The sequence below is a fragment of the Chrysoperla carnea genome, chromosome 1 (assembly GCF_905475395.1).
Source record: "Chrysoperla carnea chromosome 1, inChrCarn1.1, whole genome shotgun sequence".
Taxonomy (NCBI): Eukaryota; Metazoa; Arthropoda; class Insecta; order Neuroptera; family Chrysopidae; genus Chrysoperla; species Chrysoperla carnea.
In genome coordinates, this window is record NC_058337.1 from 74,664,138 (window position 1) to 74,725,085 (window position 60,948).

At 29.5% G+C, this 60,948-nt stretch overlaps 5 protein-coding genes across 11 annotated transcripts; 2 read left to right on the forward strand and 3 right to left on the reverse strand.

The window, feature by feature from the left end:
* Positions 1-85: 85 nt before the first annotated feature.
* LOC123291008 lies at positions 86-1,244 on the reverse strand. Its single transcript, XM_044871429.1, has 2 exons — positions 1,197-1,244; positions 86-745 (listed from the first exon to the last, which is right to left on the reverse strand). Exons 1-2 carry the CDS (start codon positions 1,206-1,208, stop codon positions 86-88), a joined length of 672 nt encoding a protein of 223 aa, XP_044727364.1. The 5' UTR covers positions 1,209-1,244.
* Positions 1,245-25,197: 23,953 nt separating this feature from the next.
* Positions 25,198-28,149, forward strand: LOC123305930. 7 transcript variants are annotated; one of them, XM_044887767.1, is made up of 6 exons: positions 25,198-25,240; positions 25,301-25,373; positions 26,938-26,985; positions 27,657-27,707; positions 27,790-27,873; positions 27,925-28,149. In XM_044887767.1, the coding sequence occupies exons 1-6, from the start codon at positions 25,214-25,216 to the stop codon at positions 28,044-28,046; spliced, it is 405 nt and encodes a 134-aa protein (XP_044743702.1). In that variant the 5' UTR covers positions 25,198-25,213; the 3' UTR covers positions 28,047-28,149. The 7 variants fall into 7 exon arrangements, with proteins under 7 accessions (XP_044743702.1, XP_044743704.1, XP_044743705.1 ...); XM_044887769.1 differs by having other exon boundaries at positions 27,940-28,149; XM_044887770.1 differs by having other exon boundaries at positions 27,817-27,873.
* Positions 28,150-29,005: 856 nt separating this feature from the next.
* LOC123291016 (cell wall protein DAN4-like) lies at positions 29,006-31,496 on the reverse strand. Its single transcript, XM_044871441.1, has 2 exons — positions 31,461-31,496; positions 29,006-30,400 (listed from the first exon to the last, which is right to left on the reverse strand). Exons 1-2 carry the CDS (start codon positions 31,494-31,496, stop codon positions 29,006-29,008), a joined length of 1,431 nt encoding a protein of 476 aa, XP_044727376.1.
* Positions 31,497-33,871: 2,375 nt separating this feature from the next.
* LOC123291026 (tektin-4-like) lies at positions 33,872-47,566 on the reverse strand. The gene is made up of 8 exons (XM_044871453.1): positions 47,498-47,566; positions 46,830-47,050; positions 46,278-46,504; positions 45,054-45,348; positions 44,775-44,997; positions 44,230-44,384; positions 43,982-44,174; positions 33,872-34,234 (listed from the first exon to the last, which is right to left on the reverse strand). Exons 1-8 carry the CDS (start codon positions 47,564-47,566, stop codon positions 33,872-33,874), a joined length of 1,746 nt encoding a protein of 581 aa, XP_044727388.1.
* Positions 47,567-49,109: 1,543 nt separating this feature from the next.
* Positions 49,110-53,470, forward strand: LOC123291033 (tektin-1-like). Its single transcript, XM_044871467.1, has 8 exons — positions 49,110-49,238; positions 49,301-49,732; positions 50,413-50,696; positions 51,215-51,441; positions 52,114-52,408; positions 52,478-52,700; positions 52,795-52,949; positions 53,254-53,470. The coding sequence occupies exons 1-8, from the start codon at positions 49,215-49,217 to the stop codon at positions 53,468-53,470; spliced, it is 1,857 nt and encodes a 618-aa protein (XP_044727402.1). The 5' UTR covers positions 49,110-49,214.
* Positions 53,471-60,948: the final 7,478 nt, after the last annotated feature.

The following is a 60,948-nucleotide window of genomic DNA, read 5'->3' on the forward strand; positions in this document are numbered from 1 at the left end:
ATTTTGAATGTGAATTTAGGAATAATTTAGCAACTTTTTTTAATCAAAACATAATATCATTTTATTTACTTATAATAAGTTCTTATCATTTATGTAATTCCCATGTATTATGAGCAAGATTGTTTAATGCTTCTACAGCGCGCACTTCTTGTGTATTGTAAACTTGGTATGGTAAAGGTACATATGTTCCACTTAGCCGTGCCAAAGCATCACGATGTGCTTGTTCATGACGGGCCCGTGCTGTTAACACATCAGATGTTTCCATTGGTAACCCGGAATAGTATGGACTTTGAACTAAATTACGTTGTACTGCTTCGCCGTATGCTTCAATGAATTTTGCTTTAGCTTCATTTATTTCTTGTGTATCTTGTGGGTATGGGAAGGTAAATCCTCCTTCTGGAATAGCTGGTAAACCGGCTAGCACTCGTAAATGAGCTTGTTCATGTTCCCAACGTGCTCTACGTACATTTTCATCTTCTAAAACAACTGAACGACGTTTACGCATGTGTTCTGGCTCACTAATAGCTTTCTTTTCTTCCGGAGCAGATCTGGCAATAATATAATGTTCGTAGCTTGGATATGAAAGATAACTATCCACTAATGAAATTGGAGTTACATCATAGTTCCAAGTATATGAGCCATCCACAGAACGTACTATTGGTTCGTATCCATTATAACAGTTTGGATAGTCGACAGAGTAAATTTCCCAACCAGATACCGCTGCCAATACTCCAACAAATACTAACTGAAAAATAAATTTTTCTTTTGATTTAACAAATAAATTTTTCAATTTAGCCGGACAACCCCACTAGCAGGACAACCCCATAATTGAAATTTTCATTTTTAGGACTTAAAACAAAATCAGCAGTTTTTCTATAACTAAAGAAGTACTTGATAGAAATAAGGCCGAAAATCAAAAAAGTCGGTTCTATTAATACAAAGCAAAAATGGATTATGAATTTTAAACACCTTTCTTAAGAATGGTTATCTGCCCTTAAGAATGGCATGTTTGTACCTTTGGCTGGCGTTAGCTTGTAACTTGGTTTTTTTGGAATATATTCATATTTCGAATAATTTTGCTTCAATAGAAAAAGATTTTCTTTTTCATCTAAGAATATATTAGCAAAAATGCTTTATTAAACAGAGCTCCCGCAACAAAGAGATAGAATGTCCCCTTAAAATGTAGAATAGCTTACCAAAAGTTTCATTGTTTTAAACTTCACTAAACTTTTAATATTCACAGAATATTTGATAACTTAAACAATTTTATATCGATATTTATACAAAAACTAATAATAACTTATATTCATTAATGATTTTAAATTACTTTATTGATCAATTAATTAGTAATTGATATCATCGACTGAGTAGATAGGCAGTCTTATCTAAGTGAAATAAATAGATAATTATGCAATTTTGTCTACATACCGACAACATTTAGTGTCATAAAGGTTGATTTGAGTAGCCTACGGCGGATATTTGTGAACAATTAAAAACTATGAAAATTATATCAAAATACAATGATATTAACACCTACTTAAGGCATTTTTTATTCTTGCCTATTGCTTGTTATGAGTGTCCTTTTCCAGAAATTTTGGAAAAAAAAATTTGTAGGTTAAGCCATACTTTCGGTTTGGACCTAAAAACTCAAATACTTGGTTTGACATGCTAGTTAAATTTGTAATCATTTAAGTAAGTTTATATATCGTTAATTTTTGTGAAAATTGAATAATCTTGATCTTTTTATTGGTAAGCAAGGTATCTTAAAATATAAAAGTTTGTAAGATCTTGTTCTTACATATGAAAGCTGCTTTTAATAATGGGAGAGCCTTTCCAAAAAATATTCTTTGAATTTACTAAAGCTAATCAATTGAGAATTGGTTATAGTAGTTATGTACCCACACATACTGTGGTCACTCAAGCGAACGATAGAACAGGGGTCAGATATATGCTATCGAAACGGTTATGATTTCCGTGGTATTTAAATGAATTTACTAAAGCTGAAAATTATTATACAGATTGTATATTCCATATAAATAATGGTTATGAATGTCAGTCAGTTAAATGTTATAACAGGGATGGTCAGTCAGCCCTAGTGTATGTACAATAAATAAACAAGATTCGGTTATGATTGCCGTGGTATTTAAATCATTTTACTAAAGCTGAAAATTGTTATACTGGTTGTATATTGCATATAAATAAATATACTTATTCCATAAGAATTTATTCTGCAATTCTGGAATACAAACTAGCTAATATTTGTTTACAAACCAAAGTCGTATCTATCGAATATACCGATACATACATTATATACATACATTTATACATTTTATAAACAGAGTTCAAAATATGGACACCGTACATACTTAATTTTAATAATTTAAACTGATGAACTCGTTTTTAAGTGTACACCTTATAAACTAGGAAATATTGATTCAAAAATAGTCTAAAAGATTTATTTATGAACCATAAAAACCAAAATTTTCAATTCAGATTCAGATATCAGAATGAACGGATATATATATATATATACTATAAAAGTAATACATATACAAGAAAGTAATATATACCTAACGAGGGTCCTAAATGGAAAATTTCAGCATGCTATAGCTAATAGTTTTTGAGGTCAGTATTTTGATGTGACTTTGCCTTTTATTAATTATTTGGGGAGTAAATGAAAATAGTCTAGAAACACATTTGACTCTCCTCTTTTTTTTCAGTATTTTTTAAATATTTGATCCCGTGAGAACGGCTGAGTGGATAAACATTTTTGGGTATAAATTCCAAGGTCAATTTCAAGTCAATCCATCAAATACTTTTCGAGTTTTTCATAACCATACGAAAATTATATTTTTACACGTAAGATATACAACTTATATTAAAAAAAAAAAAACTATTATAAATAATAAAGAGGTAACGACACACAATGTTCTTAAGCAGCCTCCTATCCAAATAATGACCAATGTTCAACCTCAGTGATCGGTCATGAACCGGTATTAACATCGTTAAATGTTTGTGACCATGTTTTAAACCATGGTGACCCCCAAACTATAATTTTTACCCCTTGCTAAATATAATAGCTATAAAGCTAAGGTGCATAACTAGACTTACAACAGTCCTAAATTCAAATTTCAGCATTCAATCTTCATACGTAGGCACTAACATCCCATAGAAACAAGTCAAATTGAATTGTAGGATGCCCAACATTAATATTACAGTTCAAAACACAATACCAAATTTTTTCACAATGACATTACATAACCTCGTACAAGAAAGTAACAAGAATTTTTCATACGCTCTATTGGTCATTAGCGTAGTTGACCCAAAAAAAATTCAATTATCACTAATACATTGCATTCTATGACATTTTGCATCTTGCTCATCGGTTTTTCAGCATTTTTCTCATCGAAATTTCAATACGCATAAAAATATAAAAAAGTTCTTATTATAAACAAAAATAATAATTTTATTTTTATTACATGCTAAAAATAAAAAATATATGAACAAATAATGAATTTATATGCTAATTAGTAATTAAATTAAACTTGTTCCATGAGAATTATTTATTTATGTATGAAAAAAATAAAAAGAAGACACTACACGAGACATAAACAAGAAATAATTTGAATTCATGAATATAAATCATTATGATGATCATCATTTTAACTATATTACTTTTATTATTGAATTCAAGTAGGTAAGTAGTAGTAGGTTTGTGTATAATTAATTATTCGTGTTTAAATTAAATGATTAATAACAATTATACGAAATAATTGAGATGTTTTTAAATTCATTATTCATTATTTTATAAACAGAAGCTATTTCAAATAATTATAGGGTAAGATATAGTACCTAGATTTATGTGTACCTTGAATCCTCTCTGATAAAATCTGGATAGATTTTCCCATTTACTTGAGAGCATTTGTTTCAAAATTAGAATATTTTATGAGAATTTCGGTATGCTAAAAATTGACTGTCAATGAGACTTTGTTTTCAAATAAACTAAAATTAAATTTATTTGCGAAAAAGTAAAAGAGTTATATTTTTTTGATTTGTCTATTTACAAGGTGACAACTCAATTTTAAATCGCACTAAAAATATGTATACACAAAATATAACAATGGTTTACATGTGTTATATTGGTTTTCATATAGTATGTGTATTCGAAGTATCAATGACAAATGAAGTCTTGTTCACTTCGAATCATTAAAAGTACCAGTTGAAGCTATTGTTGTGCGCTTTTACCAATAGATACTTGTAACAAACAATTAGGGTTCTTAATTTTTTAATCATATACATTTTATTGCTTCTCTATAAAAAGAACTAGAACGATTACATATTAGAGCGCCTTCAGGTATTCAGATGTGGTGATTCTAGCTAAGTAAATTGTGGTGTGAGCCATATATATGTTGTTATACATATGATTTTGTACCAGGGCTCACACATCATGTTTTATCTGTGATTCACACGTTTTTTTCGATAGTTGTTTAATATTTGGTATCGTCCAATGTACAATAAATTATGTACAATTAATGTCCCCCTGTTTAAGAGGAACATCATGGTCTTACATCAGATTGGACCTAGTTCTCCGGGTTGCTTTAATAATCAATTAACATTTTAAAAGGTAAGTGATTACGAATAACACTTTAAATTAGAAAGTTGATCCTCATTAAAAATTTATTTTTTTTTTTTGCTTAAAACATTTTTTTTCTTAAATACTTAGCTTTCAGGAGAAATACGACAAAAAAAAGTCTCATTATTGCATTTAATGGAAAGAAAACATTAGCTACAGAAAAATGCTTTAGACAAAAGTTCTCAAGGTCAATAGAGAATTTTTGCTTGTGTCCATGAATTTGACTTGAAATTCTAGCTTCTAGGACACGACCTTGATCTTCAAATGATCTTGAATATTAACCTAGGATTAAAAGTTATTAACACAGACGAATGACCTTTATTGTCCTTGATAACTTTTGTCAAAAAAAATTTCTAAAGCTAACGTATTTTCTAAATAAAAAATGCTAATTTTTTATGGGGATCAACCTCCTAATTTAAAGTGTTATTTATTCTATCCTTTACATTCTAGAATCTTAATTGACTAATAAAGCAACAGAGAACTGGGTCCAATCTAATGTCAGAAGATGATGCCCCCACCAAACTCTGCAACTTTTGTTTAAGTTATTTTTTTTTTTGTTAACAGAAAATTGAGCTTTTAGCCATAATAGATTAAAATGGTCCGTCCTGTATGTTATATAATGTTGTCCATTTTTTAAACATTTTAAAAAGACTTTTTTTTCTCTAACACTTTTTGAGAATGTATTTTAAAAAAAGGAAAGTCCTGTTATTGTGATTGGCCAAGAATAATTTAAACCACGATCTTTCAATTTCTAGATCGAATAGTTATTTCCATGAAACCATCTTAAATGATTGATTAATAATATGAAGTAAATTTAAAATAAACTGGAGAAAGGTATGATTATGATTTATAAAATATATAATATATACATTTGCATTTGAATCATTCATTGTCAGTGTTATTCAACTCATAATAAATCGACAAGGTCTATTTATTCACGTCAATCCCATATTTGGAGATATTATTAACTACACAATGCAGGTATTTACACTTACTAGGTGATTTAATACATCCAAGTCAATTCACTCTACTGTTTTTATGATACGCAAAGAGGCTGTTTTTAATAGAAAAAATTCAAAAAAATTTGCTTTTTTGGCATGATTTCAAAATAAATTCTGGCATAGTTAAATGGATATCTCAATTATTGTAAATTTAAATTGCCATGTGCAAAGAAGTAGAAAAAAGAAAATTAACATGGCACTTACAACCTTATAACAATCCTGAAATCAACATTCTAATATTCTACGGGTAATTTTAAGTACACACGGTTGGGCAGTAGAGCAGTTTAGATGTACCTAAAGCTGAAACTATACAGAAATCGAGCACAAAATTATATAAAACTGGATATTTTCGATGAAACTCAATGCGTAATTTCGTGATTTAAGAAGTAACAAGCTCTAATAAGTTTATCTGATACATGATAAAGAATAAAACACTGTTAAGCCAATGAATGTGTAAATCAGATTCCAAACACATCTTTTTAAAATTTATTTCAGAGTCAAGGTAAAATGCCTAACCCGCACGGCATTTATAAGTACTTTCAGTTTTTAATATAATTAGACATTTGAGAAAAAAATGAAACCATTGTATTCTTAGTAAATGTAAATGAAAACAAGTGAAACCAAAAAATTGACTGAGTTAATTGTTGAAATACCATGTATAGACAGTGTTGATTAATCTATCACATTACACATACATACATGTCACACATACGTAACATGTATGTATGTGTAATCACACATACGTAATATATAGTATGCAATTTACGCCTAATTTGCGCCCTCACGGGTAAACAGTGATGTTTACGAAAAAGTTTCAAATAAAAGTTGTTTATTTTTTGATTAGGAAGATTTTTTACATTTAAACTTTTGTTCTATCTCTAACGGTTTACAAGATGGCTCCTACAGACCCATAGGTCAAGACTCAATTGACCTATGTTGCTCATTTACGAACTTCACCTCACTTTTTACGTCCTGAGTATGCTGTAATTTCAGCTTAATATCTTTTTTCCTTTTTGAGTTATCGTGTTGGCAGACAGATGGACAGACGGACAGACAACCGAAAATGGACTAATTAGGTGATTTTATGAACACCTATACCAAAATTTTGTTCCTAGCATCAATATTTTTAAGCGTTACAAACTTGGGACTAAACTTAGTATACCTTGCATATTATATATATGCATGGTATAAAAATGCCAAAAGTAAGCGGCGATAGTAACAGATTCTCATACCATTTTTTAGGCTAATAATTAACGATCTACAACTATTATAAAGAATAAAAATTATAAATAGTTTCTAATCATACGGCTTTCAAATTTTACCTTAATATCACAAAACATGATATAAAGCTGCTTCTTTGGTATGTTTTTTGGACCCCTGAGGGAAGTGCGAAGCTACGTTTTGCAAGCAAAAAAAGTTGTGTTCGAAATTTTCAAACTTTTTCAGTTTTTTACCTACTACGCAGGTAGCACAAATTTTCGTAGTTTCACACTCCCCTAAGGGTTCTAAATAACATACCAAAAAAGTTGATAGTTTTTCATTTGAACTACAAAAACTTTTTTTAAAAAACCGAAAAGCATGTAGTTTTTCACGAATGACGCAAGTAGCACAGGTTTATTTTGCTTGCTAATCGTAGTTTCATACCCCTAAGAGGTCCAAATTGCATATCAAAAAAGTAGCTTTACATCGCGTTTTACGATTTAAGTTTCTTGTTATATTTTACTGGTGTGTCATTCACATCATCTCCCAAATAATTCAAAAAATTTAATAAAGACATAAAATTTAATGGGTATAACTCGCCAAGATTTGATAGAATGATCTGAATCATAATACGATTAACATATTAATCAATCGTAAAAATTGCAAACAAATGAAAAAGTTATAAAATAATTCTATTTATGAATGGTGTGAACTGTGAACGCGTTCCGCTTAGATCATTTTACATATTATAATGGGTGGAATACCTTTTAAGCATACCGATTATGTTTATAAAACATAAACTATACTTAGAATTGCATAACTGATTTAAATATAGAATATGAAAAATCGTTAAGTGCGAGTCTAGCAGTTTATTAAAGGCACCGTATTATTAGACTATCTAAAATCCATTTTTAATATTGGTTGCTGTTATTGTTCCCGATCTCTCGTTTTTCTTGTACACCTCGTTTATCAATTTTGTCATTGACATTTGACACTGTCAAATTGATCCAGTCAGCTTGCTTTTAGTCTACTACGGGAACCGAATTAGGTTTGTCATAGTAAGCTTTTGAAAAATGCTTGATATTTTATACGAATTAAAATAACCGTACTCCATTGATTTCTTTTTTAAAAACCCTTATAACTGTAGTGGCCTGACCTCCCCCCTTTAGATTCCTTATTTAAATTTCCTTGATTTCATTTTGGTTGTGTGAGGATTATATATGTGTGAGGTGAAAATAAATTGATATATAAATTACAGCAGAAAAAGAAAAAATACTAGTATTTTGCTATTCTTTTCAAAAAAGTTGAAATTTAGTTGTAAGGAAATTGCTTAACAAATATTTAGTAAAATTGCAGCTTGTTGAAATGTAACAATAAATTACGTTTGCATATAAAATTGTAATATTTTTTCAAAAGTGCCTTTAGACGAATTGATAATAAAAAGTTTTTTTAAACAAATAATTAATTAAGTCATTAATGAAATTCTGATGAAAAATTTGATGAAATACACTTTTTTCAATATTGAAACGAGACAAAAATGAGAAAATTAATAATTTTTTACAATCGAAACATTTTTTTTTATCAATCAAATAGAAATAGAAAATTCGGTCAAATCGGTCAAATAGAAAATTTAGGATATGTCAATGGACCTAGTCACTTTCAATACAGAGCCCTTAAATCTAAAAACTTTATTAAATACTTTTGATTTATAAGAAATTTAATGAAGCATTACATAAAATTAGTTCTTATCTACTTATAAGTCTATATTCTCTAGAATAAAATGACACCGCCTACATTCATAATCATATCTGAGACGACCTGTGCAATTACAAATAGAAACAAAAAAATCTGATACTGGAATTTTATGTTCAAAGATTGTAAATTTTTAATAATAAATTTTATTACCACACCCTTTTCTAGTATCAACAGCTAATTAATTACACGAACCAGTCTCTGTTGGTGATCCAAATATGTTAGCCAAAAATTTATAATTAATTATTATTATACAATAGTTTTTGAATGTCATCTTTAAAGTTTAAATATTTATATAAAAAATCAAAACTGGTTTGATTGTATAATATAGAAATATGTAAACATGTTTTACTCAAGATATTTACAAGATAAAAATGTTAGTGTCCACAAATATAAAGTGCGAATTTTTAAACTTCATAAGAAGTGCCAAAAAATAACAAATTCCAATTTTTCTGGAAAAATTCCTATAAATATTTCTTTATTTGCAACCTTAAGATTTCAAGTACGCCTTCCATTTATTTTATTAGATATTTAGGTACATTTTGTCATGAGTCATATTTTTAGCGAATTTGTTGAAAATAATTATTTCATATCCACCACAAACCAATCAATTTTATGATTATGTAGATTTAAGCTGCCAACAAAAAAGGCATATGATTTCATGAAGTCTGATGCCAATTGCGAACTGTCGACTGCAGTCCAACACGTAACTTTGCCGAATATGTCAACGACCAATAGTTAATGTATGATAATGAATTCAGGCCATTTGATAGAAGCCTTATTCTATGGTTCTCCATTCTGGCAAAAACATATTTCAGACCTTTCACCACTTTTCCAACTTTTTTCCTTCCACCAGAATTATATTTTAATGATTACAACCAACACTGCTTATATAATAAACATTCTGCTAGACTTTTTGCTTGTTTAATAATTGCCATTATGAAAAGAAGGTACATTTCGAGCGGGATTGATCCAACTAAACTACCAAACTTATACGATAGCTATGTATATTATACAAGTCATACATTCTTTAAACATTGAACATACAGAGTGGGTGGAATATTATGTCAGTAAAAAATATATAAATATGATGGAGGTGTTGAAAAATGTTTTTTTTAATCTTAAATTAACAATTTATGTAAAAAGAGTTGATTGCACTAAAACGTAAAAAATAATTTTTCCTTTAAGTAATCCGAATTTTCAACAAATTGGAATTTATAGCAATACTTAATGTAATCCGTATAGCCTGAAATCATCTATTAATTTTACTTCTTTACTTGAAAAACACCAATTGCAACAATTTGACAATGAAATTATTTTAGAAAATCGAATTAAAATGAATTATTATTATTATATAACTAACTGTAACAATATAACATTCCTATGTTTAGCTTAATTAGATATATTTATAAAATTACATTTTAATTATTGCATATTTATAATATGCCAAAGGGATTGAATGTATAATTAGCTACAACATTTTATAAACAAATTTTTATAGCTGGAGCTCTAGGGTTGACAATAAACAAAATGATTTCATACACGGGAAATGCATTATCAATTCTTTACTTCACTTAATCATTTATAGTCACCTTCACTTAATCATTTATAGTTTATAATTTCCACCCACATCATTATTTGTTAATTTTTATTAATTTAACTACATTCATATATATACAATTACATTTTACGATGTGGGTGGAATCGGTTACTTCGTTCTTATCCAAGTGACGACAATGTGGTCAATTCTACACCCCCATTATTTATAATTGTTCACACTGCCGCCGCCTGAATTCGAACCCGCAACCTCCCAGTCAGTAGCCAAGCTGTCAATGACCAACGCCTTAGACCGCAAGACCACTGAGGCGGTTTATCGTTGTGCCAAGTTGACAATTCTAACATTACGAACACTATCATTATCATTATTAGGTTTCGTTTATTTTATGTAGAAAGTATATCGTTGCAAAAAATATTATAAATTTGGAATCATAAATTTTATTTACTAATAAATAAACAAAATATAGTTTATTATTTCATAAATCAGACCTTCAAGCATATCAAAATTAAAATGTTTAATACAAAATTGAAACTCAATTTTTACGTCTATACACAAATTTCAGCGCAATGTTAATGGATACATCATATTAATGAAAAATAAGAATTTTTAGCTTACTCACATTATTATTTTATGTCTAAATAACCCGTCTTAATTGTGTCATTATTTGCGACGGACCACTGATATTATATAAATTTTCTCGAAAAATAGCCATAATAATAATATTTCTACGCTGAAAATTAGATTAAGCAAAATCATTTATTTGACTTTTAAAAGGACTCAATAAATAATCTCATGGTTTATTAAAATTTTTCAATTGGAATCATGTCTTAGCTCAAAAAATGACCTACGAAACTTCATGCTGAATTGTTACAAATCTAAACAAAATCGTTAATAAACCCCCTGTACTAATCCCATATCATAAAAATATAATTCAAGGTTTTCTGTCCATGAGCCCGATTGTATTTTTTCAAGGGGTCAAGGGTAATGGATTGTTACAGACTGATATCGATATCTATCTTATTATACAGATATTTTTAGATCTTAAATATGTACAGATATTTTATACAGACGTATTACAGATATATTTTTATACCTGCGTAGAATCCCCACATTCCGCTCCCCTACATATGAATTCCCTACATGTTTTTTTTGTCCAATAAAACAGCCATTTAATCAAATTTTAGGCAAATTTTTTTCATAAGAGCGTTGCGCAAGTGTTGAGATGGACGTGCGTTACATTTTCCATTCGAGCCATACGGGGAATTTGGAATGCCTTATTCCAAATTGGCGTTACTAGCAACAGAAAACTAAATTGACAAGGATAGATAATATGCAAATTCCCATAGTTTGTTTATTCACCGCTACATAACTGTTATAATATATAATACCACCGGTTTCCTAAAAAACCCGAGCACTAGGGCTATAGAGCGTCTAAGCGAAGGTAGGCTAAGTCAAATCAGTTTAAGTCAACTTATTTTAAGTTGCATTTGAGGTATCTAGGCACCCCGCGAGTCTTGCATTTGGCGACCTTTTAGGTAGGTCTACTTATTTGATTATAATTTAAAAAACTTATTTCGAATTGGTACCACATTTTTTGTAAAAAGGTTTTTAAACAACAAAGAAAGAAAAGAATGTAAAATACAGAGGGCCTATTACGATTTGCCATTCCTTGCCTGTCGCTCAGCGTCGCTTTCATTCTACATTAATTTATACGCTGAGTTTTCCTTTCCTTCAGATTGATAGAAATAGATACTCAAATTAAGAGATTAAGTTGAGCTGGCGCCCTGCAGTCCCGAGCCTCAGACTCTAAAGCTGGAGCGTTGTGAAAACCTTTCAATGCATGATGTATAGACAAATAAGGATGAGGTTATTAAGTACCACTTTCGTATTTAAATATAAAATTTTAATATATGCTGTACATGGACGAAATGTGGCGTTCATAATAACAGATTTTTCAAAACCAAATGTAGTTATTATTTTGTCACTACAAATATGCATAAAATATGAATTATTAACTTTTTTTTGTATTTTTCTGTAAATAATATTCAAACATATATAATAAGATTATTTTGCAAAATAAATTTTATAAACTAATAAGGCCTACCTAAAACTACACATTATTATTTAAAATACATATGTATAAATGTAATAATAAAAATAACTGATTACAAAATAATTAAGTCATGCATATCGAACATACACAAAAAAAAAGTTTTTATAATATGTAAAATACTTTATGTAAAGTCCATGGCTATTTTGTTTGGTATTTATTATGATTTGAAAAATAATTGATAATTATTTCAAATTATTTTATTATTATTGTTATTTAGCTTGTGCATTACTTCGGTTTATGGATAGTGTAGGTTTTTATATCACTCACTGATTTTGTCATTCCCATATAATACAGGGAGTCTCATAATTTACGCCGCTATTTAAAATTAGAATAACTTCATACTTTATGAATTTTAAGATTTTAACTGCAGATTCTTAAATTCTTGGAAATTTTTTGGTAGAGTATTGATTTAATTCTGATAATACCAAACTCTAGGGTAAATTGTCATTGTGTTCTTTTATTAATTTATTTAATGAGGTGTGGAGCTTTTCGGAAAATTATTCGCTGCCGAAAAAATTACCCAAACATACTTATTAAGGCTTATAACAGTTGAAATACCTACATAACTTTCCACATCTAATCAAATAAATCAATAAATGAACAAAATCATTTACCCTGCAGTCGAGTATAACATTTAATAAACCAATTCAGCAGCAAAAATTCCCTGGGCACTCTTTAAAAATATTAAAATGAAAATATTAAAATTAATAAACTGTAGAGGTTAATACGTGAATTAAACAACCCCCTCCCCCTAATAGCTGAAGCCCGCGACTTCGTTTTATAATGCATAATGTATTTTTTCTATGTTTCTTAACCTCTGCTCTAATATATAGTGTAGTATGTAACACATAGCTTATAAATAACACAGCCTAAAGATCGATTCAAAGGCTGTATCTCTTCTACTACCAATGATGAACGCACATATCGAAAACAGGCTACTGGTTTATAATATTATAGATAATGTACTAATTATTTGTAAATAAATTTATTGTAATTTATTTTGAAAAAAAAATATGAAATTAAAATAGGTACCTACACCTAGAAGGCTTTAAATTTTAATGTTGTATAATGTATGGTATATTTCTTGTTTTTTTTTTTTTTTTTAAATAAGTATATGACAAGCAAATTATATCATTTTAAGGGAAATTTCTGAATAAGAAGAGTAATTGCTTACTAAATTCAGTCTAAAAGATGTCGAAAATAAAACAATTTTGATGGCGGATCAAATAATAAAAAATTTAATTCCTCAAGAAATTTTACAAAACATGTATGTATTTTGAACTTATTTCTTGAAATTAATAGCTTGTAATTGAGGTACATATTATTGGACTTATTTTTGTCGGAAAAATTTTTTTGAATTTCTTATTAAACAAACAAAAGAGCTTTAAATAAAATATTTTATGAGTTTAAAAACTTATTCAAACAGAATTTTTATGAAAATTCTGTTTTAAAAAATGACTTATTAATTATACATTTAAAATATAATTAATGCTTTTACCTTTAAGTAACAATAACTGTAAACTTCACAATTCAATCAAACCACATATTGACGTATTAATATAATTTCGATGTAAGTGTAATATTTTTCAATTCCAAATCAATTTCAATGTACAATTTTTCTATGATTAATACATAATTATCTGTCATTACTTCTTACATATTCTGAAGGTGTGTCTTAAGGCGTTTTCTGCACATACATACACACATCAAAGTAACAATTATCTGACTTAAATATTCCCCTTTGCATGTCGATTAAAATATATTTAGATATCAATTTTGTTATTTCCTCCAAATATAATCAATAAAATAATTCATATCCTTTTATAAAGAACACGAATAATTTTTTTCTTATAATAATTTTTTTTTAATAGTATTTGTAAACAAAAATTCATATAAAAACAATTCAGCGACATAGCTTGTTCGATGTTTCTTTTAAGTTTTTTCAGGTTATGTTTCTTCAGGTCCACATGAATAACTTCCCAGCATAATAAATAGTAATAAAAAATTTTAAAAATAAAAACTCGACCAAGTCGAAACGATTCAACCAAATGTAATAAAATTCTTTTCGAATCATTTTGCTGTTAATACGCCTCGTCCGGCACCTAGACGAAGTTGATATCATTTTTTGTTCCCGCGATATTGATCCCGAAAAAATTTAAAAAAAAAACTCTACCGACTCGAAACGATTTGACTGAATATTATGAAATCCTTTTCGTATCATATTACCGTTAATACGCTTCGATAGACGACTCCTTAACGAAGTCGATATCTTTTTCTGTTCAAGCAATAAAAAAACTTGCCTGACTCGTTTTAAAAAAACTTGCCCGACTCGAAACGACTCGACTGATTGTTATGAAATTCTTTTCGGATCATAACATGATGTTTTTATAGTTGGTAACATAAATATTGACAGAACATCGATATGCACATTTGAAAGATTTGTGAAACATTTTATTTTTAAACAGAACAATTTGTAAGTAAAGCAATTAGTTTAACTACGTTTTGTCTAGCTAGTCAACGTTTTGTTAATCAATTTATTATGGGTGCTTCAACAATATGTATTGGGCCTTATATTGGACTTTAAACTTTAGACCAGGCATGGGCGACTTATTTTAAGTCGAAGTCACCATTGTTATAACTTTATTGCGTGTCATATACTTTATTGTGTATCTCTTTATCTAAGTCCTCATTGCGCATAGAGGAGGAAGCGAGACGGGTATACGACTCTTCTACATATCAAAGTTTCTCTATTAGTAATGACATAAGCAGAAAAAAAATGTTGTCTCTCTGTCTTACTCGTTATCACTGGTTAGGTTGCCACTGTCTTACGCGTATTTTAGATAAGAAGTCCGAGGGACTTCTGTAAGTCCCGTTTGCCCATGTCTGCTTTAGGCTAGTTTCTAAAATAATAATAATTTATTATCAAAAACACAAGGTTTTTAGCTTTTATCTACCAATTATTTTTATTATTATATGCTGAACATCATCCATTGATTAAACAAATATTTTTGTAAGGTTTCAAATTTCGGTTTGTGAATGAACATTTACAGAATATAAAAAATGAGATTAATGTTTCAAAATTTCCCGTGTTCATCACACATTTTAAAAAACTTTGAAAGGCATGTATATAATAAAAAATATCGACTTAATTTTTCAGATAAATTATGAATAAATCAAGTTTCATAATCAAAGCCCCATTGTGTTTTACAATTTACTACCACCATAATTTTATTGGCTTAAAATGTAGCTATGTAATTTTATTTGTACAAATGTACACACACTTATATGCGTGGTAAGTAAATATTTGCAGACATTTATTATTTCATAAATTTTGTACCGCAAATAGTATCTGTAAGTGGATTAATTTGAACAAAAAGAAAAAAAAGTGTTGTAATGTAATTTAATTTAATTCCTAAGTAACATTGGAATCTTAAAAATTGAATGGTTTGTCTATTTTTGATTTCAAAATAAATAATTTATTTAAAAAAGTAGAGTTATTATTTAGCACGAGCCACATATTTATTTAGAACACATCAATCTATGAAGTAGGGGTTTCTGTAAAAGAGAATTTTCTAATCTTTAAAATCTTATAAAAATTAGATATAAGATGAATGTGACCTTTAGTGAAAAAATTCTGCAAAGAAAAAATTAATTAAATCTTTTCGTCCTGATGTAGAATGGAAAAATTTTATAGAATTAATTTAACAAAATTTATCTAGACTAGATGATTTACAAAATAATGTTGAAAATTTCTAAATATATGTATATTTTTTATAATTCGATTAGCATTAATATTAAATTACAGATAGATATAATAACATCCGCACATCTAAGTAACTGGCGCACCTGATTCTGGACACATAGCAAACTCTGTCGTACCCAGTTGGAATAAATCACTGTAAAATTTTTAATCAAAAAAATTCTTCACCATAAAATTTTTCACTTTTTCCACAGAGATATTATAAGATCATAGTGCGCGAGAGAACATAGAGATGCTTGAATATTAGACTTTAAAATTTTGTAAGTTTCAAAGTGCCCACACATTCGCAAGTTATCAACTTTAATATTTTCAATGTGCCTCAAGTATGTACTCAAAAAAGCCACTGAGCTCTTAGGGTAATAGAGATACGATAGGTCGACAGCTTTAGCTTTCTTACCTGCTTATACTCTCACTTATGGATAGGATAGGCACTTGCTATGATGCTATGCTATAGCACTCTATTATTGTAATATCTCTAAGCTTCTTTCTTTCCACTCCTATTCCAGCAAAGGTCCAGCATGTGATAAGGAAGTACGTCTTAAATAATTTCAAATGTAAACATTATTTAGAAAGATTGATGGGATTTTTTATAGATTTTTGAAAATCGCTGTTAACTGTGATCTATCTTTATACATATTTTGCAAACAAAGGCTAAAATTATAATAATAAAAAGCCTATTTATGAACTTACTTGCTGGTCAAAAAGCATCTCAAAGGATCCTTTGACTTTCTATCCTGTGCTGTGTTCATTCAATTAATAGTTAGGTAAAACCCTAACAATTGTGTCTCTATGTCTTTAACATTGGTGACCTATCCTGATTTTTCTATTATGGTACCCTCGTATTAGTTCTTTGAGTCTCTCATCCTCTGTGACCCGCCCATTTCAATTTGTTTTCATTTCCATTTGGAGTATTTTAATTTGTCGCTGCATCTAATATTTAGTACTGCATTCCATACTGCGTTGACATGTTGTCAGTTTTCGCTAATTATTTTCGTGCAAGACTGAGGTTTGAGATTCGTATGTAAAGATAGGGAGTACATACGAGTCAAATGACGAGTAATTTTTTAACGACCAGAACTTTTTCCTGGCGCATCTATGCGGTGATTTAGTTCAAATAATTTGGCCTAGATATTTAAGTTTACTACCCACTCTTTCAATTTCTTTATTGTCTATACAAAAGTCATGGTTTACATTTAACATTACCTTAATTTTACCAATATATATTTCTAAGTTCACCAGTTTACCGCCATGGTTTCATTTAACTGACTAAACATACTCTAAAAGTATGTAAAGTTTTAATTTCTAGACTAACTACAGGCAATTAAAAAAAAAAATCAGTCAATGATCGAAATTAATCGAGGCATAAAAATAAGATAGAATTACCATAGTACCATCATAAAGAAACATATATCAATTCTTATTGATTTATAAAAAAGTTTTTAAATAAAAATAAATACTTGACTTTGAAACTAATAATTTTTTATTTAAAATATTACAAATTCATCTATGTTTAAAAATAAGTAGCATGATCGATCGACCGATCGATCATTCATTAAGTTATGTTACAATTAAATTTCCATGACAAATTTAACTAACAGCTATTATTAAATAATTATAATCATAATTTAACAAAAAATTAATGATAAAAAAATAATTAACTTGTAACTAAATTACTTCCAATATATAGTACGTTCGTATATATAGTACGTTCTTTTCGTATAATAGTGTACATTCTATTTATACTAATTATTTATGAACTACCAGGAAAATTTATTAACTATCCTGCTGGATTTAGGAAAAAATAGACCAAAAAACATTTCTGTAATAGTGTCCTGTTTTTGAACGCAATGGCTAAAAACTTCAGAAAACAACAACCTCCTCTATAATCGACAAACTCAACCCAACAAACTGGTAATTACAATAATACTCCGGGTCTATACAATTTTCGGTCCATTTTTTCGGTATTTTGTCTATGTTTTCCGATTACCGCCCTGCTAGTTGATAAGAACACGACTTTGAACATACTACCTTGTCAAACTACTTGGAAAACGGTGAGAAGGTGTAGGTATACATGTACGGACTTAAGAAAAGTGAGAAATCCCTTCTGGTGAAGATTTGGTTCACTCCATTCTGAAATTACCCCTTTATCTATGGTGCCCGGTTCGACATCTATCCACTTAGCGGCATACCATTCGTGCATTTAAATACTGTGATAAACAGTGTCAACGCGTGGATATGCCAAGACAACATCCATTCCGCAGCGGTGATACAATACCGTCTAAGAACATTCTGCTATCGCAGCTCTTTTGCCCTCGACCATGCAATTCAGTTTGATCTGACTGTTCTAGATCACTCTTTTTCAAGGTAAGCTATTATATCCCCTTGTGACCGCTGGGGACTTTGAGAGGGGCACTGAAACAATTTCTCAAAACTCTTTATTCAATTTCATGAAACTATAATTATATTATTTAAACATATACTTCTATTATATCTTACCAAACAGGCCGAAAAATTAAAAATATAAGGAGGCCTTCATTCCTAAAAGCTTAATAACATGGCATCAGGGAAAAGGAAATTTAATTTACTTTCTTTTGTCTTGAGCAATGGATATACCTATCTCTGCTCAAAAAAAGATACAGTCAAAAAAACAAAATATTGAAATTTGGTCTTTTTTCCTGTTTGTTTCAACTGTTGAAACAAACAAAAAATTCTTGAAATTTTCCTTAATTTACGAGATATTTGGAAAAACATTTTACGATTCCTGCAATAAAAACCCCTGAACGCCTTATTGCCTTGTTTTTAAGTCATAGCATATAGCATAGTTGGAAACATTAAAATAATAAATAAGAAAAATATCCATGAGCCAAAGGTTAGGTTAGGTTAGAGTGGCTGTCCTGGGGTGGGACACACTTAGACCGTAGCGTCCGTTGGCCCATACCGAAAAAGGGTTGGCCCATCCCCGGCCACTACTCCATGAACCATTTGGAGCTGTTTAAGAACAACAGGAGTGCTTTGACGTCTGTGGACTTTAGGTCAAAGAGGTCGTCAAAGAGAGGCAAGCTCAAGTAAGTCCATTTCCTCATGGCAAGAGCTGGGCAGTGACAGAGAAGATGAGACATTTTCTCCCTTTACTCACCACTGTGACAGCTCCTACAGTAGTCGTGATACACTACCAGGCCCAGGCGTTAACATGCCTGCCGCCCAACCAGTGTCCTGTAATATCCACAACAACTTTGCGAACATGATAGGCCCTTGGAAGTGATATAAGATCTTCGGAACGCCTACGATTGTACTCAGGCCATATCTGTCTTGTAGTACCACAAGTACGTTCCTCCCTCCATCTAAGATTTCCATGAGCCAAAAGATTTTATACAAAATAAATGGGTCTCAGAAAAAAGTATTTTGCTGACCACTGCTCTTACACTTCTGATTTCCCAATAGAAGACCAAGAATTACCCAAGTCTTGTCTTATCACCAACTATCAACCAACCAACCACCAACTGGTTAGAATTTTTTCACAAAAGTGCATATATGCAATAAGCTGTTATTATATTATAATATTGATTATAGATTTCTTAGACCTGGATAGGAATTTTTACCTGAACACAAATATATTTGATTGGAAGTAATTAAAGAATCTCAGACAAGAATGAATACCACCTTATAACATACTTCTTGTTTAAAAGTGAAAGTATCAAGTATATCGAACAACGGCATCAACCAATATTAAACAACAAATCATATTGTAATGTAGTGTAATATTAAATAATAAGGTATTTAAAATCATGGCATGTTTTATAATATGTACTACACCACAGCACAGTACCATGGTGAAGGTTACGTCCTTCATACAGTTAATAATAATCAGTTAATAATAATAGAAGAAAAATTATTTATTATGCTTTAAAAACAAAAATGTATTCTACAAAAATGTATTTTGTTTCATTTAATTTAAACAAAAGAAATTTCTTATTTATTGTTTTTTTTTTCTTATATTGTTTTTTGTGTATAGCATGGTTTTTCAATTTAACCAGGAAATTAAACAATTATTAATAATAAGTTTTTTAATATACATTTTATTTTCGATTATTTTAAACATACTCCATGATGTGGCGACAATGAAGCGAAATTCTTATGATTCTTTTTGTCTTTTATTTTGAAGGTATGATAAAAATCAGTTTGGTGATAAAGAAAAATGATGCTATAACAATGGCTCGAATTTATTAAAACCAATTTTTTCGATTTTCTTTCCCAAAAAAGCATAAAACGTAGAAACAAAGGGTTGGATATTTGCAGCTGTGGAAGGATTGAAGGGACTGATTCTACAGTTGTAAACATCCTGTCTTTTGTTTATACTGGTTTTTGTTTAATCAAGCCACAATTTTACTTTTCTTCATAACTGTTACAAATGGCTAACAAAAGGAATCATGGATAGTCCGCTTCGATATGGGCTTATGATCTATTAAATTAGGTATTTTTTAAAGATATTTTTTTTAATTTCATTAGTACGTACATATTAAAAATTTTGTGCCAACATTGCTATAATAAGCAGGATCAGATAATTAGCGAGATTAGTAATTCCCACATAAAATTTAAAGGACTTTTAAAGACCCTTTCTATGTTAAATATGCAAGACCATCCAAAAATATTGAAATATATTGAAAATTGTTGTTTATTTTCAGATAATATTATAATCCATTCATACAGATACCACCATCAAAATGACAATTCATTTAATATTCAAGTTTCAAGGAATAATTTCTGCATATAATATAAAACAGATAATGAAACATTACTGGCATTCATTTGTATGTTAAATTCCATATATATTGAATCCTAGAAATCGGAAAAAATTTTCCATTGAAGCTATCAAATAAATTAGAGTTATTGAACATTTATTTCAGCCAGGCTTATATCATAACATATCACTTTGGCCGTTTATGAGATATAGCCCGCTGACAGACAGACTGGTGGACGAATAGACGGATGGGGAAAGGGTTCCATTGATTAATCATACGATACAGAACCCTAACACTGTCTATATAAAAAGGTTGTGTCCTTTACATTTGCATTTAAAGAAGAACCGCACTTTACCAAATCAATAGCATTAGAAGAGACTTTTCTCCCATGAAAGTTCTACAAGGTTCTATTCAGCTTTATAATCAACTAATCCACAACTCGAACAATATTTAACAATCAAATGGGTATCTCGATTCGAATTTCATATTAAACAGAAGTAGTGATGCACCTCGAGTCCTGTTTATATTCGAGTGACTCGACTGAGCTGTCAAACATCCAACTCGATAGTCTACCAGTAGGACTGTGAAATTTCTTCTCGTCATTCCCATTATTAGCTATTAAATTGGCAACAAATTCCTTATCACGAGCAATTTTTTCCAAATTTTATTCTTACAATTCCAATGCGCCGGAATTGTGGGGAAATTCCTGAAAAATATTTAGGCAAATCTTGCTCGAGTTGCAGGGAACGTAAATAGTTTGCTCACTTAGCTCGAGTGACGTAATAAAGTTACTCGAGTGATTCGAGTCGCATTACTAAGCAGAACCAAACAATGAGTTCCAAGAGATTTTCCTGTACCAGTAAAAACCATTTTTACAGGTATCCTGTTATAAATACAGCATTGATATGTTTAAGTTGTTCTTGAGTTTAAGTAATAAATCAACAGAAAAAGGCGTTTCTATTATTTACATACAATTGATTGTAAAAAATAAATTGAATTCAAAAATATTTGGTTAACGTATCACATATTTTTTGAAGGTTACATAGACGATATTTTTGGCAATCTTTTTAATTATTAAAAAAAAAAAAAAAAAAAAAAAAAAAAAAAAAACAATGAGTAAAATATTACTTCCGAGTCCCGATAAATAATAAATAGCATGCCTCCCTAATTATTTCAAACAATTTTTTTTTCTGTTAATTTATAATAATTTGCAGCAGTTTAAAAATAAATTATTTTAGCGGTAATTTAATGCTTTGAACAACAATTACACGATGTTGATATAATTAATATAATTATAATTAGAACATTAAAATAAATTACCAATATTTCAAAAACAATCAATATTTTATATTCATTTTATGCCTCTATCTATTCTATCTATCTCTATCTGATAACAATAGTTATTTACGATACTAGTGGGATTATTAACGTACGCCTGCAAAATTTGTACAACGAGTAGCACGAGTTGGTTAGACTTTGTTGCTTATCTATAATTACCTTGTAAAATTTAATAGACTTATGAAAACGTAGGTAATTTATGGAATATTGAATATAAAATTCCCCGCACATTTAACGTTAGATTTTGCTTTTGGTTAAAATTTCTTGAAACTCAAATGGGTGAAAAAGTCATTCGTTTCGGAATTACATCCCTTAAATCTTCAAACAACCGATTTTCGTGCTTTTGTTTCTATAAACATTGTTTATATGAATAGATTACTGTGATTGTCTATATACAACTGCAAGTATTTAATGTTCATCAATATGTAAGGGTAACAACCGTATCAAATCAATCATTTAAGCGTTGCTCTTAAAAAGATCAAAAATAAGCTTTAGGTATTTTCACATATAGGTAAATGGAGATAACTTTTTATTGAAAGAGGATTGAATCAAAGATATTCTCGTGGCTTATCATGCTTGAGAATATCTAAATAAATGAGATGAATAAAACCGTATGAATCCAATCATTTAAGCGTTGCTCTTAAAAAGATCAAAACTAAGCTTTAAGTATTTTCACATAAATGGAGATAATTTTTTATTGAAAGAGGATTGAATCAAAGAGATTCTCGTAGCTTATCATGCTTGAGAATATCTAAATAAATGAGATGAATAAAACCGTATGAATCCAATCATTTAAGCGTTGCTCTTAAAAAGATCAAAACTAAGCTTTAAGTATTTTCACATAAATGGAGATAATTTTTTATTGAAAGAGGATTGAATCAAAGAGATTCTCGTAGCTTATCATGCTTGAGAATACCTAAATAAATGAGATAAATAATATAAGCAAGAATAAAATACTGTCAAATTTGTTTTGTATATACTGCAACAACATTTGCAGGTCAATTTATTATATCTACGTATTTTTTTAATGGGAAATCGTAACTTTGTATATTATCTTCTGTTGATAAATCGATACTCTTTTCCCTTCAAAAAAAATTATCTCCATTTATGTGAAAAATCGTAAAAAAGATTTTCCTTTACAATTTTTTGGAATAGTTTTTGAATACAACATTAATCAAGTCGTCACATTTATTAGCCAGAGCAAAATGAGCTCTTTTTTCTCCATTTTGACCAAAATAGCCCTTTTTAGGGCTTTTATTAGTTTTTCATGGATCACGTGTGAATTCTTCCTTCCCAAATGTAGGAATTTCTCTTATTAATGCCATAGTATGCGGTAATGCAGAAAATGTGAAAAGAATCCATTCGAGCGACTGTTTGGTGAAGTTGCGATACTTTTGGGTTCTGGGCAATGCTTGCTTTGATCGTATCAACCAGTTCATTGGAACACCTTGGCCGTTGATGAAATATATATTTACGATTAATTTAACACAATAGAACTACTATTTTCAATATACAGGGTCATTATTTCGCCACGTTGATTCGGTTTGAAGTGATTCATGGTTGAAATTGTACTGAATTGACGTTTATAAAACATGTCTAATCAACTCAATCGGTTGACAAATACCAAAGTTATTCAATGTTTACATACCGACATAAAATATGGCGCACCCTGTATGTTATCATTGAACATTAAATGCCTGAAGTTACATGTATTCAAATACAATAAATATAATACATACCATGGTCGGTTTGGACCATTTTAAGGATTGTAATTCCGAAACGGATGGCTTTACAGGTTTTCGCACGATTGGACATTTGATCATCATGCCAATATCGTCCTGTATATAGAGTTTCAAGAAATTTTCAACAAAAGCCATGTCCAATGTTAAATTGGCGGGGTCCTTTTTAAAAATTTATATGCAGAATCATGAACTCTTTTTTTTATTAAAAGTAAAAATAATAATAATAACACGTTTTAGAATTTTATCTTTCTGAACTAACTTTTAATTTGGAACAGTGATGTATTTATTACTATATGGATACATTTTCATTTCCTTACTTATATCCCGTAATTATTTGACAGGGTAAGCAATGGATAGAAATAATCAATGTCAAATACGATTACTTGTAAAGCGAACTTTACGCACCACCAATCCGTATTTGAAATAATTAAGAACTCAAAATTTTCTTGTTTCTATGTATTGAAGAAGCTAGTTCAAAAATTATAAATGTAAAATAAATAACACAACAAAATTAAATGAAATATCAAAGTAATAAAGAAAAAATTCATGCATCTTTGAAATTTTCCAAAGTTGTATGTATTAGATTGTAAAAAAAAGTCAACCTCTCAGGGGCGCGCTTAATCCCCTATTTTGGGGGAAAGTGGAGAATTTTCAACACACTTTTTAATATGGTTTGGAGAAAATGGATACCAAAGTTTTTCCCCAAGTTGCGCCTTCACGGATAAACAGTAATGTTTACGAAAGAATGATTCAAATAAAAGTTGTTAATAACTTTTACATTTAAACTTTCGTTCTATCTCTAACGATTTACAAGATGGATACTTTTTTATTTTATTGAAAGAGTCGAAGTATTAATTCCTTTTACAAATTAATTAAGTAGTTAATGAATGGTACTAAATAATTATTTAATTGTTTACGAATGAACTTTACGGAATAAAATTTTGATGGTTAAGAGATCCCAAATTTATGTTTTAACTTTGGCTTTTGAACCGGAAATATCCCGTATTATATCCGATATACTTATTTTCTATAAAGTTTAGCTTTCGATAACAACATATGGTGAATAAATGAATTTATTTATTTTATTTTCAAAATCCACATCCTTTTCCAGAAAAAAATTTCTAATTCTGAGCTATGAAGAATGTGCTTGCTCTAAAGTAAGCTAAAACATTTTCTGTCGCTGTTGCAATTCAGCAATAAAATTAAAAATTGTAAAAATGCCTCATTAACATGAAACCTAAATACGTACCTTTAGCAAACACTACAGAAAAGTATAATGAATGATATTCATAGTAAATTTTCATAAAATTTTTTCTTTTATAAATACATATGTCTTCACAACTCTTTAAGTAAATAAAATTGCTTCAAAACATAAAAATGAAATTTTTATTAATAATGAGTGTTGTAAGTAATTAATTGTATCAAAAATTATTGTAATTTATTATGATAAATACTTTTTTCTAGATAACATTTCATTTTCCATGGTACATTTCTTGCAACTCACCAGAACCACTTCAGGCAAATGTAATCGAATCCGGTAAGTTCACTCATCAAAAATATCTTTTAAAATTTAAACTAATCCATTTTACCTAAATTCGAAAATTTTTGTTCTGCCTTTGTAACTACTTCGTTATTGCGCAATAATACAACTTTTTTTATGGACTTGAAAAAATTGATAATTAAAAGGTTCTTTGATAATGAAAATTTTTGTTACTAAAATCATGTCATTTTGTACAGAATGTATAGAATGAGCCGGAATATTAAATGTGCAATAATACAGCTAAATTTTTAATTGATTTTTTTATTATTTTTAACCAGCGAACTAAAAAAGGGGTGTAAGTTTGACCGCTATGTGTGTGTGTGTGTGTGTGTGTCTGTCTGTCTGTCTGCCTGTCTGTCTGTCTATCTGTCTGTAGCATCGTAGCGCTAACGGATGAACCGATTTTGATTTTTTTTTTTCGTTTGAAAGGTAATTTAATTTAATGGAGAGTGTTTTAGCTAGTGTTAGTGAAATGCAATCTTACAGAAAATAATATATTATTATTATTATATTATTATTATTATTATTTATTTTCACCATAAGATACAAACGTACATAGGTATAGTCAACATGAAAATTAAATAAATTAAATTAAACTATATGGGCACGACGTTACAATATGCTTCTTCAGTTCACGTTTAAATTTTGGCATGTTATCTATGTTTTTGAACTCTCCGGGAAGATTATTGTACAATTCACTTCCAATAATTTCCGGAGAGTTTTTGAACTTTTGCAATCTATAGTTTGCAATATGCAAATCATTATTATGACGAGTGTTATAATCATGTATTTCATTTCTAAGTGGTAGGTTTTGATAATTTTTTTGATAAATATTAATAGCTCGTAGTAATAAATGCCATAGAATGTTAGCAAATTATTCCGCTTAAAATGATTAACACATGATTCTCGATAATCAAGATTAAACATGAGCCGAATAATTCTTTTTTGTAGTTTAAATATTCGTGTACAATCTGAACATTGTCCCCATAATATTACACAATACTGCATGGCAGCATATACAAACGCATAATACACAGCCAATAAAGCTTCAGTGTTATGAGTTTGTTTTAATTTTTTTATATAAAAATAAGCCGTGCCTAACTTTTTACACACTGTATCAACATGTCGATTCCATTTCATACCTTCATCCAAAATTATACCTAAAAATTTCATTTCGCTTACTTGCGTAATTGGATATTTTATTGATGACGTAATAATTGATGCATCAATAACTTTATTTTTAAAAACTAAAAATGTGAAATATATAAACGCAATTTAGAGTGAAACGATTTTTTTTAATATTTCGAAAAGTAATAATTACCTGGCGGAAGGGCCGCAAAAACGGCGAGTCCGCAACAAAACCTGTCTGATCCTGTGGTACATTGGCTTAAAATTAATTACAGTGGTTTCACCCTGTACAGCAATATACTCGAAATAAGGAAACAACAGATGAAAGTTACTACTAGCCTTCAGGTAATTAGTCTTTTACGGGGTGACCTTAGCTTTAAAGTTAGTGGAAAAATTTAGTCTTATATTACTATTTAAATACTTTTGGTTACAATAAATTCTGCAACGGAAAAAAGGACACCCAAGTCTCCAGAAACAAATCGTAAGTACATTGCTGAATAGAATTCGTAAATACTTATGCGATTTTAATATATTTATGCTGATAAAAATACAAAATATTTTATTAAACAGTTTTAGCACTACCATCAGTGCTTCAGAAAGAGAGAAAAATACCCAATTTGCACTCACACATTCCCGATTACTTTTTAGGCAGGAAATCTCATCAAAACTAGTTGCTCTTTTAAAAATCTAAAGCTAACAAGACTAAACCTGTAACATATGTTCTTGACGGAGAAGAGTTCATTCTATTCTTGAAGCAACTATTGAATTAATCTCATATCGCATATTTATATTCATACATTTTTAGAGGTATGAACATAAATATCATCTCTGAAATGTCTCCTGATTCAAATATACATTTTTTGCTATCCATCCTAGACGAAAAATGTAATTTTATTCACAAAAAAATTATTTTTTCGCTATTTTAAGCAAAATTACAAAAGAATGCTTTTTCAGACTCACCTTCACACTAAGACCTATAGGCATATCTGAAAAGCTTTTTTTAAAAGCATTGCTACCTGAGATTTACTTTAGAAAGTTAATAGTTTTCATGTTCTTCCTTTAAAGTTAGTCGAAATAGTTACGTCCCGACTCGACCTTAGCCTTAAAGTTAATCGAAATAGTGGTATATTATAACTGTTTAAATACTTTTAGCTCCAGTAAACTCTTCAACTGAAGGTACATCTCTGCCCCTAGAAACAAACCGTAAGTACATTGGTGAAAAAGTCGTAAATACTATTGCGGAAGTAAATGTATTTACTCTTATGACAATATACATTTTTTTTAGACCTACCATCATCACCTCCACTGTTAGATCTACCATCATCACCTCCAGAGAGAGAAACAAACAAGCCTTCCCCTACCAACAGGCGTAAGTGATTAATTCAATAAATAGGTAGCACATTGAAAAAATTATATTTAGAATTATTTATTGCAGCTTCTATATTACCCGGCATCTCCTATTTGTCATGGCTTACAAACATTTGGTCATTAGTAAAATCATGGCTTATAAAACCCATTGAAGCTATATTTAGATTGATATAAAGGTGAAACAGTTTACGTTTCAAAAGCCTCTTTACGTTCCAAATTGAAAACTGGATAAATATAAGCAATAAAGACTTCTACTTTTTTTTTTTTAATTTTAATACTACACAATGAACCTACTTAAATTGAAACTACATAAAATACTTCCAACTTTAAATGGTTTTACATTAAAATATTTCTACTTTTTAAGAATTATAAATTAATTATATAATACTCCTAAATGGTCACGTATATAAATATTTGAACACGTTTCAGTTTTTTGTGCCACATTGACAGGAGTAGTGTTTCTAGAAAGTATAATTATTTTAAAACAGAATACTTTAATAGCAGGAATATTATATAAGTAAGTATAAATCTTTGAGAATTGAATTATTTTGAAATAGAAAAATATTAAAGTTTTTTGTTAAGTAATAGTATTTTAGACTATATTTTTATTACAGTATAATTCTTCGCCCTATTAGCTCAGTTGTTTAAGGCGTAACCAATTCCGTCCGTAACCAATTAGGATTCCGGGTTCGATTCCCGATGCGGCAACAAAGTAAATTTAATAATTAATTAATAGTTGTGATAGTATATGCATGGTATATGCATGAAGGAGGTGCACTCAGCCTCTGGAATTGAGAAGCTTATAAATGAAATTATCAGCGGAAAGGTGGTAAACACATATATGGTATCACAATGGGCTCTATAGCCTAAGTGTGTCCTTCGTGGACAGCCAATATAACCTAACCTAACCTATAATTCTAAGTATAAAATATTGAAATATTGAAAAAAATGAGAAATATTTTAACTATTTCAAAGTAGTATTTAGGTAAGTAGGAAAATTATGCAGTAAATATTTTGGCTTTGAAGTATAAAAAATGTAATTCTTTTTATGCCAAAAATTTTGAAAACATCTTATCTTATTTTAACACAAATTGAACGATTTGTACATAACTAAGATGTGAATAAAATATATTTTATTGAAAAATACGACTAAATAATTTCGATATTCCTTTTGCTGCTGGTTCAATAATTCGGTCATAAACAAAATTTAAACATCTGGAAAGAGACTCTATGGCTCGACCAATCATTGTTTGTCTGGGTGGATATGGATAACTTGTACCTGTCACAGGATAATGTGGCTTCTCCTCACTTCTCTGTGTGATTGTCATAATTGAATTACGCGATGTAGTTGATAGAATTGGCGAATTTGTTGCATTCGGATCAATTTTTATACTAGCATCACTTCTTGTATTTAATGTACTTGATAGACTAGATGTATGTTGTACGTTTGATGTAGTTAATGTACTAAGAGAGCTTGAAACACTTGGTATAATTGTTGAACTTCTTGTAGATCGTGTAGATGATGAGCTTGATAGGATGGCTTCACTTGTAGTATTAACTGTACTAGATGTGCTTGATATAATTATTACAGTGGATGTAATTAGTCCACTTGGAGTACTTAAAGTTTCACTTAGAGATGTACTTGATGGAGTATTACTTACTGTAGAAATTATACTAGAAGTTGACGGAGTTATTGTTGTTACTTCTGGCAAATTATCAGTATTTGTCATTTCGGTAGTTGAAATATTAGACAAATTTTCTGTACTGACATTTAAAACACCAGGTTGAGTTATTGTTGCTACTTCTGGCAAATTATCAGTATTTGTCATTTCGGTAGTTGAAATATTAGACAAATTTTCTGTACTGACATTTAAAACACCAGGTTGAGTTATTGTTGCTACTTCTGGCAAATTATCAGTATTTGTCATTTCGGTAGTTGAAATATTAGACAAATTTTCTGTACTGACATTTAAAACACCAGGTTGAGTTATTGTTGCTACTTCTGGCAAATTATCAGTATTTGAAATTTCGGTAGTTGAAATATTAGACAAATTTTCTGTACTGGCATTTAAAACACCAGGAGTTATTGTTGTTACTTCTAGCAAATTATCAGTTTTTGAAATTTCCGTACCTGAAGTACTAGACAAATTTTCTGTATTGATATTTGAAATGTTTGGAGTCAGTGTGGTCACAAGCAATAAATTTTCTGAATTTGAAACTTCAGTAGTTGAAATATTATTAGACATTGTTGTTATTTCTGACAAGCTTTCCGTATTTGAAATTTCAGTACTTGAAGTATTTAAGAAAATTTCTGTATTGGTATTTGTGGTAGTTGGAGATATTGTTGTTGTTTCTAACAAATTATCAGTATTGTCACTATTATTTAAATTAACTAGATTGGATGATGAGGGCATTGTAGGTAGTTCATTTGGAGTAATCGTTGAACTTAACAAGTCACTTGGACCTGTTAATTCTAAATTATTGTCGTCATCCGGTATTGGATATAACGATACAAGATTGAAACATATCTAAAGGGAAGGAAAAAAATATTAATAATAATTTCCGTATTATTACATTTTAATGTTATAAACTTAAATTACTGTAACTGTTTTCATAAGTTAGCGAATCATATTTGTTTTTATTAACACTCTTTGATTAGCTTCACATATAAGTATGTCAAACTGATATATGAGTGTATGAGCGTATGTAGGAGAAAAAAAAGTACGGTCGCCAATTCTATGAATTGGTCACCCGTTATATATATTCTGTAGTTAGAAAGAAATAGTCATGTATTCGCTCCGTGCATGAGTTTGATTTCAGGCTGTTACCATAGAAACGACACGCTATTTTATTAATATAATTGTATGGGTGGGCAAAGTCTATGGATTGTACGTATGGTTTAAATTTAAAATTTAATACTATTTTCTAACAAATTTTAATAAGTAATTATGTTAATTTACATATAAAAAATATTGTTTATGTAATTTCGTCTCTTATTTTCAATTTCAAGTTTAATTCATTGTTATTTTTCAATTATTTATATTTGACATTTACTACACCATTTACAAGTAAATTGAATACAATAATACCATTTACAAGTAATTGGAAATTAGTCATAACAGCCTCTTTAAACGCCAAAATTATCCACTGGCAGCGCTGGCGTTGATCTGGTTCTCCCTACCATGACTACGCACGAAGTCAATACGGGGTATATAAACAGCGCGCTTTTTATATATAATATCATTTCAAAATTCGAAAATGCAGTATGGACTAGAAATAAGAATAATTTTCCACTAAAACTACCCTTTTTTCACTGAAAATTTAAAAATTTTTACTCTTTTACTTTTAGAGTAATCAGTCTTATTTCTACTTTATTTATTATTTTATTCGGGTAATTTTGTACGATGATATTTTTACTATTATTCGTTTCCCGAAATTGAAGTCGTGTGATTATCTATACAAAATCATAAAAATAAGTATAAAATAGTTTGAATGTTTAAATGAATGTAAAGCTATTTTTTTAAATTAACGTTCTCTAATCTGTGATATAATGTTTGGAATAATAAAGAAAGACGGTATTCAACTCACCTGATTTGTAATAAAAAGCACAAAATATATTTGCATTGTTAAACATATTTGCATATTTAAATATTAAATACAAATACATCGTATAAAAATGTATTTTTTATCTTTTAAAAATATTTGTATTATAAATTCGTAATTTTTAAAAATGGATTGCGACTGAATTTTATTACTTTAATTACAAAATATTTTATCAACAATTAAATATTTTATTATCATATATTGCTTTTAAATCAGTTAAAAATTGAGGTTATTCGATTACTGACGCAACATAAACATTAAGGAATATTTAATATGAAATTTAATTTTTTTTAAGAGCGTCAGGAAATCTAACCATAATTTGATTTATAAGAAATTAAAAATATGGAATTAGCTTAATTAAGATGCAATTTATAATTGCATTTTCGGTTAATAGTGATGAAAATCAACTTCATCGTCTAATACTAATTATTAATTAGTATTAGACGATGAAAATTATTAATAGATGAAAAATTCTCTAACGTTGAATGCTAAAATTGTGCAGGCTGTAACTGTTTCAACTTAGAGAGTTTCAAAGAGAGATAACTTTTACTGAATCTGAATACATAGAGAAGGCGAGCGAAGAAGAAGAGAACTTCATCGTCTAATACTAATTATTAATTAACTCTTTAAACATGGTTTTGAAATTTTTACAAACATCAAAATAAATAAATTTTTTGTTTTCAAAACATATTCATCGATGTATTGTTTGAATGTACACAGTGCCGGATTTAACTCTGACGGGGCCCAAGCAACCTCAGGTTTTTGGGACCCTCATTGTAAAATAACCCCCCCCCCCCGATATTTCAAAATAATGAATAACTAGTTAATTTTGCATAATCAATATGTTTTACAGTTAACTTATAATTTACTATCTAAATTACAACTTTTTTCTACTTTTCTCAGTCGCAAATTGATGAATGACATCATCAAAGTCAAGTTTTTCAAGCTTGTCTTTTCGATAAACAGTAAGCCTAAATCGCTAACTTTTTCTTGACACATCGATGAGCGTAAATAATTTTTGACGCGTTTTAATGCGCTGAACGATCTCTCCCCTGTACTATTAGCTATCGGTATTGTAAGAAATAGCCTGATGAGGCATTCAACATTTGTAAACGCTGAAAACAGTTCATCCTTGAAAATGATTTGGGGACAATAAATGATCGATATTGTTGACATGGATTTTTTATTTTTTTCATGTGTTATTTATTTTTTTTTTCAAATTTTCGAATGTGTTTTCAAAATTTTCCATTTTTTTCCCTTTCCAAGCGGGGCCCCAAGCAATTGCTTCCTTTGCTTCCCGGTAAATCCGCCACTGAATGTACACCTTTCTTATAATATGGAAATTCATAATTAAGAAGCATGTACAAAGTTATGGTAAAAACTTAATAGTTATGGTAATAACATAAATTCACGAAGACATCGAGAATGACCTAGGAGACCAATTCTGTTGCGATAATCTTGCTCAGCGACACCAAAAACCCCCGCGTTTGGACTGATTATATGACGACGGGAAACAGTTTACCCTTGGCACCAGGTACCTCTGAGACCAATTCTGTCGCGATATTCGTGTTCAGCGACCCACAAAAACTTCGTTTAACAAGTTTGAAATCATTTTCATCACTATTAACCGAATTGTGAATTAATATTTACGGTCAATTTAAAATGCAATTATAAAATGCATATTAATTATGCTAATTGCATATTTTTAATTTCTTATAAATCAAATTAGGTCACAAAATTTCCTGACGCTCTAAAGAATCGAATGCCGAAAACCGCATTCAAATCCGACTTAGTGCTCAAATTTTTTTAACTTTGATCATTTTTAGTGCTTCGTTTCTTCGTCTATATTAACTCGTCTGCTTTAAAACTAATCTTTATAGAACATTAAAACAGCTTCACAGTAGCTTGATATTATCATAAAAAAGCGATATTTTATTCATTCTCGAAGTTACTGCTGGGTTTATCAGATTTTTTATCTACAAAAGTTCTTAGTTCTTTAAGTAAATGGTATGTTCTATTACACTCTAAAGAGGATGTACTTTGCTTGGCAACTTACATCCCCTATTATTCAATTATGTTCCTAGTAGAATAACAAAAATAGCTTGTGTTTGCGATTAAAAAGTTCCCTAACCATATGAACCAGAACGTATCACCTACAAGAATTTTCTTAGATAAAAAGTTAGACGTTTCTTGGATGGAAAGCCACTCACTAAATTTTATCTTTAAAAACCACCTATTTTAATATTCGCCGATAAAAACATTGTTGGAATATTCTTAAGTTTTAATTGATAAAAGCCATTTATTTAAATAAAATCATTTATTAATAAAATAAAAATTATTCCATAAATTAATGTTAAATAAATAAATAAATAAATATTTTAATAATGCTTTTCTGGTTACTTTCGTATTTTTGGAGGCAACTTAAACCAAGTAGATATCTGTGTCTCCATCCCTTTCGCCATTTCATCACCCATATTTTTCATTGTTTCCACGGCACTCATCGCACTTATTCCAGTAGTTGCCATAGGATTCATCATGGGTGGAACGGGTGGCATTGGAAAACCAAACCCAGGAGGCATATGTGGTATTGGAGGGACACACATAGGAGCTGTAGGAACTGGAGGCTTCGGCATATCACAGGGCGTAGGCAATGGTGATAATCCCTCTGATTTTTTCAAACCTTCATTGGAAGCAGGTGTACTGGTAGATATTGGTGGGCCCGCTTCTTCCCCTGGTACCACATTTGGAGCCACAATTATCTATAATTTTTATGAAGAATATTCTATAAGAATGCTATGCAAAATTGCCTTCTATAAGATTGCTAAAAATTATGTGAAGAAGATGAAAATTTGATTATAGGTCATTGATAGAATTTAAAATAATAATTTAAATGACCCTGTATCATGGCGTACTAGGAAAATTCGGAAAATTAACACCGAAAAATCAATTTTTCTTTATTTAAAAAAAAAAGCGTGCTTTAACCACGAAAAAGTTTAAAATCTAAGGAAATATGCTATTTTTATGACAAAGACTTTTTTCGTGTCATTGTTTACGCTGTCATTATGTGTGCGGAACATCAAATTTTTAAATAATGGTATCACTATAATCTGATAAAATAACAAAGAGTATTTAAAAAAAAGAAAGGATATTAAAGAATATAAATATGATAATTTCCCAACTATGGCTCATTGAATGAAACATTCTGTCTTCCAAAAAGCAAGTTAATAATTTATTTTCCTTTTTGCTCCGTGAATTATCATTCTATCGACATCTCATTGTAATTATCTTTTTCCCAACTATAATATATACCCATGAGCTTTTTCCAAATAGTAGGTATTCCATTTTTTCGTTATTAATGTGTTGAATGATTTAGCTTGAGTTGTCGACGCATCAAATGTGATATTCATTGATCCAAATTTCGGAAATGATTATTTTTTCAAAATCGAAAATCAGTAGAAACTTTTTGTTAGTTTTTTAGCTTCATAGTGATATACTTTTATCTATTGAATGTACGGTTCTTGATTTATTTGCGAAAAACTTATTTTTCGATCTAAATTTTCCGTTTTCCAAATTTAACTGCTACTCCATGATACAAGATAATTTCATTATTGTTAATTTTAAAATTTAGTTACATATTTTTAATCATCAAAAACTCCTGAATATATTTTTTATTTGATGAATCTCTATAAATTACGTATGTTACATATAGTAGATATTTTCCAATCAAAAATTCGATGCATTTTCAACGAAGTAAAATCAATCCCGTAATATAGGTAACTCATTCTATGTATGTTTTTCAGATATGTCTACATTTTGATTCTATTGTAATAAACTCAGATTTTCATTAAATAAAAATGTGGACACCGCAAAAGACAAGTACCTACCAGAGTTATTAAGGACAATAATTCAAAGGCTATTCCAAGTAACACCTCATAGAAACTTTTTCCCTTGCGAAAATTTTTATTGCCGAGGACTTATACTTCAGGGGCATCAAACGCTACTTTAAAGGTTTCAATTGTTGAAAGTCTATTGAGAGCGCTAATGAAATAAAAAGTAGTTAATTAACAACGTCATCCAAAACTTACAATTTTCAAGATGTTGGATCTATGATAACTTCTTTATGGGCTTATAAATTTTCAACATGTTATAGATAGCAAAATGCCATATGATATGCCTTCCATATGAGATTACGCCAAGAATAATTAGGGAAAGAATAGCCGATGGTTCAAAAAGTGTTGGAGGATTGAGGTAATTCTTTCATTCCAAGATGTCTATAATATATGTCTATAAACTCAAAAATCAAGGGATACAAATCCGTAATTCGCCCAACGGTAACGTATGATGTCGAGCTATGGAAATTACATAAAAGAGAGAAGAATACCCTTAATATATGGGAAAGAAAAATATTGAGAATCATATTTGGAGTTCCAAAAGAGTCAAATTTCTGGGAAAGAAGACCAAACCTGGAAATTTACAATCTCTTTAAAGAACCCTTTACAATCTCTTTAAAGAACGCTACATTATGCAAAGAAGTTCAAAGAAGAAATGCGCTACTTCTACAGCTAATAGTTTTTTTGTATATATCTACGATAAAATCTCAAAATCTAATTTTCTATCTATCTCAAAATCTAAGTATCTAACTATGCTTTCTTTTCTTTGTACAATAAGAAAAACGATGCGAATTGGCAGGTTCTGGCATAAGTCATATGTGCTATGAAAGTTTTACTCGAGATTTAGATCATCCTTTCCCAAGTTTTATGACCCGTAGAGTTGATTTTTGATGGTTAAAAATCCGATACGTAATTTACATTTGTATGCGCTTTCCGTAATCGATTCTACGATTTTAGAAACATAAGCAATTGTCTATTTTTCAACTAAAACTTTCAAATTCAATAAAACCTTTGACAGCACCTGCAAAAAATTAAAAGAATAAAAATTTAATTCAAATTACCTGATAAAATATTACAAATAAAATATAGTAGTAGAATTTCATTTAAATTTTTTAAAATGATTCACTGTGTCATTCAACAAAATACTTTGTCATATTAAAAAAAATTTTTAATAAATGAATCAATTATTACAATATTTTTTTAAAAATATTATTCATATTTTTTTAATATTTATCAAAGAATAAATATAATTTATTCAATTTCTTTATTAAATTTATTTATAAATTTGATTTATTACTACAAAATTAAATATTTATGTATTTAATTAAGATATATTGAAATTTTTCCTGGCCCCAAGGAAAATATTTAACAACATTTTCTAAGCAAGTTAAGGGTAGCAATTGCTTTAATAAATTATTTATATCTATAGAATGTATGAAAGATATAACTTAATATCTTAAAAAATTTTCTACACTTCCTATCAAGACATAATTATAAAAATTATCGTCTAATTTACCGATAGATTTTTTCTATATATGTCTACAAAGGGTGAGGAAGATTATTAGGATTATTTATGTCAGTTTTGAAAATTCCTTTATCGACCGTAATCTATATCTGTGAGTTGTGATTAAAATTTCGTTACGCTATTGAAATGGATGTGCTTAAGTTCGCTATAACTAACGAGAAATGTTTTATGGCTTTATTTAACAGTTGTCCATTTTACAAATTCAGAATCAGGTATATAAGACCTTTATCTAAGTTGAGAGTATTATTGCTCGCCTGGTGGATTAAAATGCTTTCGCAATCCTCTAAACTGTTGTAAAATCTAACAAATTTAACAGACTTAGCCGGTAGAATTTCGTGCTCCGCACTTAAAACATGGTCTGCAATGCAAGATTTTTCGATTCGATGATTCTTGACGTCGCTTTTATTTTCCTTTTCTCGAATCGCCATTTGTCGCTTCGTCTTTCCTAGATATAATTTTTCACAATCTGAACAAGAAATTTGATACACACCCGACTTCTATGAGTCCAAAATTGGAACCTTGGTTTAACCTAAGTCGTTTTGCAATTTCTGGGATGTAAAAACAATTTCAGACTGACTAATGATAAAATGTAATTTCAGACTGACTAATTTATTCATGATTCATTTAGAAATTAAAGGGAAAATATAATAATGATTTCCCAAAAATTTGGTATCTATACATTTATTTCGAGTATCGCGCTATTTATTTCAATAATTATGTCTCAACTCGAAGTCAACAGAAAATCACTCTTATAGAGGATGAAAGTTTGTATGGGAAACCAATCATTTCTGAAGGGTTAGATCATTTATTATAGCTTAGAAATCAGAATAGAGCATAGACTATAATTTATTTATATTAATATCTACATCACCCTAAAAATGGAAAAACACTCCCAAAACTATATATTATACTAGCTGTTACCCGCCCGCTTTGCGTGGCGTAAAATATACCCGCTTTGCTGGGCAACATCCCCACTTGCACCCCTCCCTCCACATTTCCTCGCGTTGGATAACATTTTTGTAATGTACACGTCATGCTCTTTTATTTGATACCCCACTTAGGTATATTTGTAAATATTCGATATTTCCTTCCCACTTTCTCGCTACACCTTTCTACCCTCCGAAGGTTAAAAAAATTTCTAAATGTAATTTAAAACATTCTGACCAAGTTTTGAACTATTAAAAGCCATAATTTAAAAATATGAATTTTTTATTCATGAACACCCCCGCAACCCCCCTTGTGGGTGGAATTTCGTAAAATCCGTTCTTAGCTGACCTCTACTTGGCAAAAGGAATATTCCTGCCAAATTTCAAGTCTCTAGGTCTTATAGTTCCAGAGATATCGTGATGAGTGACTATCTATATCTATAGAAAGTCTCCTATATATATATAGATAACTTATTTCTTTTATACTAACTTGAAAGAGTAGTTTTCTGCATTAGTGGTGAAATTCGATGGAACTTATGGCTTGAATTAAAAACATTAAAAATTTTCATCGCAACCCACTTAGCCCCGAAAATTGAAAAAAAAAACAACCCTTAAAATTGCTTTGTTTTATTATTAATATTCTTATTTTCCCTTACATGTTTCTTTTGTGATGTGAGGGTGGACCACCCTGGACCGTTCTGGGAGTCAAGTTCTTGTGAGGTCGGAGTACTTACACATACTAGTTCGAATATTAAATTGCGAGTGCAGCAACCATAGACCTATCTGTCTGCATTGTAGTGCCTAAACTTATCAACCGATTTTGATTTTTTTTGTTTCGTTTGAAAGTTGATTTAATGGAGAGTGTTTTTAGCTATGTTTCAAGTGCAAGTTTAGGATTCCGTACCCGAAAAATTTTTCTATTCTATTTTAAGAAAAAAATAGAAAACATATAATTAATAAATTTCTTTTTTTGCAGCAATAAAATATTATTTACGACAACAATAAACTTCAATAAGATTATAAAAAACATATTTCAATTATTGGTTTAAAAAAAATGTAATTAGATATCTTTTTAATTGTAATCGTTGATACATATAAATAATAAATGGGCTCTAAAAAACAACAGAACATTTTAATTAATGTATTAAAATAAAATTAAATTGAAATTAATTTATTTAAAAATAACAAATAAATATGCGGTACATGCAAGGTTAAAATAAGCCTGAGGAATTCGAGCCCCCCAATCGACACACCTCTATGATATTGAATAAAAATCAATTCTAATTATTTAAACTTGATTCAATTAAAAAGAAAATTACTTTTATTATACTCTAAAAATACGTTTTAACGGACACTTTTTTGAGGTTTAAGGTGAAGGTGATGAATTATAAAAATATTATTCAATTTGTCAGATTTAAAATGATTTGATCTAGATGGAATCGTTAATATTAAAATTTCTTTCATCATCACGCTACAAGCTAGCGTGTGAAATAGGCAGAATATTTTAATTGTAGCGTGGCAGGTGAAAATAACGGCCAGCTTGCAAAAATTGAAAAAATCTCTAAAAGCTAAAATGACCTTAAAATCGATAGTTTATTTGATTCACGACAGCTATATACAATTATCTTATAATTTTACGAGATGACGATACTATTTTTTCACGTTTTCCGCATTTCGGTAGGAATCCGACCCCGATAAATAAAAGGCGCATTCTAAATACCTGCCAACGGCGCTATGTACCCACGTTATGGCTCTGAGAAGCTCAGTGCGAAGAGTTATTAGTCGCAGAAACGGTCAAAGTTCGAAAATTTGAACAGTAAGTGGATTTAGAGCATCAGGAAATTTTTTATCTAAATTGATTGATTGAGCAATTAAAAATATGCAATCAAGTTTTTTGGGCCCCTGAACACGAATATCTCGACAGAATCGGGCACCAGGTACCTCAGAGATCAACTCTTACGCGATATTCGTGTTTAGCAAAAATCTTCGCGCAAAAAGTTTGGAATCATTTTCATCACTATTAATCGGATTGTTAATTTAGTAGGTATATTTACGGTTAATTTAAAATGCAATTATAAAATACATATTATTTATGCAAATTGCATATTTTTAATTTTCTATAAATCAATTTAGATCAAATCCGACTTCATTGCTTCGTTTCTGAGACAATATTGAAATATTAAAATTGTATTCATTGTGAATATTTTGTCAATATTGTAAGTTGGTTTTGTGGATGAATTAAATGTACCTACCTTTTTTAAACACTAAAATATACAGTGTGTCGCATTTAAGATGAAGACACCCTCATATTTTTGTTATTTATAGGAACATCGATTTGAAATTTTGCACAATCGCACAGGATGATGGATCACATTTGTATAAAGATACTTAACCAAAATCGTAACTTTAAACCCAACCTACTACAAATTGAGAAATAGGGCTGATTTTTAATATTTTAGCTATAAAAATATCGTTAAAAAACTATCTGAAAAAGTTGCTTAAATTTTTAATTGGTTTGGTCCACACTTATAATTATTATCTACAAGTTAATTGAAATATTTAAATACATGATACTATAAAATTAACAAATTTGCCCAGTTTTTACATTCCATATATAGTGGAGAGCCGCAAGATTTATACCTCGAAATCCAGGGCCAGTCAATGAATCTTTATAAAAACTGTTAGACTGCATTGTTTAAAGCTTACTTAAGGAAGTTATCTCCAAAAAAAATATGTATCCGAAACTGCTAGAACTTTTTGAGTGTCTATCATATTGCATTTTTCAAATATTTTACTTGACTTTATATGATTTGCTTTATAATGTATACGTTAGCGTTTAAACTGACCTTAATAAAATACAAAAACAATATAGGTATATAATTTAAATTCGATTAAAAATGATATGTCATACGAGAAATCTGAACATCCTTGAAAATTACAAATTTTAGCATGATATTACCACGTGATATTAAAAAAATTTTCAATGTACAAAGTAGTAATGAAAATGTATACCTACATACATATATATTATCTTTTAATCCTAACGTTTAAGGTTTGATTTTTTAATTTTAATCTCAATTATTAGTTTTGTAAAAACAACAACCTGCAACCACACCCAAGAAAAGATCATTGATGCAAACAATTTTATTAAAGAAAAAAACCAGCTCTTACCGTAATGAAAGAAGCAAGGCTATTTTACCATTTTACATAAATACTTCGTTTATTTTATTATATTTATATTGTTTTCTTTATCATGTGTTAGGTATATTTTATATTCTTAATATGATTTTTAAACGGATGAACCGATTTAGATTTTTTTTGTTTCGTTTCAAAGGTAATTTAATGGGGATTGTTCTTAGCTAGTTTCAAGTGCGGGTTTAGCGTTCCGTAGCCGAAAAACCTGAAAAAATGTGATGATCTTCAAAATCGGTTCAGTTTGGATAAGGCTCTAAGGAAAAAGGTAATTTAATGGAAAGTGTTCTTAGATACTCTTCAAATGCCAGCTTAGTTACTCGAAAAATTTGTCGGGGGTTTTTTTAATTTTGTTAATTTCACTTTTTAAATAGTAGGTTGCTATAAATAAAGAACTTCTATTCACAAAAATATCTAATTTTCAATAAAAAGAAAAAAAATGGTTCGGTTCGTTACGGTAACCAACAGGAAACTCTTTAACCAATTAGGGCTTCGAGTCAACTACATGAATAATTTATTTTCTTCTAGTTTACTTGTTTAAAAACGTTCTTCCAAAAGAATAGGCAGTAGAAATATATACTTGTAGAAGGCCATACAGAAGCGAAATGAAGAAGTGGTACGTATCACCAGGGGCGGATCTACTTAAGGCACCTGGCTTCCATTACAAAAGTCTCCTAGCTCCATTGAAAACAATAGACAGAATTAGAAAACTATATAGGACAACAATGTCGAACTATCGACTAATTCATTTAACTGCTCTTTCCATAAATTGCGACATTTTATAAAGGAGCTACCATGTGATGAGCAAATAAAGAAATTTACAAGTACAAAAGTGAAAGGTTGCTTTATAATTTATATATCATAACCCAACATAACCTGCCAATTTATTATTGTTTTCACCCCGTTTTGCCAAAATCGAGTTTTCATCAGATCTCGACGTTTTAAGGTGTCAGGAAGCTTCCCTGACTACTTCCGCGAGGGTGTCTGTATGGCTGTATGTATGTATGTGTGTGTGTGTGTGTGTGTGTGTGTGTGTGTGTGTGTGTGTGTGTGTGTGTGTGTGTGTGTGTGGATGTATGTTAACCTCTCATTACTTTTGAACGGCTTGTCCGATTTGATCGCGGTTGGTGCCATTCGAAAGGGCTTGACCAAACTTAGATTTTGAGGTCTATTTGGACCGATTCGAACCGATATATTTAGAGAAATCTCAAAAAAACTGCAAAAAAAAATTTTTTTTAAGTGGTTTTTTTTTAATAACTTTTAAACAGCTGTATCGATCAATTCCAAAAACTAATCAGCTCTCAACATCAAAAAACCACGTCGATCACCACCAGTCCGGTCAAAATCGGTTGATTCGTTCGTGAGTTATCGTTGACGAAAGAAAACCCAAAAAAGCGTTTGGGAAATTTTTTACACGTTATGAGTCAATACTTAGCGGGAAGTTACAGGGATGACCTGTATCAAAATGGCTATTAGTAGAGTATTAGGCAGGACCCTAAGCACTATTAGCCCAGAGCCCCACAAATTCACTATCTGCCCCTGCGTATCACTATAAAACCTAAAAATTAAAACCTAAAATTAAAGCAATATAGTTTTTAAATCACGATATTACAAAGCTTGAATTGGACACAACATCTGAAAATTACTAATCCTAAACCCAATGGCATTAAAGCGAATTCAAAACAATGAATTATGCAATTGGTAAGTATACGGCTACTATTCTTAAGAGCCCCCAAAGGCTCGGGCGTCAATATTTATAATATAATGAAAAAAACAAAAATTAACTTTTTTATAATTACCGAGGGTAGAAATAATATTGGAATGCAGAATCCTACAAATACCAAACCCTGGGGACCCTTGAAGAAACGGTTGTGCATGTATAATATAGTAAAACTTATGAGCTGGATATGAAAATGACTATAATAGACAAGAAATTATCTAGACAAGAAATTATACAGTATGTGTCCATTACATTGGATGCTGAAGTACCTATCGGCTATAGAGAAAATTTCCTATCTGTGATTGGCAACGTTTTATTTGGACTTGAAAAGGAAGCAGTGCGATAAACTCACTTTTGATTATGTAATTATAAAAACAATTATTTAATAATAAAAGACAATTTCTATTTATTCTATTCGAAATAAAACTTATACATAATAGTAAGATATACGTTACTACAACTAATTGAATTTGGATATCAAAATTGCGAAATACTAATACCCCTTTACCGGTGAAATACCTATTCAGATAATTCGCTACGTGTGACCTACGAGCATTTATTTTAACTATCTTGTTAATACTAACTGTATAATTCTATATGGAGCGGGCCATTGGATTCGTTGTATAGGTACTGCAAATTTCTTATGGTGCAATTTGATCCGTTCCATTCGTTCTACGTAAAGATATATTTTATTACACCCAACTTCCAAATACCTTTGCGTTTATGAGACATATAATGGTGTGTTCGATATCCGCGGATATCCACCATAGCTAAAACCATAAATAAAATACCCGTACCCATAAATAAAATAACAGTTTCTATTTCTTTTTAAACGGATGTTATACGAATATTTTGTATATACAAGTAAATAGAAGAATTTACATGAAATTTTCAATTATTATATCGTACAAATTTTCAATTATTAGGTCGTCGCTAGTACATTAATTTACAAAAAGTGGCTAAATACTCGAAGGAGCACAACATGCAAGTCTCAATATAGTAATATTAAATCAGTGATTCAAAATTTTTGCTGATCTGGCACAGCACTAGTAAATACACCCACATTCGATCGATATCGTTATTAATTGAATTCTGGCTATTACTTTGAATATCAATAATACCACTTGATTTTTTTAATCAACTGCTTTGAGAAAAAACTTTTTGAGAAAAAAAATACCATCCAATAGAATAATTTGCAGTATGTTTTGGCCCAAAACCATATTTTTATTTTAGCCTCTGCCCATTAAGGCCACTGTTGATGGATAATTTAATCGTATTTTTCCAATGCGATCACGATCGATTAATAATGTTTTACGTAAAAACATAATATTTCGTTCAAGTTCACCACGTTGCTCAACTAAAGCTTGTATTGAACTATCAGTTGCCTCAAAATTCTTTCGTAACGATGTTACTGTCTCTCCCAATCGTTTAACTTCATTAATTAAACTAAAATATAAATTTAAATAACAAACTTCAGATTAAAAAATTCTTTCATTATTACCCATATTGAGAAGGATCACGACAATTTTCCACTCCCATTCTTAGTTCTCGGTTATCCAAACGAGTTTGTGCAACTTTCATCGTTGAATCCAATCGGCGTATTAAATCATCAGTTTCATTTGCTTTTATTTCCATATCGGATATTGATTTTAATACCTGTATAAATTAAATATTATAATCCTTCCCATGGCATCAAAAAAAGTATAGGCTTGATTTCCATCAGCAATTACATTCATGCAATTCAAGGTGGGGGAAGCGAAATTGCTTCTTACAGCACTTATGATCATGCTGAGAGTATTTTCCCGTTAACTGTGCTCTCGTAAATTGAGGCAGTTGTACTGCGGTTGTATGCAACTATATATCATAAATTGGGGTACGACTGTAAATTTAAAACACTGCGAACCAACTTCTAGCAAAACCTTAGCTAATTTTAAAACAAACCTTTTAAGGATGGTATGGAATTTTATACCAAATCTAGTATTACTTTTTTCATGAATCAGCCCCGTAAATATTTTAATCAATTTTACCCTTAAATTATCAAATTACCTGTCTTAATTGTTCTTCCAATGTATCAAGTAATTCGGAAACAGCATTAATTTTTTGTTGTAATGCATTTTCAACACGATCAGCCTGGCTACGCAAATCTCGTGCTGCATTTGTTAACATTAAATTTAAGGAATTTCTTAAAGATATCGACTTTTGTCTGATAAGTTCACTATGTTCAAGTGCTTCTTTTGTAAACTCTTCCCAATGTTCAGGTGTTGATTGCCTAAACATTACAATTTCATAAAATATTTATATATTCAGTAGAAATTAATAACTTACTGCATTTGAAATTTTGTCGATCCAGGTCTAAATAAAATCAAATTCGATTTATTATTTAATGATGCATTTAACATATCTACATCGCATGCATGAGCTTTATCGCTCCAATCAAATTCTAATTTTGCTTTTGCAGTTCGGTTCTCAAACATTTGTTGATCTACTCGTTCTAATGTACGTTCAAAGACGTTACGAATTTCATGAATTAATGCGTATTCTTTCATTAACTCTTCTTCCACATCGTCTCGTATAAGTTCTGTTTCGACACGACCTGTTCGTAAATCAATCGCTTCCCCAACTAAACATATTTAAAAAATTATTAGCAACATTTTTAATACTTTATATTATAAGTAACATTTTAAATAAGTATAATAATTATTTATATTATTACTTCGAAGTCTAATTTGTAGAATCCTCGATGTAAACTTTTAGGCATCGATTACCTAGGGGTAAAAATTAAACCACAAACTTGCAATTATAACAAACGTCCATTCGTTGTTCTACGTAAGTTTAAATCGAGGCAAGTGTAACCACAGCCTAAATGTATAACAGTCTAAGTAAGTTATATAAGGTAAGGTATTCTTTCCTTTTTTTTTTTTGCTACACAGACCTCCTATATTTTTGTTTACGAATAAATTTTTCAATAAATGATGCTGTTGCTAGGTGGTCTTGTTTCAATTAGTATTCAAAATTCAACATTGATTTTTTTAATCAGAAAGGAGTTATGTGGTGGAATATTGTTTGAAGTCAGTTTTCTTTACCAATTATTTTATCCCACTTTTTCCTTCAGGATTTTATTTTTTATAATTAAGCAACCTTTAAAGTTTGTCTATATTGGCGTACCGAGGGAGTACCACCCTCATCCCAGGACCTAAAAAACATTGATTTAGCTGGCTAAATTTAAAGCCAAAAATTTATGCTTTGTGCTCCTTCAGCAAAAGTTACCGCCCCCTTGGTTCAAAAGCTGGGTACACCCATGTCTATTCTAATGAGCGTTTTTTCAATTCCCATCAATGAAATTGACTCAATTCTATTACTAATAATAATTTTTCTGCAAAATCGTATCACTGGAAATGATAATTTTTTTTAAAAAAATTTTTCAAGGACTTTTTTGATACTTATTCCAAGTTTCTAAAGGAAAAACTCTACAAATAATACTTTTTTTACACAATTTCCAATACAAATATGTATATTACGTTGCCTGTAACACACAATGTCTGCATTTACCAATCATTTCAGGAGACGTTAATACAGCATCCGCTTGTAACAATCGAGCACGTTCTGCTTCTAATTCAGTAATCTCAAGTTTCATCGCAATAATAGCTTGTTCCAATTCACATTTCCAACGTAATATTTCTTGTGCACGATATTGTAAGCGATTTGTAGAGTTCTCTTGAATTTTATCAGTTTCTTCACGTGATACCTCAAGTTTCTGTTTTATATCATAATCAATTCTAAAATTTTTAATTATTAAAATTCAGTATTTCTATTCAATTTTTAGATGGAAGCTTAAGCTATTCTCCCAGTTCTGGTACTCATATTAAATGGGATTTTTATGGAGGCCCCTCAATAGCGTTATCAGTATATTAAATGGCAGAAGATTCGAATAATTAAATCAATGGGTTATTAGAATGATGAAGCAAAACAGAAGACGGAGTAAAGTGATACGGAAAAGTCACTCTTGACTATATAATAATATAACTAATATAGCAACGATAAAATAATATGAGTACCAGAGTCAGAAAGTTAGGTACAGCGATAATGTTAAAGAATATTTACTCTCGTGAAGTATGCAGTACATCGTTTGTAGTGTGAACTAAATGTGAATTACGGTCATGCCATTCAGGTACACTAAACCGTGTGATCGAATATCTATCAACAATAGGCTGTGTACCCGTAAAACCAGTAAATGGTCCATAATTTAATTTACCCCCTGCCCACGGGCCAACGGGTCCCATTTGTTGAGTTGTTGTAGATCCTGTCTCAATTGCGTTTCCTGTCTAATTTTAGAATAAAGTATATAAATACATGTAATATAGAGGGTTTTTTAAAACTTGGCAAATGCTTGAAACTTTAAAATTGCTTCTAACAACAAATTTTGAGTCTATAAGTGCACATCTAACACATGCATCACTCTGCTTCATGACTGGTAAGATATAGAAGAATAATTTAAATTAGAAAGTTGTTCCTTATTAACAGGCCAACTTACCGTTTTGTGTATTTTTATGCCGACTATATATTTATGTTCATCTGTTCCCTCATAACTTCTAAGCTACTTATCATAATTTGAATAAGTTATTTAAAAAATTTTTTTAATTAATTATTTTATAAAGAAGGCGAATAACGTATATATCCAAATCTTTCCATGGGTCCAAAAGGTTTTCTTTACACACACACAAAAATTCAACAAAAATAAACCAATTTTGAAAAAAGTATCTTTTACTTACATTGTGCCCTTCGCATGGTACAGGATGAAGGCAATTTTGTGACTCCATACCAAAGTTTACTGCACTCATATTTCTATTCATATACACGCAGGAAAATTAAAAGGACAATTCAAAAACTAACTTTTCATGAAGCAAGTGAAAAAGTTTTCCCCCTTCTTTGGTCGCCAAGGTTATCACACAAGAGGATTGTGTGAAATCGATGAAAATACATCGAATAAACATTGAAGCTATACAGAACATATAGACATTTAACCCTCGGTAAAATACATAATAATATTTTCCTTTATATACATATATCAGTGTAGGTAAACCTATATTTAAGTTAATTTCAGTTTCAAGCCGTGTGGGCATGACCATTAGAGGCAAGACCATTCACTTTCTGATTTAGTGAAACTATTGTTTTCACTGACATAATTCTTCTACTTTTTCCGAAATTAGAAAAAAGAAGAAATAGGTGTATCTGATGGCAAAACTTTGAGGTGGAAAATCGCGAAAGAGAACCAAAATTTGAAAGCAATTTGATTTAAAAATGTTTAATAAATATATAAAAGATAATTTTAGAAAGCAATCAACAATAAATTTTCCCAAAAATTATCCAACTGAAACAAAATTTGTATTATACTTAAGTTGACTTTATAAAAAAACTGCTCGTTTTATTATCTTACATTTTCTTACATTTTCAAATGTAATACTTTGTGCAAAATTTGTCAGAAATAAACGTAAATCCAACCCACTAATTGCTGAAGATATTCTAGATACTGCAACATGCAAAACAGGGCTTTCTATCTCATGTAATTGATATAGTGTGAAGTTATAAATATTTCTGTGAGGTAGCGCTAATATTGGTTCTGCAATAAGCGAACATTGTTATGTGTGGTCAATATTGTTATACGGGTGTGAAAAATGGGTGCTACGGAGCGATATAGTAAAAAGGATTGAGTCGTTTTACTATAGTGCTATAGATACATGCTTGGAATTAAATGGGACAGTTTTACTACAAATGACAAAATGTTAGAATTAATTAATCAAAATCAAGTGCTGGTCAGAGTAGTTAAATAACGACAAGTCTCGTATTTTGGCCACATTATGCGATCTGACAAGTACCATGTACAGCAGTTGGTGCAACTAAGGAAGCATCAGTCTACAAGAGCCAAAGGTAGAAAAAGAATCTATTGGATGGATGATATAAAACCTGGCCAAAGATGAATCTACAGAAACTTGTACATAATGCGTCAGATGGAGAATTCTTGCAAGAAGTGGTCTCCAACATCTCCTAGAAGATATAGAACGCATCATCATCATCATCCAACAAACTATTAAAGATAGAGCAAAGCTTGCTAAATATCTAACAAAAGAATAGAGAAAAAAATACGAAGGCCATGTTCATACCATGTATCAAATGCTTGATTCGAAATACCCTACCAGTCTCTTGATTATTGGTCTTTAGTTCATATACAGCCTGTATACATTTTCCCGACAAATAGAGCTCCTTGGATTTCATACTTTGTATCCAAGCTTTTATTAGAATTTCTGTTTGTCTTTTTTTCCTAGTAATTTTACAATTTTTGAACTTTGTTTACATGTATTAAATACGTTAATTTTTAAAAGTTAAAAGAAATGTAGACTTGTAAATTTGTTTCAAATGACAAGTTTAAAAAAATTTATATTATTAAATAGAAAAAACAAGTCTCGTTTTTGAATCAATTCTATTTTAGACATGTCGACGTTCGATAAAAAATGCGTAAGATATTTGTTAAAAGAATAAACGCCATTCAAGTAATGAAAAAAACTTTTTTTAATTAGAAAACAGAACGCGGGGTTGCACAACCACGAGTCGATTACAAAATTGCTCATAAATACAGTAAAGGAGAAAGAAGCAAGAATGAAAAATCGATTCCTAACCAACAGACACTTCCGTCTTCCCCGAACGTTAACGATCATCAAGGTACTTCACAGGAACTCGAAGACACTGTAGGACCTTATGTACCAGGACAAATGTCCATTGTGCCATATGCAACACCATATTCAACACCGTACGGCGATTCAAAATTTTGCCCATGCACTTCGAATAAAATAGATTCATCAAAATATGTTTCCAATTATGCACCAGAAGTTTGTGTAAAAAAAGAGCCAGGGACAGCAAAAATGGAATCAAAACCTCCATTTGCAAAAACTAGACCTAAGCAAGAAAGTAGTCATCCCATAGACGACTTTGAAGACACTCATCCAGAAACTGTAAGTACATATAAAAAAATTTTCTTCTATTCGTTATTTGAAAATTATATTGTATATGTTACAAGTGGAAACAAACAATTGACTGAGTGAATTGTTGAAATACCATGTATAGACAGTGTTGATTACTCTGTCACATTACACAACATACATGTCACACGTACAAATAACTGATATACCCATATAATACTACAATTTCCGCATAATACGCGCTCTCACGGGTAAAGAATGATGTTTACGAAAAAATGTTTCAAATAAAAGTTGTTTATTTTTTTATAAGGAACATTTTTTGCATATAAATTTTTTTTTTATCTCTAACGGTTTACAAGATGGGTCCTACGGACCCAAGACTCAATTGACCTATGTTGCTCATTTACGAACTCGACCTTACTTTTTGAGTAATCGTGATGACAGACGGACAGACAGACAGACAACCGGAAATGGACTAATTAGGTGATTTTATGAACACCTATACCAATTTTGTTCATAGCATCAATATTTTTAAGCGTTACAAACTTGGGACTAGACTTAGTATACCTTGGTATATTTCATATACATGGTATAAAATCAAACTGCACCTTAAATGTTTTCTATGCAAGAATTCCAACTTTTGGAGCAGCATGTTTATCGCAAATTTAACATGCTTCTATTAAGTCAACTAAGACGATTTTTTTTTTTTTTAGTCTTTCAAAATACCCAATATGGAAATACCAAAAATAAATACTACTGGGCCAACAGCATGTTATATGCCACAAATTACTGACGCCATAACATATCAAAATAAACCAATGGGGCCAATTGGTCCCTGGGCAAGTGGAGACTTAAATTGGGCTCCTTTGGCAGGTTTAACGGGTACTAGACCTGTAGTTGATAAATATACAATAACACGTTTCAGTGAGGCTGAATGGCGTACACGAAATGGGAAACTGGTAACAGATACTAGAGATGCAATTAACCAATCATCTATGTAATTATACACGGTATTATAAAAATTGAGGAGGGTGGCGACCATTATCTTGACTTTCAAAGTCAATTAAAGTTTTAACTCTAACCAAATAATGAAAAAATTTTTAATGCGAATTTTGTCATGAAAATCGGTATATGATTATAAAAAAATATTCTAAGTAACTTTTTCTAATACTCTTTTTCCAGTATCTCTAACCATCTCTAACGCTAGGCAAAGTATTGAGAATCGGCTCTATTTGTCAATTTGTAGTAGGCTGAGTTTAAAATTCTGATTTCGGTTAAGTATCTTAAAAACTGTGACCCATCACCCTGTATGACTGTAGAAAATTTCAAATCGATTTTCCTTTAACTAACGAAAATGAGGATGTCTTCATGTTAAATGCGACACACTGTATAAATTTATACCGCATCGAATACAGAAAATCTCATCCCGTTATCATGTCTAGAAAAGGATTATAATTTTTATACATGAGTGAATTACACAAAGGGCTGTATTTATATTAGACATTATGTCCATAGAGCTGAATTTCAAATACAACAAAATTTGCAAGCTGTAAGTAAAGAGGCTGACAGGATACAGCAAGAAAATACAAAACGTTTAGAAGATCGAGCTAATGAAATACTACGTTGGAAATGTCAATTAGAACGAGCTATTATAGCGGCAAATGGAGAAATTAACGATTTAGAACGTGATCGTACTAAATTAAAACAAGCCGGAGCCGTGTTAACATTGCCTGAAATGATTGGTAGGAATATGTTGCCTCAAAATTATTATATTAAAAACTATAAACCTGAAATAGCCTGCCGATATTTGAAAATTGCTTAATTTTCGATTTTTTAATTACTTTTCTTCAATGGATTTAAGACGAGGACAAAATTAATGATGAATAACCCTTAAGATTGATTATGCAAAAGTTTTTGATCAGACTACAGAGTGTTCAGATTTAATTAACAAACAAAAAGCAAGGATTTTCATACAAAATTATACCAATTTAACAATTCTTGTTGAATCGTTGATCAAATTATGGGCTGTACCGAAATTAACAAAGAAGGAAAATTATTTGAGAGAGAAAAACATTTTTTGATTTTAAGGAACAGAAAAATCTTAAGGAACAAATCTCTTCGCAACCAATAAACCATGAATATAAATTATCACTTTATTTTCTGGAATTTTCAGAGTGCTGAAACGGTCATCATGTTTTATCTATAATGATTGGCAAAAAGATATTCGTATTTGTTTGATTATCTCCCCAATCGGCCGAATTTAAAGATTGCCTCAGCAATCCAAAATTTATCAAGCCCCCTTGAAAAATAACACTCCACTTACAGGGAATTTTTGTAAGGGAAAAAGTTAATAAAAGTTAAATATTCGTTAATCCTCACTGTGTAACTAGTTAAATTTAAATTTATTTATGCAGTTGGCGAAGCATTAAGCTTACGTACAAGTCGTATAGAAACAGAACTTGTACGAGATGACGTGGAAGAAGAATTAATGAAAGAATATGCATTAATACATGAAATTCGTGATGTATTTGAACGTTCATTAGATGATATAAATCGACAAATGGCTGAAAACAAAACAGCAAAAACACAATTAGAATTCGATTGGAGCGATAAAACCCTGGCATGCGAGATTGACATGTTAAATGCGTCTTTAAATAATAGATCGAATGTTATTTTATTTAAACCTGGATCCACGCGAATGCAAATGGAGTATGTTTTTTGTATTGTAAAACTATAATTACAACTATATAAAATTTATTAAATTTTTTTGATTCATAGCCAAGCAACACCTGAGCATTGGTTACATTTTACAAAAGAATCAATTGATCAAGGTGAACGTACTAGAAGAAAATCATTTGCTTTAAGAAGTTCATTAGATTCCATTTTATTGAACGCCGCGCGTGATTTGCGCGGTCAAGCTGATCGAGTAGATAATGCGTTACAACAGAAAGTTAACTGTGTTAAAGAATTATTGGATACATTAGAAGATCAATTACAAAAGGTAATTAATTAAACAAAATTTGCATCCTACAAAATTTTGGGACTTTACTGTCCAAAAAACTTGGGGTGGGTTCTGTACAACATTTAATTTTTAGGTACTAAAAACTATTGCTCAAATGGAAATGGAATCAAGTGCAACTGACCACTTAATTCGTCGATTGGACATGGCAATGAAAGTTGCACAAACACGATTAGATAATCGAACAAACAGGATGCGTGTAGAAAATGTCCGCGATCCAGCACAATATGGGTAAAAAAATTTTATCTGCCTCAAAAATGACCTAGAACTCAAATATTTTTATAAGCAAATTAGAAAAACTTAGTAAAACAATTGGATAATAGTTGCTGCAATAATATCCTTGTTGGATATCAGTACTATTTAATTGTCGCACTCAGGTTACGGGGCTATGTGACACACTACCATCCGATATATTAATTTATTTACACACTAAATGGGTAATTACCCCTTTAGCTAACACTTCCCATGGGAGCAGTTAACAACTTAGCCCTAGTTTGCACAATAGACCATTAAATGAGATAATTTTAATTTTCAGATTAATAGATGAAATTAAACAAATTGGTCAACAAGTAACATCATTGAAGTCAACCTTCGATGCAAGTGATAGCACATTAGGTGCTTTGATCAAAAATCGTAGTGAACTTGAACGAAATATAATGTTTTTACGTAAAACATTACTAATTGATCGAGATCGTATTGGAAAGTTAAGATCATTTTACCCTTCAGCAGCAGCTTTAATGGGTAAAGGATAATAACTTGATGACGAATCTTCGTTGTGAATAATTATTACAAAATATATTTGGAATTATACATGTGATGTACCTACGGTTTAAATTACAATTTTTCTAAATAAATGTTTTTAATAATCTACAATCTAATTAACATCCAATTAACTTTTTTAATGCAAAATTCAGATTTAAAAGGATGCAAAAGTTGCCTTTAATCAAACCCATCCAAAATTTGAAATAGGAATGAATGATAATAAATCGCAATAAAAATTTAATACCTGCTCATTCTTATTGATAACCATTTAAAAAAACTGAATTTCCGATTCATTTCAATGGGAACTCTATTCGAAAGTTAGGTAATGGAGCAGGAATAACCATATCCTAGGATTTCTTACTGCACGTCAAAGTTTCAATGAAACTTGATTGAATGTGTTGTATGGGATGTTTATAAGATTGTGTGGCGATAACGATGGCTGTAACAATTAAATAAATTGAAAAGTTATATCTGCTTTTATCCGCGAAGAGAACCGTTTTAGAGTTTTAGTTCATATGAAGTCTTTATGAAAATAAGTGCGATATTTTTATACATCCCGTGTAAGTGGACCAAATCACTTATCGTAAAAAATAATGAAAACGCTTTTTTGACATGTGTGTTTTTCACACACGCGTGGATTTTTCTGATAGTAAAAATTCTATATTTTAACTTTGCATTAGTTTACACAGAAAATTACTCGCCTCCACTTGTCAATTTCGATAAAAGAACAAAGGCAATATTAAAACAAGTAAAAACAAACAATTGACTCAGTTAATTGTTGAAATACCATGTATAGACAGTGTTAATATTTTTATAAATTCTAATCTATGTGTTATTCTGATGTATGAGCTATTTTATTGTAAAATTTCATTAACATCCATTCAGTAGTTTTTGCGTGAAAGAGTAACAAACTTTCACAAAACACTTAAAATACTTCTAAAACGTAGAAAATTAACATGTGTCGTTAGAAAATAAAATACTTATTTCAATCCTTTTACAACTTGCGACTTAAACTCATCGTTCTCCATTTACATTCGTAATATATTAGCCATAAGTGTTAAGGGTTGATCAAGGAACGTGTTTAATACTTACCCCTAATCTCAGAGCTATGAATGAGTCATTTTATTTATTTAAAAATGGTATAATTGTTAATGGGGCGGAATTTTTCACTTTGCCCAAGGACGGCACAAAGGTTAAGTCCGACCCTCCATAGTATCCACCATAAAATTGAAAATAATGAAAAAGGTTTTATTAAAAAATGATAATAAAATTAAAATAACGTTCATAATATATAGATATATTTCAAAACTCCAATAATGTACAAAAAATATCTGTATAATTAAATAATGTTTTTTGTCAATTATTATCATTATATCCTACAATAATTCATATTTTTAATTAAGTTGTAAATAATGAAGTCCTGTTTTTATTACACATTTTAATTTTTATTTTGTTGATAATTTTTCGCTGAAATTATTTTCAAAAGAGTGTTGTTCAAGTAAGTGTATGTAGAATGTATGTGTGAATATCCAAGTAAATGAGTGAGAAAAATAGTAAGAAAGACGAACAAAAATCAATGTTGGAATTATATATTTACACACTGTTAAAACCTATTTGAAGATTAGATTTTATTTGATAAATTCTCTTCGAACAAATTGTTAGATAAATCATGCAATGTATCAAAAATAATCAAAATGGATACCACATCCTAATAGGGGCTGCTGCATCTTTCAACTTTATGTGTTACATTTTTGCAAATAGGATAGTCGACTTTCTTCACTTCTTAGAAAATTAACAAAGATTTAAAATTATAAGTGCTAGTCTTAACGAGACGATTTATCAATTATGTGGTCGTTCTTAGGGACCACTGTCACATTATTTCGATTGTCGGAAAATATGCTCGCTTGTTATGTGAGAGGTACCAGGATTAAACTGTTCAAATTAATATAATTAATATACAATAAGGTAGATATTCTAATCTTACAATGCATGATGGGAAATGTGCCAAGACGTGAATTAAGTTTAATATCATCAGTAAATTATATAACATTATTAAATTTAGTTTTTTAATTATTTTAAATTAATAGTTACAACTAATTTTTAATTATATGTTGATAAAATTAATTTATTTACAATGCTGATTAATTATTTTCATAGGTTACGGCTTGACATATTTCCCCCACCATGCATTGCAGGATTATAATACCTTACTATATATTTCTTCTCATTTCAAATAAGCATTTACAATGTAGATAAAATTACCATAATTAGAAATAATTTAAAAATAGTCAACTACCCTATTGAATATCATTTATTATACCAAGAGTCGAACAATTACGAAATTCTTACGGTAGCATCAATTGATAAGATAGGCGATATGAATATACTCTACTATACACGGAACGAATATCAATCAGTGTCGATCAATCGAATAGCAAACAGTGACTTGACGGAATAATTTCGTTTCACAAAGTACGATCGTTTCAAGAATTTCTTACTTTTTCATTATTTTAAACAGTGATCCTGATTCTCAAGACGTTTCCAGGAGAGTAATTCGTATTTTTCGAGCTATTTTTAATCAGGGGAGAGTATCCTTTCCTTTTGCTTGGGAACGTAGACATATCAATACCATTGATTTAATCATTGGATAAAAACAATTTTTTTTTTGTTGAAGTAAATCAGATAAACGCAAAGATTCTTTAAAAGGTGATAAGCATTAGGAAACTCTTCACTTTTCCACATACAGTGTGCCCGCACTATTGTACTATAAAAATACATATAAAATAGAGGATAAAATTCTAACAAATTCTATCTCACAAAATTTATCATTTCATTTTTTCGCAAATCGAAAACTTAAAAATTTTGTATTTTAAAACATTAATAATAAACTCTGATAATGAATTTTAGTAAATTATATTTTCAACAACTTTTCTTATCATAAAAATTTCAATTAAACTAATGTTCATCGAAAATTTCTGCAAATTAATAAAAATTATACTAAATAAATCTATATCTCGTTAATGATTAGTCGAAACCAAAAACTTTAAAGGAACTTTTTCCTTAGAAATTTAGCCTGTCGATTACTAAGCTCTCCGAATTAGTTTACATTTACTAAAAAAACAAATACAGGATACGACTAAAATTTAGCAAATCTGGTTCATGGTATTTTGTCTGAATATTTTCAACTTCTTTCAGAAATCAAGTGAAACGATTTGTTAATCTCACGAAGGGCCTGTTATGCCTGTAAAATTTCCATGAAGAATTAGTTACTTTTTTATTGCTTTTTCATTTACTTTTCACGGAGGATCCGGTATGTACGATTTTAAGGCTCGACTTGTTATACTTCAACTTATTCAGATTCATTAAATAAGATTGCAATATAACATCTTGGAAATATTCACTCTGAGTCTGATTAATTGCATAAATTACCATCTAAATCTGTCCACTTTTCAATGGTATAATGTTGTGGATAATAATGAAGGAATATGGATTAAGAAATCAAGAAAGAAGGTGGTTTGGATCATTTTTCATAATTTTTTCATCGTAATTGACAATATAATTAATTTATATAATATATATTTATATATATAATATTTATATAATATAATATGCATACTATTTTTTTAATTTTTTTTGTTTGTTTTTGTATTTAAACTTATGCAATAAAATTTTACTAGGACTGCTTCCACTTCATATCTGTCATGTGCTAGAATGATGATAGCAAAGTAGAAGTTTCCTAGCCATTAGTAACAACTTTTTTTTGTATGTATATATAATTATTAACAGCAGTTTAGCCAGGTATCACAAAATGTTCGTTCAACATGACAGCCAATTATAATAATAATAAAATTTTTATATCAGCCATTCATATCATCTCTATTAAATTTTACACTCAATTTTTAATTTAATATTTATACACACACGCGTTATCCCCTTTTACGGAAAATTTATAAAAAGACAAATTACGATTTTTTTTTTTTTTTAATTTTTTATTTTTGTTTGGACGAAATATTTTATGTTTTTATGAAAATATATACAAAAATAATTTTTATTTTTACAATTATATATACGCAAGATTAGTTAATAATGAAAAGTAATGTGTAGTGGGTGGTTTTTATTTTTGAATAATTTTTTTATTTAAGTGAGTAAAAATATTTCCAAAAACTTCACAACTCTGTAAGATTTATTATATATATACAGAGGCTACTTTTTGTATTGTATTGTATATAATTTTTACGAAATTTATCAGCAAAGTTTCGTTCGTTTTTTAAATTCTCCCAGGTTATATAAGGTCGTACGCCATAAGTAACATGAATAGTCATACATTACTAAATCATTGTATGTAGTGGTTGCGTGCAGACCTGAATTTAGGACCTTAATATGAATTTTCACACAAAGATTTCATCATTTATTTAACAATATTGCCTACATTTTTATATAATATTATTCACTGTTTATTTGAAAATATTGACAATATTATTACATGAATGATGAAATCTTTGCGGGAAAATTCATATTAATAATATAATAAAAATATATAGAAGATCGGTTCTGCAGGCAACGAATACACACAACTACATACTTATATGTTAAAAATTATCTTTTCGACAAATCGGGCAAGAATCGTTTTCTTGGTTCCAAAAACTTGGACAAAAAATAATAATTCATGTATCAATAAATTGTTTTTTGAAAAAAATCTGTAGAAAAGTTTTTAAGTTATGATGTAAAATGTGTTACTTTTAGTCAACTTGCTACATTTAGCCCATGCAAAAATTTCAGCTTTGATAGCTACAATTTTACTAGACTGACAAAAAAAAGTAAATTTAGCAATTCCCAAGGGGACAGTTATTCTTAATACCAAACTTTGATTATAAACTTTTTACACTCGTTACCCTCACTTGTGGTTAATTGATAATTAAATCGATCTCAAGTTGAAAATCTATTCAAATTTTAGAAAAATCTACAAAAATACTGAAGAAATTATGAAAATATCGTTTTTCTAGCGTATTTTGGAGATTTTTTTAATATTTAAATATATTTTTAAATTGAGATCGACTTAATGCTCAATTAACAAGTACAGAAATTATGTATTAATAAACTATAAACCAAATAAAATAGCCAAAATTAAAAAAAAAAAAAGTATGAAAATTTTATTTCTGTTAAATCCGGCTTCTTGTACTTCAATGATAAAATAATAAAAAGATATAATTGAAAATGTAAAAAACGATTCCAAATTCATTGAATGTTTCGCTACGTTATCACGATTGATGACTCCGATGAAACATATAATTACACTCGCACGTAAGTAATTACATTTGAAATTTTATTTTTTGTATTTTCTACTTTGAGAGACCTGAGAAAGCCACAAATAATGTCAAAAAGTTAAGAAAATAGACATAGTTTGATAATTATTAATTACTTTCGACGTATTTTATTAATTTAAAAATAAATTATTCAAAAAAATATCATCACACCATACACAAGATAATAATATTAACTTACCTTGTAAAACAAATTGGCCGCAAAATTGTGTGTATACGACCATTTTATATCGAATAATTTTTATTGTTTTCACGTAAATAGAGGAAAAATCTGTAAAAAATATTAGAGATGCACGACAACGCGACGTACATACACAACTCTAGATTTAAGTTAAATATAAATTTGTTTTCGTTAAAAAAAGGTTTGTTTCTTAGCTAAGATAAATTTTTTTTAATTGTTTGTATGTTGACAACGAACTGGGCTGAGTTTTGTAGGCATCTTGTGTAACAAAATACACACGACGATTCACACCCCCCAATATATTGGGGTAAGTTTCCGTTTATCGTTTTTAGGGATTCGTGTAACACAAAAATTCAACTCAGTGCATTATTTATTAAAAGTTTACACATAATAGAAAAAAATTCAACGTTACCAACACAAATAATAAAATTAAAAATAATTAATATAATATGATAATAATAATTAATAATAATAATAATATAATAATAATAATAATAATAATAGTATTTATAATTAATTAATAATAATAAAAAAATGAACAGCGTGGCAAAAAAAAATAAAAGAAAAAAAAACAAAAGATAAAAAAATTAACGATGACGACCACATTTAAAAATTAAAAATCACTATTAACAAAAAAAAGAAAAATATATGAAATAATATTTACAAAATGATATTTTCAAAAGCAATAATTTTTTTAGATACAATTTTTTTTTCTTTTAATTAATAACGATAATTATTAACAATTGTAAATGAATTTCAGGTTTTTTCTGAAATGCGTTCCATACATTATTATTATTACGTACGTCAAATTTGTTTGAAGTGAACTTTCTTTGAACCTAACTTGTTTTAATTTTGCAGTATACTGAGCCTTCAAAAATAGCAACAACAAAACAAAAAAAATTTAATTACTTTGAAATAGTGATCGAATCTATAAATGAAGGACTTGATTATAAAAGTTAACCTGATTACCAACAGGGAAACAATTTTTTCTTCAATTACCATAAATAGAAAGCTAACAGAAAGAAAGTACATATACATTAAGCAATGTTTTTAAGAAAGATACTATCATATTTTTGCTAGTATACTTGTTTGTATGGGTGTAAGATCGAATGTATAAAGACCGAATGCATTAGTCAAGTCATAACTACACTCCATATGTACTCTCTCATATCCATGGATGTAGCATGCGAAATGATTTATCAAACGTATAGTACTTCTGTGTGTATGCAATCATCCTCAGCTTTTAATCTAATTTGGCGTTGGACAGTAAGCAACACTCGTTTTCATATCTGAACGGATCTGAGAGTTTTTATTATTCAATTTTAAAATGTATAGGCAATTGGAATTATCAAAATATCACAATTTTTGTTAGTTATATTAAGAGTGTTCTAAACGGAGCTAAATTTCGTTGAGTCAAAAATCTTAAAAATAATTTAGAAATCGTTCGGATATTTTTCTAATAATTACATTCTCTTTTAGTGAAATTGAGATGTAATCTACTAATTTTTTGTTGTTATTATTGAAATAATTCCTTAAAAAAATACATTTTATAAATTTTTTTAAATTTTGTTTGAAGGTGCTGTTTTTCTACATTTGGCTGTATAGAATTTTAGCAAACTTTCATGAAGTAATATAAATATTTATATTTATAAAATTAATTCCTACGCAAAAACATGAAACAAATAGCAGTGAAAATTCAATCCATATTTTTGACGTTCGTTATAACAAAATTTCTTCTTAATAAATTTTATATTATTTTAAATATATTTATAAAACGTAACAGTTTTATTTGTTTATATTTTTTTGGTAAAGTAAAAATAAAAAAAGAATTAAGTTACAAAAATTTCAAGTTTCATGAAATTTTTGAACTTTTATAAAAAAAGTATCTGTGGCATTCAGTTGTTTGTTTAAAAAAAAGGAAGACGACCAAAATATTTTGTGTTGGAGTAGTTTGTTTTCAGAAAGG

What these genes read in the sequence shown, in the direction of transcription:
- LOC123291033 (XM_044871467.1), top strand. Translation starts at nt 49,215, where the DNA reads ATGTCGACGTTCGATAAAAAATGC. An exon ending in CGACGTTCGATAAAAAATGC is followed by an intron (nt 49,239 to 49,300) that starts GTAAGATATTTG and finishes TTTTTTAATTAG; the next exon opens with AAAACAGAACGCGGGGTTGC. An exon ending in CGCGATCCAGCACAATATGG is followed by an intron (nt 52,950 to 53,253) that starts GTAAAAAAATTT and finishes TTTAATTTTCAG; the next exon opens with ATTAATAGATGAAATTAAAC.
- LOC123291016 (XM_044871441.1), bottom strand. Translation starts at nt 31,496, where the DNA reads ATGCAAATATATTTTGTGCTTTTTATTACAAATCAG. An exon ending in TGCTTTTTATTACAAATCAG is followed by an intron (nt 30,401 to 31,460) that starts GTGAGTTGAATA and finishes CCTTCCCTTTAG; the next exon opens with ATATGTTTCAATCTTGTATC.
- LOC123305930 (XM_044887767.1), top strand. Translation starts at nt 25,214, where the DNA reads ATGAAATTTTTATTAATAATGAGTGTT. An exon ending in TTTTATTAATAATGAGTGTT is followed by an intron (nt 25,241 to 25,300) that starts GTAAGTAATTAA and finishes ACTTTTTTCTAG; the next exon opens with ATAACATTTCATTTTCCATG. An exon ending in GGCAAATGTAATCGAATCCG is followed by an intron (nt 25,374 to 26,937) that starts GTAAGTTCACTC and finishes TTTTGGTTACAA; the next exon opens with TAAATTCTGCAACGGAAAAA.
- LOC123291026 (XM_044871453.1), bottom strand. Translation starts at nt 47,566, where the DNA reads ATGAGTGCAGTAAACTTTGGTATGGAGTCACAAAATTGCCTTCATCCT. An exon ending in GTACTGCATACTTCACGAGA is followed by an intron (nt 46,505 to 46,829) that starts GTAAATATTCTT and finishes TAAAAATTTTAG; the next exon opens with AATTGATTATGATATAAAAC. An exon ending in GATTAAATTATCCATCAACA is followed by an intron (nt 34,235 to 43,981) that starts GTGGCCTTAATG and finishes TAAAAATTATAG; the next exon opens with ATAATTGTGGCTCCAAATGT.